This window comes from Quercus lobata, chromosome 2, assembly GCF_001633185.2.
Source record: "Quercus lobata isolate SW786 chromosome 2, ValleyOak3.0 Primary Assembly, whole genome shotgun sequence".
Lineage (NCBI taxonomy): Eukaryota > Viridiplantae > Streptophyta > Magnoliopsida > Fagales > Fagaceae > Quercus > Quercus lobata.
Genome location: NC_044905.1, coordinates 75,210,945 through 75,281,826, shown reverse-complemented (window position 1 = coordinate 75,281,826; position 70,882 = coordinate 75,210,945). Strand labels below are relative to the sequence as shown.

At 34.7% G+C, this 70,882-nt stretch overlaps 6 protein-coding genes across 20 annotated transcripts in view; 3 read left to right on the top strand and 3 right to left on the bottom strand.

Moving 5' to 3' along the window:
* Window positions 1–13,967: 13,967 nt before the first annotated feature.
* Window positions 13,968–21,748, bottom strand: LOC115976616 (probable beta-1,3-galactosyltransferase 2). 4 transcript variants are annotated; one of them, XM_031098028.1, is made up of 12 exons: window positions 21,227–21,748; window positions 19,786–19,879; window positions 19,206–19,243; window positions 18,872–19,083; window positions 18,662–18,725; window positions 18,344–18,416; window positions 18,076–18,196; window positions 16,959–17,046; window positions 16,739–16,864; window positions 16,362–16,471; window positions 14,978–15,167; window positions 13,968–14,375 (listed from the first exon to the last, which is right to left on the bottom strand). In XM_031098028.1, exons 1-11 carry the CDS (start codon window positions 21,334–21,336, stop codon window positions 15,019–15,021), a joined length of 1,185 nt encoding a protein of 394 aa, XP_030953888.1. In that variant the 5' UTR covers window positions 21,337–21,748; the 3' UTR covers window positions 13,968–14,375; window positions 14,978–15,018. The 4 variants fall into 4 exon arrangements, with proteins under 4 accessions (XP_030953888.1, XP_030953887.1, XP_030953886.1 ...); XM_031098027.1 differs by having other exon boundaries at window positions 13,968–14,363; window positions 21,227–21,747; XM_031098026.1 differs by lacking the exon at window positions 13,968–14,375 and having other exon boundaries at window positions 14,600–15,167; window positions 21,227–21,747.
* Window positions 21,749–28,517: 6,769 nt separating this feature from the next.
* LOC115976613 (protein MICRORCHIDIA 6-like) lies at window positions 28,518–41,463 on the top strand. 8 transcript variants are annotated; one of them, XM_031098021.1, is made up of 21 exons: window positions 28,521–28,788; window positions 29,860–30,210; window positions 30,780–30,854; window positions 30,989–31,023; window positions 31,296–31,374; window positions 31,503–31,592; window positions 31,674–31,749; window positions 32,263–32,341; window positions 33,143–33,277; window positions 34,651–34,749; window positions 34,870–34,935; window positions 35,016–35,162; window positions 36,285–36,377; window positions 36,880–36,931; window positions 37,037–37,148; window positions 37,741–37,829; window positions 37,897–38,004; window positions 38,135–38,247; window positions 39,735–39,817; window positions 40,582–40,624; window positions 41,213–41,463. In XM_031098021.1, the coding sequence occupies exons 1-21, from the start codon at window positions 28,773–28,775 to the stop codon at window positions 41,327–41,329; spliced, it is 2,058 nt and encodes a 685-aa protein (XP_030953881.1). In that variant the 5' UTR covers window positions 28,521–28,772; the 3' UTR covers window positions 41,330–41,463. The 8 variants fall into 8 exon arrangements, with proteins under 8 accessions (XP_030953883.1, XP_030953881.1, XP_030953879.1 ...); XM_031098019.1 differs by having other exon boundaries at window positions 34,834–34,935; window positions 37,909–38,004; XM_031098022.1 differs by having other exon boundaries at window positions 28,522–28,788; window positions 37,744–37,829.
* A 9,420-nt stretch (window positions 41,464–50,883) lies between these two features.
* LOC115976615 (high affinity nitrate transporter 2.7) lies at window positions 50,884–54,230 on the top strand. The gene is made up of 2 exons (XM_031098025.1): window positions 50,884–52,204; window positions 53,705–54,230. Exons 1-2 carry the CDS (start codon window positions 51,048–51,050, stop codon window positions 53,946–53,948), a joined length of 1,401 nt encoding a protein of 466 aa, XP_030953885.1. The 5' UTR covers window positions 50,884–51,047; the 3' UTR covers window positions 53,949–54,230.
* An 878-nt stretch (window positions 54,231–55,108) lies between these two features.
* Window positions 55,109–59,946, bottom strand: LOC115976612. Of its 3 annotated transcripts, none has more exons than XM_031098014.1 (7): window positions 59,703–59,946; window positions 59,479–59,598; window positions 57,942–58,031; window positions 57,613–57,839; window positions 57,044–57,091; window positions 56,144–56,338; window positions 55,109–55,438 (listed from the first exon to the last, which is right to left on the bottom strand). In XM_031098014.1, exons 1-6 carry the CDS (start codon window positions 59,794–59,796, stop codon window positions 56,171–56,173), a joined length of 747 nt encoding a protein of 248 aa, XP_030953874.1. In that variant the 5' UTR covers window positions 59,797–59,946; the 3' UTR covers window positions 55,109–55,438; window positions 56,144–56,170. The 3 variants fall into 3 exon arrangements, with proteins under 3 accessions (XP_030953874.1, XP_030953875.1, XP_030953876.1); XM_031098015.1 differs by having other exon boundaries at window positions 56,204–56,338; XM_031098016.1 differs by having other exon boundaries at window positions 59,708–59,795.
* A 7,762-nt stretch (window positions 59,947–67,708) lies between these two features.
* Window positions 67,709–69,809, top strand: LOC115976610 (chaperone protein dnaJ C76, chloroplastic-like). 2 transcript variants are annotated; one of them, XM_031098009.1, is made up of 6 exons: window positions 67,709–67,861; window positions 68,215–68,416; window positions 68,548–68,740; window positions 68,932–69,038; window positions 69,134–69,338; window positions 69,472–69,809. In XM_031098009.1, the coding sequence occupies exons 1-6, from the start codon at window positions 67,770–67,772 to the stop codon at window positions 69,612–69,614; spliced, it is 942 nt and encodes a 313-aa protein (XP_030953869.1). In that variant the 5' UTR covers window positions 67,709–67,769; the 3' UTR covers window positions 69,615–69,809. The 2 variants fall into 2 exon arrangements, with proteins under 2 accessions (XP_030953869.1, XP_030953870.1); XM_031098010.1 differs by having other exon boundaries at window positions 67,711–67,861; window positions 68,239–68,416.
* Window positions 69,810–69,913: 104 nt separating this feature from the next.
* The window catches only part of LOC115976611 (sirohydrochlorin ferrochelatase, chloroplastic-like), a 4,432-nt gene continuing 3,463 nt past the window's right edge, over window positions 69,914–70,882 (bottom strand). For both annotated transcript variants that reach the window (XM_031098013.1, XM_031098012.1), the window contains exons 6-7: window positions 70,767–70,859; window positions 69,914–70,297 (exon numbers count right to left, since the gene is read on the bottom strand). In XM_031098013.1, the coding sequence (XP_030953873.1) occupies window positions 70,196–70,297; window positions 70,767–70,859 (195 nt within the window). In that variant the 3' untranslated portion in view covers window positions 69,914–70,195. The remainder of the gene's footprint in view (window positions 70,298–70,766; window positions 70,860–70,882) is intronic.

The following is a 70,882-nucleotide window of genomic DNA, read 5'->3' as shown; positions in this document are numbered from 1 at the left end:
CAATGATATGGTTGTGATTTAAAATGTTATGGAGAGCTGTAAAGATATTTTTTATCCAAATTCCAAAAGGATCAGCTATGCTAATTGTTACTCCTTATAAGATGCATTTAGATTTTATTTATGCTGCCACTTCCCCTATTGTTATATCACTGAATTATTCTCTAAACTTATTATATTTATAAATGCACTTGACCGATTTCTATCTTTGAAAGAGACCCGTATAATGTTATTGGCTGAATTTTGCAAATCAAATTCTTTTTGAAGCTACTGGCTAAATTTTACGTTGATGATAGAATATTGAAGGGTTGATTTGGAACCATTGCAATGTTTGAATAGTAGATCTGCTAGGCAATACTACCGAAAGAGCACAATCAGTCCAACTTAGAGTTATCTAATCTAGAAGAAACTTGAAAGTCTCAAATTTTGGAAGCCTTGAACTATTTAGAATTGGTTTTCAAAAGAATCCTGTTATTAGTCATATGTTGTTATTTTAATGACTTAATTTAAAAAAGATTGCATTAAATGACTTCATTTTAGGAGGTTTGGTTATTTTGGTGTTTTAGAAGGTGTAGAAGTGGTGGAAAAAGTTTTGTTTACATAATGTATATTTTTTACTTTGAAATCTTTGTGAACATGTACTTTTTTTTTTTTTTTTTTGCCTCCTATCCATATGGCTGTGGCATGTTCTTTTTGATTTTAGGGTAATTCTATAGATTTCTTAGAGTAATGCAGGATGGAGGTTGTCTAATCTTGGCTTTTGAGAAAAATTTGATGGCCAAAATTGCACCATATTTGAGTAAAAAGATATATGTTGCAAGTAACAATGGCAAAATTGCCGATTGATGTACAGTCATTAAAATGTTGAATTTTGGTTAAGAGGTTTATATCAACCTAATTTTTAGCATCTTTCACAATTTTAAGTGAATACATGTAAATTTGGTCAAATGTTAATTTTTATGCCTTACAGGGCTTTGAGGAGTACATAAATTTGATTTTGGAAGATGTTGGAAAAGTCAACATCAAGAGGGAGAGCAAAAAACTTCAGGTGGGTTCATTTTCTCATTTTACTTTACTTTTAATCTCTCAAATGTGCATACTCTAAATGTGGTACATCTATTTTGTTATTTATTGATTACATATCAAAAAATGTACAAGGTAGATTCTTCTTAAGAGATGCAACACAACAGCCACCCTTCTCTCTCTCTCTCTCTCTCTCAATAGTGGAAATAATGATTTCAGAAATTGTGTAAATTGGCATTATGTTGCCTTTTCAATCCCATTGAGGTCTAGCATCTTTGTTTACTGGCAATGTTAGAATTTAGATACATCAAGAACGATTAATGTAATTTATGAAAGATACTTGATTGAATAAGTATGGAATTAACTATATTTTTGTAATTAATTATATTGGAGTGTACTTATATCAGTTATATATTTTCTAAATATGATCTCAAGCTCTTGGTTATCATGATATCTCATTGTATGTGATAGATTTTATTACTTTGTAAGTGATAGATTTTATTGGTTTGGTATATAATTTATACCATGATATTGAATTTTTATTTTATTTTATTTTATTTATTTTTATATTTTTTTATATTAGAGAAGTTATTAATAGCTTTCCCGTGCATTGCATGGGTTAGCGACTAGTATAATAATATATTTCAGTTCGGTTCGGTGCATTCAAATTTGCCACCGAAAACCGAAACAAATTTTTTAGTTTTTTATATAATAAAACCAAAACCAAACCGAACCGAAATTTTTGCAATGGTTCAGTCAGTTTGAAGCAGTTTTTTCGGTTTCTTAGTTTTTTGCACACCCCTAATTATAAACTACTTCTCTTTCTCTTTCTTCCTAACCTCTATCTCTCCACCCACAACCACAAATAAAACCAACCCCCACACCCCAACCACAAAAATAACTTAACACCACCTCCACGATCAAAATTGGCCACCTCCACATGATACCGCCACCACCCACCCACCAGAAATTAATCACCACTACCCACACAAGCATTTTCACTGGTAAATACAAAAATCTCAGGTTTTTAACAAAACTAACAAACCCTCTAATCAAATACTCAAATTTCCCATCAACCAAACAGAACGTAAATTATTAGAAGAAAAAATAAAACATACCAATCAAGCACAGGACCATAAATCAATCGACCCATAGAGATCAAATTGGGCACATTGACAAAGCTCTCCAAAAACCCATCATCAACTAACTCTCTCTTCTCAACCCTATAGTCCAACAAAGCCTGGCCAAACTTAGTGGGAAAAGCAGTGGTAGTTCTCAACAGGTTAAGATTAAAAGCCTGCACCTTACGATGGAAAATGACAGCGTTGCCGCATAGGTAAAGAGGAGTGGCAGATTGAGAGAGTTTCCATGGAGGAAAAGAAAGAAAAAGTGGACCACAAAATGGGGTTGTGACCAATTTGGAAAGTGGGGTTTAAGGAAAACGAAAGAAGGCTGAGAGAGAAGGAAGTATTAGAGTGTGATTGTGGGGTGGCTTGTGGTTGTGGCAGTAAGAGAGGTGAGGAAAGACCCGCGGTGGTACCAAGAAAAAACCCACCACATGAAAAAACCTCACCACCATACCAAGACAACAAGCAAAACCCACCACCAATAGAACCCACGATGGCAAGAGCAGAAGCATCGGTGGCGGCAACAGGAACAACCCACAGCGGTGAGAATCTAGGCCTCAAGCGCTCCCCTCACGGCCTTGTTCAGCCTCACGCTCCTCACCTTGTTTAGCCTCACGGCCTCACACAGCGTCGCCACCCTTTACCTCTCGGTCCTCTCTCACTCTCACTCGTTTTCTCTCACTCTCACTCGTTTTCTCTCAACCGACCCTCACCCAGTCACGGAGGAGCACAAATCTCGTGGTGGTTGCTATTTGTCACGAAGGAGCACGGGATTGTTAGATCAGATCTGAGAGAGATAAAATGATCGGAGGATGGGATTGTGTTTTTTGTTTGTGATTTGTGTTTTTTTTTTAGTAAAAAATTTGTATTAACAGAGAAGAGCCCAAAAAAGAAGAAGCTAATTTGTGTTTCTATTTATGTTTGGGATGGTGATTTGTATTTTTTTTTTTTTTTTTTTATATGAGTGAAAAATCTGTATTAACAAAGAAGAGAAAAAAAAAGTTGGTTTGTGTTTCTATATATTTTAGACAATCCAGTATAAGTATATGCATCATGGGTTCTTAATTATGCCATGGTGTAAGATTTTTCCTCCTTTTTTTTTTCTCTTCATATTTTAAGCTAATTGGGCCTATTTTTGGACTATTTTTGGCATCTGGGCCTTAAAAAAAATAGATTGTGATTGGGCCATGATTTGGGCAAAGAATTAGGCCTAAATTTGGCCTAGCTGGACGAGGCTCACGGGGCCCCGTAGGGCGGATCTGGAGCCTAGATAAAAAATCTGTTTGATAAATGGATCGAGTTCGAGTCACAAGTTTCAACCCGCAGGTCAGGTCTAGGTATAGTAAAACCCGACCTGAACTCGACCCGTTGCCATTCTTACTCTTCGTATCTACCAAGAGTCTTTGCACAAATAGAAAATATAGATTAGATTTATGGTTTTGGATTCATAACAATATGCTGATAATAAACTTTCCATTAACTTTCATTAAACAGAATCATGATTCAGATAGATTACATCATTGAGAACTTGCTTTGCAATAATGGGAGGGGTATCCTCCACCCAAATAACACTACCTAGGATAAACTTAGCACTTCTAGCCAACATGTGAGCTGCTTTATTGTCATTTCTGCAAACATGAACAACACTCCAATTGTTGAAATAGCTCAGATTTTGACGTGATCCTTCCATCACCTTCTAAATAGACCATAGTGGAGGGGTAGCTTTTGACAAAGCCCAAACCACCACCATTGAATCACTCTCAATAACAACATCTTTCAATCCCAAATCCCAGGCTAGTAGGATGCCCTCTTCCATTGCCACAGCTTCCGTCTCAAGTGCCTTTAAAAGGAGTTCAATCTTCTTGCACAATGCCCCCATTAATTGACCCCGATCATTTCTGATAACAATCCCTATCCCACTACATCCTATGTCCAAACAATATCAATAAAATCCCTCGATGTGTTTTGAATGAATGGCATTTTAAGTCTTATTGCGCCCCAAACTTCAACAGCGACCTTGTAGCCCCACAGTGTATGGCTTGAAGATTCACTCAAACCACAGAAATCACATTCATCTTCCTTGATAATTCCTTTTGACTTCAAACGATGCTTGGTTGGGAGAATATTCTTGCACAACCTCCACATGAAGTGTCTTATTTTGTTCGGCAATTAAGTTTCCATATCTCTTTCCACATTGTTCTCAACCTTGTATTATCAGAGCTACCACCACTTTCAGCACTAGCATTTCCTTCCTTCAACCATCTTTAAGCTACTTTATACGCACTTTTCATAGAGAAGTGACTTGTAGGAGTCCATGCCCATATTAGAGAATCGTTTAAGAGGCAAGGGCTGATAGGGATGCTAAGAATTACCTCAGCCTCATGGGGGAAGGAAAGTGCTTTTAACCTTGTTTGCATCCTATGATCTTAACTCCCTATCTATGACGCTTGACACCATTTCTAATTCAAGGACTGAGTTTCTCGAGCTGACCACCTTAAGGACTTTGGGGTAGGAATCCACCTGTCCTTCCATATGTTCACCCTCTTCCCATTACCTATAATCCATCTAAAGCCTTTTGTAACGACTTCCTTTGCTACCATGATACTTCTCCATGCATAGGATGGATTTCTCCCCACTTGGGCCTCCCTAAAAGAGCACCCTTCGACGTATATCACTTTGAACACTCTATGGACCAAAGATTGTGGGTTTTATTGAATTCTCCATCCTTGCTTTGCAAGAAGCGCAAATTTGAACACCCTAAGCTCTCTAAAGCCCATAACTCATTCATTTTTTGGAGTACAAAGCTCTTCCCAAGCAACCCATGCCATTTTTCTCTCTTTTTCTTTTTTCCCTCATTTCAAATCCTTACACAAAACTCCGGTAATTTAAAGCAACTCATTGTGTATGTGGGGGTGGCTTAAGCAACCGCTTTAATGAGAATTTCTCTACCCGCACTTGACAATAACTTACCTTTCCACCCTGCAATTTTCCTACCCACTTGATCTTTGATGTGATTAAAGGCTTTCTTTTTGCATCTTCCTACTAACGGAGGCAGCCTAAGGTACTTTTCATGATGCTGAATGATTTGGGCTTCAAACATCCGTTTAACTCGATCCTGGACTTCTTTACTAGTGTTCTTGCTGAAGAATAAGGAAGTTTTATCCTTATTTAGTTTCTGCCCCGACTCCATCTCATAATCTTCAAGAATCTTCAATACCCTTTGTCCTTCAACAACTGTGGCTCAGCTAAAAATTATACTATCATTGGCGAAAAACAAGTGGGATATCTTTGGAGCACACCTACTGACCGCAACCTCTCTAAGGCTTCCTTCCATCTCTTTCTTTTGTATCATCGTGGACAGCCCCTCTGTACACAATAAGAACAGATATGGGGATATTGGATCCCCTTGTAGAAGGCCCCTAGAGAGAGTTATTTTGCCTTTTGCCTCCCCATTAATCAACATCGAGTAGGATACCGTGCTAATACACATTCTAATCAGCTCAATCCATCTCTCATGGAATCCTATCTTACATACAACTACCTCCAAATATCCTCATTCCACCCTATCGTAGGCTTTGCTCATGTCGAGTTATATGGTCATTAGAGCGTCTTTCCCTTTTCTTCTCTTGTCAATGCAATGCATTGTTTCGAATGCCACGAGGACATTGTTTGTTATAAGCCTCCCTGAAACAAAGGCACTTTGAGATTCACTTATCACTTCTACTAGGATTCTTTTTAGCGGGTTAGTAAGTACTTTAGAAATAATCTTGTAAATAACATTACACAAACTAATCGGTCTAAAATTAGTGATTTTTTTAGGGGATTCGACTTTTGGGATGAGGCATATGTAAGTATCATTTAGGCCGCTCGGCATCACACCCGACTTAAAAGTATTTAGCACACAATCTATAACAGAATTACCAATTATATCCCAATATTTTTGATAAAAAATAGGGGACATACCATCTGGGCCCGGTGCTTTAGTGGGGTGCATTTGGTTAAGTGCACTCTGAACCTCCTCCGCCTTAAATTCTGCTGCAACATATCATTCATCTCTGGGGATACTGGGGTTTGGATGGCAATAAGACTGGCATCAAAACTTGCAGGTTGGCCTGTTTTGAACATGGTGGAAAAATACTCTAAAATGGTACTTTCAATTTCCTTTTGATCTTCTTGCCACCTCCCCTCCGAGTCCATCAATCCCATGATGCAATTCTTTCTCTGCCTTTGACTAGCCTTGGCATGGAAAAATTTCGTGTTACAATCGCCCCATTTAATCCACAAAGCCCTTGATCTTTGGCTCCATATAATTTCCTCCCTAGTTAAAACTTCATTTATTTCCTTTTTTAGGCTCTATATCTCCTCTGCATTTTTCATGAAGGCTATTAAGAGATTCCAATTGTTGTAGCCGATCCTTCTTCTGTTTCAAGAAGTAACTTATATTTCCAAACTCTTTCCAGATCCACCTTTGAAGCTGCACCTGACATCTCTTTACTCTATCCATAATCGGACTACTCGGGTCTCCTCCAAGTGGGTTCCATGCCAATTCCACCATCTCTCTACACTTTTCATCCCTTGTCCACATTGCCTCAAATAGGAATCTCCTCTTGCCTAGTTTTTGATGTGGCCTATTGCTGAGATTCAGGATCATCAGACAGTGGTCTGATATTGGCATGAAAGAATGTAAGACCCTTGCTTCAGAGAACCTCTCTGTCCAGCCTTCACTGGCTACCATTCAATCCAATCTAAGTAATGTTCGTTGTTCCCCAAAGCGACCATTGCACCATGTGAACTTTTGCCCGATAAACCTGAGATCAACCAATTCGCATCTGCTTAGGCATTCCCTGAAGGCTTCCATTTGTCTTGCATCTCTATCCACTCCCCCAGACTTTTCATCAAAGTGTATTGTTTCATTGAAATCTCCGAAGACAACCCACGGCATGTCACATTGAGCTCAGAGGGCATCTAATAGCTTCCATGAAATATCCCTCTTGCCAAAATCCAGTGACATGCCATGGATCCAAGGAGAGCATGCCGTGAACCACCACATCAATCTGTGAGTTTGAGCAGCTCTTAAATTTGACATCAGTGCCTTCCTTCCACAGCAATGCAAGTCCGCCACTCCTGCCATCCTTGGGGATGATAATCCCCTAAGTATACGCTAACTTCTATCGTATTCCCTTCATCTGACTAATTCCAGCCTTCGTCGCTGCCAAGAAGACTAGAGTGGGGTCTTTCGCTTTCATCTCGTCGATGAGAATGCGAAACAGCAAAGATGACCCCAATTCCTTATAGTTCCACGCAAATTGACTCATCGGGCTCAGCGATGCTGCTTAGCAACCACCGCCACACAGCCATCCCTCTGGTTTTCATTCTCTAGGTTTTCATTAGCTTTCCCTTTTCCCTTACTTCGTTTCTGTTTTGGGAGATTTGGATCAAGCTCTTCTAATGGTGTTGGGCCTTCTCGTTTCAGGGTCCTTAGGTTTCCTTTGTTTTAGGCTGGCTTGGATTTTACTCCCTTTGCGAGCCTCTTACAATGTCCACTTTTTAGGCCCAACTACTCAAAAACCCACCCCAACTTTGAGTCATAAGTCATGGCCATCGAGCTTTAATTACTAATTGGGCCACTTCCCGCCCCTTCTTGGTTATTGGCCCACTGGTTTAGCGCAAGACCAAATTCAAAAATAGGTTCCCTCTCCTGGCTTCTTGTCTCATCCCACTGCATAACCACCTTTTTGTCTGTCTATGTTTTAGCTAGTCTCTCTGATGTTTCATCCAAAGAGGTATTTGTCCCATCCATCTTTCTCACCTCTCCCATTCTAATTCCATTTTCATGTAAAGCCTCGGGTAAGTTTCCTTTGGCTTCTGACATTGATATCTCTTATGGAGGATTTTCATCCCGAATTGGGGGCTAAGGGTCCGTTTGTTTTGACTGAAAAAGGTTTCAAGAAATCATTTTACACCCCTTTATGTGTCTGGTAAGCATAGAAAATTGGGTCAAACGGAAATCAATTTCCGCGTTGACCATAAAATAACCCTTTTGGCCCGTAAAACCATTTCAGGTTTTATTTTACCTTCAAATCATTTACACTTCTCACACACTCTCTCGAACCTTCTCACACGCACTCCTCACAGACACTCTCCAAGCTCAGTTGTGACCAAGCTCCACAGAGCAAGACATGCCAAACGCAGGTCGCCCTCTCCCTCATACCAGTTCGAGCTTTACCCACAATTCGATGATCCACTGTTTGAGTTTCCTCCAGTTCGCCGATCCACCCATGGTGAGTTCCCTCCACTGTTTGAACAAAAGCTTTAATTACTAATGGTGTGATGCACGAGTCAACTTAGCATGTTTTGTTGTTCCAACTCCGTTTGCCGGTTGAGTGATACCAGTGTTCCCCCCGAACTTGGTTTGAGTAGTTCCCCACCCATTCCTTCTGATCGATTCACCCCTCAACCAAGGTCCATACTAGAGACACTCTTCCGCTGCTTGGTTGTTGACTCCTGTCTTATCGGGGCACTCCTTTAAGGCATGGTTGAGCATTCGCATTGATAACAAAAGTTTGGTAACCTTTCGCATTTAAAGTTTATCCACTGACTCTCTCCTCCCTCAATGGTGAGTTTCTTTCCCCATACTAACCTCTTGGTGACATCTATTCGAACATGGACACGTAGACACCTTCCCCATTGTATCCTGAATTTTAGCACATCCACCTCCAAGACCTTCCCTAACTTCGACCCTATCACCCACCTGTTTCTTTCTTTCTGCTCTTCAATGGGAGATTGAAGATTTGGACCCAAAGTGGAGACCACTTCAGAACTATCTCCTTCGGCATTAATTCCCCTTCGAATTCTTGGATAAGGACCAATTGTTTGTCGTAGTTCCACCGACATAGATCTAAAACCTTCTTCTTGTCCTTCTTGTAGCTGAACTCCACCAGATAGAGGTCCTCCTCTATTTCAGAGATTTGGACTCCCTTATTTGGTTTCCACATCATTTTCAAAATTTTCCTCAGAGCTTCCAAGCTGATGCTTCTGTGCGCCAAAATCTTCATCACTACATAGTTTTTCCCTACTTCTCTGGCAGTTCTCGTGCAACTACTCCCAAGCACAATGTGAGCGTTTGCGCTCCGTGTCTTGCGTCCGCGTTTTCTGGAGTTCACGTTTTCTCCTTTTTTTTTTTTTTTTGGCCCTCATTTGTTGACTTTGGGGGGACAAATTTTACTGTTATGAACAGTAAATACACTATTCACGCACTGTGCTGACACTGTTTACGCATTAAAAAATATTAAAAATGGGTCCCACAGTACTATTTACACATTTAAAAATTATTTTGCTACAGTGTTTTCAGTTTTCAGTTTTCAGTTTCAGCAACAATAAGCTCAATCCAAACGGACCCAATATCTTCATCCTCCTCCTTAGTAAAGGAGAGCTTATTCCATAGTTTCTCAAGTTCCTTAGCCATTAACCCTTCTTCCACACTTTCCATTTCATATGGAACCTAAGTAGTTAACGTACTACCTAACCTGGACAAGACAAATGAACGGAAAAGAGAAAAAATGACCACACTCAATGGAGGTCACTACACCTCTTGCTAATGAAAGACAGCAAGACACCTACTGCTTCCATATGCTCTAGAGCATGAGAGCACGCTGATCTTGATTATTGTTTCAATAACAAAAAATTATGCTGTTATTTTTAATGCAAGTTTTTCTCCATTATCACATGCTTGTGCATGCAAGCAGAGACGGAACCACGTACAGGTTGAGGGGGGCTATGCCCCCACACCCCCCCCCCCCAATTTTTTTTTTTTTAAATTAAATAGTAGATATATATTTAAGATTTTAGAAAATAAGCTCAAGAAAAATTATATTCCCCCCCCCCCCCCCAAGAAAATTATATTTGCCCATTCACCCCTCTCCTTTCCCTCAAGAAGAATGAAATAAAATTGACCCCTCTCAAACTAAATTAATCCAAAGACAATAAAATGGTTACATGCATGGCCTACTCTTTTGGCCCATCGCCCCTACTGAAACAAATTTTTTAGTACAAATACAAACCCACTTCTACAAATCTGAAATTCCTAACAGTTATACTCAGAGTCAAGAGAGAGAGGCTCCGATAAAAAAAAAAAAAAAAAAAAAAAAAAAAAAAAAAAAAAAAAAAAAAAACTCAAGAGATAGAGAAATCTAACAATTAACCTTCCAAGCCAACCGCATGTCACCTAAGGAGAAAATTTGAGGAAGAACAACCACTAGCCACTACTCCCACTGCTTTGCCGTTGCTCACACTCACTAATATAAATGTATAATCACTCTCCCTCCATATCTCTCTCTTCTATGGATAAATGGACATGGATCCATTACTGTTGCGCGTGGAATTATTTACCCCAAGTGTGTGGTTTGTAGGAGGCTATATATAAGCTAATAGTAAAACTGTGGAATGTCAACCACAAGTTACTAACAACAATAAATGTTTTTATTAAATTTGAATATAAATATTATTGTATTAAAAACGGTATCTTGTCTGCCACTATATATTGTCAATTTAACATATTAAGCAAAGTATAGACAAATTGACAAATTTGAAATTTCGAACTCAATTATATATATATATATATATATATATATATATTTAATACTACTTTTTAACTTATTCATGGTATTACACAGTTAGTTAACAGTTTTATACACTTTTAACTTCTCCTTCTTTTTTTCCAAGTATGATTTTTAGTTATTGTAGACTGTTTATTAGAATTTTTTGTTGTTGTCAGCTATAAGTTAACATTGTGTATCACCTGTGCATATAGTTATGTCGTGATAGTTTATAAAGTTATTTTGTCTTTTGGAACTAATTAGTTTTTCAAAAATAAATACAAATATTTTAGAAGTCAATTGCTAGTGATGCAACATTACCTACCTTTAATGAAGATATCTCAATTTATGAAAATCCTCAACCAAAATTTTTCATAGAGTTCTTTTTATTATGAAAGAAGATTTTATAAGGGACTCTATAATTTTGAACATTAAAAGAGAGATTGCAACTAAATTCTGTACAAAGTCCATCATATATGATTTATTGGAAATTAAAACAATAATTGAATTCCATTTTAATAGATAATTTAGTTTAAATGTACTAAGAAACAATTTTTTTTTATGTCTTTTCTTTTGTTGATTCTTTGTTTATATATATTCAATAGACATTAATTAGGTTAGATTCGCATGAAATTTTTTTTATTCATGTTTGGCCCCCCTTGACTTCGAATCCTAGTTCCGTTCCTGCATGTAAGACATTTGCACTTAATAATATATTAAGCTATATATATGTGGGGGCAACATCGATCAATCAGTTTTGAGTGTTTTCTGTAACTTATTTGTAATTGCGAAGTCACACACATATACAGAGACTTAAAACACAAGCTCTATGGTGCAAGACATGAGAGAATTGATTATTGAGTTGTAAATTTTTTTTTTCTATTCCTAAAGAAACATATCCAAAGTATACATATAGAAACAATTACTACTACTACTAATTGTAACGCACAACTACAGAAATTTTTCACAATAAAGGCAGTATATATCTACTCGTTCAAACATTTCTTGAAACATATACACAAACAACTTTCACATGCAAGCACGGCTTCTACTATATCCACGCAGTTATAAAAACCCATATTCATTTAATGCAGAAAGGAACAAAAATACATAAACTTATATATTTCTTGAAATTGAAAGATTAATCCATAAACTTAAATCTAACTCAGCTCATTATTTGGTGTTAACGGTGAAAGAACTTACCAGCCCAGAAGCCTTGTAACGGTGAAAGAACCAGTCGACGAAGCTTGAAACCAGAAAGAACCCACTGTGTTCTTCTAAGGGAAAAAGAGAGAGTTTTATAGAGAGAATGTATCAAGAAATTAATGAAGAAATTCTGTATTTCATTGATTAACAAAGCTAGAATACGAAGACTTATATATATCAAAGAGTAAAACAAGCCTAACTACCAACTGCTACTAATAGACCTAAAACTAACTCTTACACGTGAGTACACAGCAATAACTAACACTCCCAGGTGCAATCACTTACAGAAATAAATTTATAATACGACATGTCGCATTCCATATTGTGAAACAAAAATGACTTGGCGTTCGAGCTTTGATCAGAAAATTTTGCAATCACAGTCAGAAACAGAAATCTTCTCCTAACACTCAAAATATCTTCACAATTTGATCAAATAGCGGAAGAGGGAGGGGTTTTTTTTTTTGGCGGGAAAAGAGATGCGGAATTACCGATTTACGCGATGAACTGTGTGAAACGGATAGTTGTGGTGGGGCCGAGTAGAAGTAAGTGGAATCTTCTTCTGTACCCTTCAACTTACTTAGAATTATAGATCCTACCCTAGAGTTAAGTGATTTTCAATGTTAAAACATGTTGGCAAATTTATTTTTTTTTGGGTAAATACATTTTAAACTCATAGTTAACGGTTGCTATCAAATTAAACCTCACTTTTTATTTAATAAAATTCAATGTATTGATATTTAAGGTCAGTTTGAGAATAATTTATTTAGTTTTTGCTAAAGATAATAATATAATAGAAAAAATGCTAAAAGAAAATAGAAAGTAAAGAGAAGGTTATATGAGACCCACAAATAATACTTATGTTCAAAAAAGAAAACCAACTTACTATGTAAAATAATGTAAGTGGGCACAGAAACACTAACAAATACTAATAGTTTGCTCTTGAAACAATAGTACATTGGCCACAAATAATTAAGAGTAAAATATTATTTTGGTTTCTAAACTTTACTGAAAGTTTGTTTTTCGTCCTTAAATTTTAAAAAGTTCTTTTATCATCTCTAAACTTAGTAAAGAGTTTTTTGAATGATATAGAGACAAAAATAAGGATAAAAAAGAACTTTTTCAATAGTTTAGGGGTAAAAAATAAACTTTTAGTAAAATTTAAGGACATAAATAAAACATTTTCAATAGTTTAGGGACGAAATATGAATTTTTCAATAATTTAGGAATGAAAAATAAACTTCTTAAAATTTAGGGATGAAAAATAAACGTTTGTTAAAGTTTAGGGATCAAAATAATATTTTACCCAATAATCAACAATGTCACCTGGGCAACATGAAATAAGTTGAATAAACTAAAAGCTAGCTTTTTAGTTGTTCCCAAATGCAGCCTTAATTAAGGTGAATGAGTGCATTTGAACCCTAGTCAAGCCTCTATCAAGGTTGGTAAAACTTGACCAAGAGTGAGATTTAGATATGAAATAGCTAAATTCACAGATTTGATGCCAAGTCAAACGAAATGGGCACATTTTGACCTCAGTTAACCCTCCATCCAACTTGAGCAAAGTTAGTCGAACTTAGATAATTTTGATTAATCCTATTATTGGAATAAAAAATTGAAACAAATTGATGATTTTTCTATACAATGATTGGATTCATTTCTTTCGATTTAAGGGCCCCCAAGTATTGGTTTAGAGAAGAGAAAAACTCTTTTTAAGGGTCTTCGGGATGTATAGAAAAATTATAGGATGATCAAAATGGGATGATAATAGTCATCGCTATCAGAGAGAGGCCTATGGCTATGGGTTACTAGGTTTATTAAACAGCCAATATTCCGTTTTCCACTTCTTAATTGCATTTATTTATTTAGGTAATATTCCGTTTGATTGTTACTATTTATTTGTTATTAGTCATGAATTCTGGTCCACTAAAGTTAGAAGGGTTTTTTTTTGAGAAACAAACACACAAACAGAGGGGAGAGGGAAGTTAGAAGGGTTTTTTTGTTGAATGTATTGGCAGAAAAATTAGAATTAAACATCTTCCATTTCATAAACCCTCCTAATTTTGGTTAAACCAGAAAAATAGTACCGGGTGTTTTATGTTGATAGATTTTACTACCAAGGCTAACTGATCAAACTTGGTTCCATGAATTTGCTGATCAAATTTATGGTTTCCTATAGCTGTTGATGTCTTGCACATGTACATTGTAATTTAAATGCAAGCTAAGTAGATGAAATTGAGGATGAGGAGGATTCCATGCTCTTCTTTTTCTTTTTTTGTCATATTTTGTTGAAGAAGTCATTCTATCTTATGTTTAGCATTCATAATTTTATGGACAAATGAGTGCATGAAGAGTTGAAGACAGTGGGATTGCTTCTTCACATAAGGAATTTATGCTGGATTTGCTTGCTATAATCAACCTGCAAATACCACTTAAAAAAACCAAATCAATGCTCCAAAAATACGCATTACTTACAAAGAAAGTTAATTTTGAGAATAGCTTTTCAACATCTACTAATTTGCTATACACAACCTATAATTACAGGATGCACAGTTAAAAGAAATTATAATGAACTCTACAAATCATAAATATATCTCATATCAACTAAACCTGTATTGTGACATCCAGCAGATAAAGCTAAAACAAAAGATCACATAACTACTCAATTTTTGTTTAAGGTGAGAGAGAGAAGTCATGAAAGAATGACATACACTGTATTATTCATGAAGCAAAAGGCAGTAAAAGTTGTTTACAAAGAGTACTACATGTTTTTGAGCTCAATGGCTATGTCAGAGAACTTACAATAAAGCCCTCTCACCATATAAAGTATGGGTTGTGACTGTCTATTCATTATTTGGCTGTTTAGAGAGGTTGATCTCCTTTGCAAAAATGCGGAAGCCCTAAGTAGCAGGGCCTCCCTTTTCTCCTTAACTATAATAATTCTATGTGCCAGAATTATATACATTCTCTATACGTACATGATATGTGGATATTGGCTCGAAAGGACCATTCACATGCTTGCCTTTCAGGTACCTGTATGTCCTTCTGAGTTTGGGGGAACGGCTCCCTGTCTCTCAGAAGCTTGCACTCCATATAGCGTTCTCATCCTCGCCACAGTGCTGGTGAACATCCATGATTCTCTCAACAGACTTGCAAATCCCATTACATTTCCGATCAAATGAAGCAGCACAGATGTTGCCTGCCTGTATCTTCCACTCACAATCTGCAGGAACAATTACATCATCAGGACCAAATGCATGAGCCTATAGGAAAATCCATGCAAGCAGCACTTCATTTTTTTTAAAATCTATCTTCATTCTTCTGAAAAATAAAAATCTCTCAGCACCATACAGCTGATGGAGGTTGTACTATAACAGACTAAGTTCTTGGTCTATGTAGCTAATGGTTTTAACCTCTTGAAAGACCATGGAGCATATGCTAATCAGGTCATCTAAATCATTTGAATTAAAAATCATTTGTAACAAAAGGGACCAGAGAGGTCCATAATATATAGTGGACCAAAATCAATTCAACTAGCATTTGGATTCTGGACCAACAGTTAGGCCAAAATGCCAACCTTCGCATAATTGTTCTTTTCCTTCAATTGGAATACAAATACTGGCTACAATATATTCATGTTTTAAATTAAGACACAGAGGAAGGGAAGAAACAATGACCCATATGAATACTAAACATTGTCATCTTAGAAAATTGGGAGCAATGGTGATAACAGAGACATATTTGTGAAGAAAGCAGTGTACCATATCTCTCTCACTTCTTGTTATGGGCAGACAAGCTTAGAGACTGATTAAATTTAATAAATTTAGCTTGTTGAATGAAACTAAAACTGTAAGAGGAGGATTGAATAATTTATTTCTCAATTTATTAACTTAAAGGGGTATGTGGTAATGCAACTAAATAAATGAATATATTGAACAAATATAGAGTAATATTACCTAAGGGAAAATCCAGTTTTATTTATTTATTTTAAACATCTTAATTCTTAATAAAATAAAGGTCTTACATTAAGGTTTTACTGGGACTAGATGACAAATACAGAAATTTTAAATAGTTTGTTTAAATATTTTTATACTACATGCAACAAAGTGTATTCCCCATCAAGTGCTTTATGTATTTATTTCTAAACAATAACCAGCTATCGGTCTTAGAGCTTCAATAACTTGTTGATCCAGGTTTAAAGGCAGAAACACTGATATATTCCCGTTCCCTAAAAGATGAATTGTAACTTCACATACTATATAACATATTTAGACATCAAAACTTTCATTTGTGGCTTAACATTGACTAAGTTGCTTTTAATTCAAGACATGATATTCAAAAAACAAAAAAGTGGTGGTAAAACCATAAAAAGAAAAACCAAAAGTAATTAAAACAACAAAATAAAAGTTTAAATTACCAGGTGGGGTACCACAACAGAGACTCCTATCATCCACATGCTCCACATCTAAACCAATTAACCAAGTTCCCAACGAAACATCCTCATTGGCATATTTGTGCAGTATAGGCCTGAGATCATTTCAAACAAAATTACCATCCAATGATTTAAGGCCATTCTACAGGCCAGCTTAAAATTTTCTGATATATAGCAATAGACATTTAACAAATGAAGATGAAGGAGGAACACAAAGTCCTTAAACTTGGAAGTGTGCATGGCAATGGAACCAGAACCTCTTGGTTCCATTAAAACTGTGATATCTTAATACATCTATAGCCCATTCAATCACAAGTTTGAGCTTTCTTTTAAACCAAAAGGTAAAGACACTGCAAACTTACTGGTTTGTCGATATATACATAGCCAAGTCTTTTGAGATGGCATATAATTGTCCTGTAGCATGTAGAAAATACTTGTTTCCCATCTCACCAAATTTCCAATACTCTGGTTCACGGTATTTCATTCCCCTGTTCCAAAGAAAGGATGCAAAGAAAACCAGATTTTTACAAATATCTATATATTCTGCTAATTCAGGGGGAAAAAAAGGATAAATTGGCTTACTTTCGAGCATGGACAAGACCAGACTTCATGCAGCCAATGTAAACCCGAGGTTTCATACGGTGTCTAGCTAGAGTTGTTCCTAGCATAGCTGCAGTAAGTTTAAAGGTAAATAAACTCAAATGAGACAAAGGATCAAATGTAATAACAAGAGTCATGTTACCTAAAATATATTCCTATTCTCACAAGTATACCCCAAGATAGAGCCAATCCTATGGTTCAATAGAAGCCTCTAAGAGAAACTTTTGAACTAATTCACTCAAAAACTTATAACAATCACAATCAAGTTTCCAATATGGTGGTAATTTGAAATGTTTCTAACATGGTGTAACAAATTTGAAAGGAGTAAGTAATTTAAGAAAACAATTCTGTTACGTGACACATTAGGCATGCCGTATGGTTAATATTGAAGTTGTGCTCATCAAAATGAACAATCCATTCAACCAGCCAACCATACCAATCTATAATGTAACTTCATTAATGAACTTCTTAACCAATGGGATAAAATGCCAATTCTTAAATGCAATATATAGATCATAGATGCTTGGAATTCCACTACTATCAATCACTCAATTTTCAACAGAAAATGCTTGCTTTCTTATAATATCTTTTTGCAAGTAATACTTATCACATAGAGAGCCAAAACAACAATGTTACAACTTACAACCATCTAGTGGACCACGGAAATATTCTCCAATGCACATAGCCATATAAACATATTATTTAGGTATGATATGTTTGTTGGACTTTTTTCTTTTGAAAAGTCCTGTTCAACTATTGTATCATAGCATCACGTCTGATCCAGTTTGGTAACATCACATGGATTCTTATTGCTTTATGATAAAGATAGGCTTGTGCTGTTATAATGAAACAATCACTTACGCGAAATGCAGTGTCATATGTATTCTATTACTAATGCCAGAATCAGTCACATATAAAGCACACACATACACACCCAAGAACCATAGCTGTATCACTTTAGTAGAATCAGAATACTCATAAAAAGAGGGTGGGGGAACTAGATCCTAAAACTCAAATACTAAAATAAATTTAAGATATATTGCAAAAGAAAATGCAAGGAGAAGGAAGAAATGAAGGGAAAAAATGGAACTAACATTACCTAAATTTACATGAATATCATCATCAACTTTAATGTAAAATTCTGCATCCCACAACGCAACAGCAGTTGAAAAATAAGTCTTAGTCTTGCCTGATAATTCCAGGTAGGCCTCAACATGGTCCTGCTTTCACAATATGACCAAACAAATTAGATCCTATTAATATTTCTTTTCAGTCTATCTTCACACTAACAAAAATTTTAAAGGTAACTGGGAGTTTCACAGGCAGATTGAGATAACAGCTTAAAAGGGGTAAGACGAAAAGCTCACTAGGCGCAAGAAGTCTCCATGCAACATCTCTTCTGAGTCAATTTCTTTGTCAAGTATACCACCAGATGTCGAACTAATGACAAAAGGCCAATTAATAAGCAACCAAATAATTTATGCTAATTTATTCAGAGCACCACCTTAAAAGAAAATTGTGCTACTGAAAAGATCATAAGTTCATGCAGACAATTTATTTGCTAAGGTCACAAACTCCATTTCTTATTAATGAAACAGAATATATAGCACATGTGCTAAAAGAATATATACAAGCAGTAAGTGTGGTAATGATTGATAGTAGCTGTGAAGACATACGAAAATCACCTGCGACCTATAACAAAGCGAATCACTATACCCTTCTCTTCCTCTAATTTCATTCTCTTCTCACCTAATAATGTTTAATCCATGAGAACCATCACAGATGAGATATGACAAATAACTGAAACAATTCATAAAAGATTCTTAAATTGAGAGAGAGAGAAAAAGAGAGAGGGAGAGAAGGTAAAAGAGAAATATGGAGTCAAGTTAATGCACCTTGTGGCATCCAAGTAGCACGAACAGACTCCCTTCGCTTGCGGCTACTAAAAGCTGTATTGATTCCTACAACCATAAAGTATTTTCTTTTCACATTTGTTTCAACATTCTTCATGTTTCGCGACGTCGGAAAGTCATGCATTATAGATTCATGTGCTGCCCTAGAAGCTGTTAATTCCGTCTCCAAATTTGTTATTGTCTTATCCAAGACCCTGCATGTCATATACAATGATAAGGTTTTCATTTAGGTCACTCGTGAGGAATATAAGTGAAATCCAGTCTAAACAGGCATCAGAATAGAGTATAAATATCAAGCTGGGTCCTTGAAACTTACCCCACACTGTTATTTCCTTTATGCTGTACAACCTTCTGCTAAAACCAAGAAAGTTAGAGAAAATTTCATTACAAACATGTAACAAAGCAAGTGATTTACATTAAGAAGCAAAATTAAAGCTAAAGATAACAAAGCACACTTAATGCTAAGATTGGAAGGAATAATGATTGCAAGAAGCAACTAGAATGATTTTGAGAAGCAGCAAGAGTGAGACTTGCAATATTTTGGTCAATCATATCTGGAACCATAATTTGTATGCACATTATTACTGAAGTAGGTGACTTTTGAAAACTCAGGTACCAGAGGCCCTTTTCACTAATCCATACCCAACCCCCTTCTCCCAAAACTAAAAAAATTAAAAATTAAAATTAGTTGTCAAATCTGGATTCCAAAAGAAATTATTTTCCTAGGAGGACTTGAATACAAGCCTATACTTTCTTTCAGGATATTGACAATTTCTGAGTCAGAGCTGTACATTTGAAGAAAACTACCTTCTCATGTGAAACAATAATAAATATCAATAGCCAAAGAAGTGGAGAATGATATGGCTCATTATTAGTAGTTTGGTACATTTACTTACAAGTTTTGGATAATTCTCAGATTTTAAGTTTATACGGGCATCTTCGAGTTTAGAAGTTATTGCAATATCATTAGCTTCAGGCACCGTCCACATCCTGATACATAATTTTTCGATTAATATGACATGCATATGCTAACAAGCAGCTGCCTTGACATGTAACGTAAATAATAAGCTCATTACTGATTGATAAGGAAACCTGGTTTTACAGCATAAAATCAATGTGGCCTAAAGTAATGATATAGAAATGTAAAATAATAAGCTTAAGAAGCAGTATTAGATAATCTTTCAGTGAGAATTAAGGGGGAAAATATAATTTTGAATATCAAGTGTTCATCATATAGACGTAAAATGTCAAGTACCTCCAGTTCACCCCCTCCGAATATCTGGCCTAGTTGGGTTGAGTTTCACAAGTCATAGTAATTAAAACCATATAAAACAGGTAATTTTAAAAATAAATAAATAAATCTTTATTATTTACAGTAGCTTCACTCAGCCAAATAAAATGAAAGAAGACTGATAAGGAAGATCAACTTTGGACAATTTAGCTAAATCTCATCCAAGGCAAGACTCTTATAAGCTCATAGTAGAAGGAAGGGTTAAGTCACAATTTAAAAAGTATATAATATTTTGATGGAGTTTGACAAAAAAACACCAGAACAAGAAAAAGAACATCTTTACCTATTGCATAAATCTAAACCTCTTTTGGAGTAATTACATGAAACATTAAAAGAGCAAAAATGAAAAGTGAAAGTCACGTAGCACTTTGTTAATAAAATGACAAAGAATGATAGATACAAACAAAACTAGTGCAAAGGGACTAAAGGAGAGAATTGTCCCTAATGTGAGTCCAAAAAACACAAATTCAAAAACCACATCAGAAAGCGCACATACCCTTTTGAACTAGATAACATTAGTTCAATTCAAACCCTTCTCGATGAAATGCAACAATCATTCAATTCACAAGAACAGCCATTAATAACCGGCTAAACACAAACTATCTGATAAATTACCACTAGTCCAAAAGCTCAAATTGTAATGAAACTATGAATTTAACCATTTAATCATCAAACATGCCCTCACGTGTCCTGACTCCCCTTGATAAGCAGGGCTTAATACGTTGGACTTCCAACTTTTAAAATGGAAAATAGAGTGGAGACAAGTTTCGAACACAAGACATACCATGGTAAATTTCCACTAGTCCCAAAAGCTTAAATTGTGGTAAATTTCCACTAGTCCCAAAAGCTTAAACTGTTAGGAAAGGCTTAACTATTAACAACCTCTTCATATTTATTTCACAGAGTCTCACCTAATGGCTAATTCTATAAGTTTATTGATACTCACCAGGCAAAAACGCATAATTCAATTAAACCAACCACTTTAGGGACTAAAAACTGAAAATTAAGAAAAAGTAACAGAAACCCAATTGAGAAAACATACATACCTGTTAATGAAAACCAATCCAGCACAGAAGCAGCCTAAGCACACCAAAAGGACCAAGTTAATAGACTTAGCATACACTCCTATTCCCATTCCTCTACTCTTCATAGACATGTTGTTATAGCTTTAGTGTCAGTCCCAATATAAGTTAAAAATATATATAAATAGAGAGAGCCAAAACCAAATAGACCGGATATAATATGAACTTTGTTTCACTGAATACACACTCTCTCCCTCCTCTTTAGAGGTGAGAGAGGTGAATACAGACGAGGCCTGAGGGTGTTCTATACAACATTTAATATCCCAATTTATAGAAACATCCTATAGCTCCATGTATAAATGCATGAAACTTACAGAGTGTTTAAATAAAACAATCATAACTGTTGCGTGTAAAGAAGCTAACGGTTGGGTTTAGACAGCATACAAGAGAGAAGAGAAGAGAAACTAGATTTATTTTTGGTAACATTGTTGCCGTTTGGACTAGGAAACGGTCGTTTTTAGGTTCTCGGCTTGGATCAATGAAATATGTGTGTGTATCAACTAGCAAATAAATAGCAGCGGTTTGCTACCAAAAAAATAAAATAAAATAAATGATAACAAACAAATAAAGTATTGTATACTATTTGGGACCCACATGTGATACAATTCATAATTAGGTATTAGACCATAAGTTCCCTTAATTAAATTCAACCATGTAGCAAAATTTACCAATATCTTGATAATATATATATATATATATATATATATATATATATTGATAGATCATATATAATTGAATTGAAATTTATTAGAAAATTATTATTATTTTTTTAATTTTTTTAACGCTAAATATATGGTAGCTTTTTTTATGGTATTTAATTTTTTTTTTTTTGAATATTATATAGTTCTGATTTTTTAATGGCCAACATTTTTAAGTTTATATTTTGACCCCCATAGATAAAACCACAATGTATTTATAACTTTGTTGCAAATATTTTCAATAATAATTCCATAATAAATGGGGTTTAGCACTGCACTAGATTTCATCGGTACCATCCAATTGAATCCAATTCAATTGTTTGTTTATTCAATTTCAATGAGTTAATTTTCAATTTCAATCAACTCATTTTCAAAATCTCAGGTGGATCAATAAAAGTCTTGAGAAAGTCTTTCATTTGACTATCATTATAGACAATATCATCCATATTATTTATCGAATTCGAACCATAACTCTATTTCTATTTACGATTCATTTTTTTCTATCTTATTGGTGCCCTTATCTCATTTCTTTATACATTCTGGAACTAACCTCTAAAAAATAAAACACAAAATTAGCAATAAGGTTGCATGCCAATCACTTCTTCCAAATCTCACAGAAGTATGAGTTTTTTGCATTGAGGATGTCCTTTATTTGGGAGTTTCTAAAATAATTAAATGAAATGGAATTGGTAGATTATAAATGAATGGATGAAATATGATGTATTTTTTTCTAGTGTATTTAAGAGTTTATAAAAGATGGAAATGCATTCGGGAACCAACCTCTTAAAGATATTAAAAAAAAAAGATTAGATGTAAGGCTAGCTACTAATTATTTCTCCCTAACTTCACAATAGTGGGAGTTTTGTTCACTCAAATGTCTTATATCTATTTGGGAGTTTATGAAAGAATGAAATAATATGAGATTAGTAAATTATAATTTATAAATGAATGATTGTATATGATGTATTTTATTTTGTGCGGGTTCATAAAAGATGGAATGAAAATGAAAGAGATATAATTATTTTTACTAATATATCATTAACTTTTTTTTTTCTCCCTATCAAAGATAAATTTGGAATTTCTAACTTCATTTCAAGAATAAGTGTTCTCCTCTCCTCTTCTTGTGATGAATGTTTAGGAGGGAATGTAGTTCCATCATAATTTTCACATTCATTTTTACTATACTCCCGAAGAGTTTAATAAAAATGGTTTATTTAATTTTATTTTTTATAGGAGAAAGGGTCTGTTTGGTTGCAGTGAAAGAGGAAAGGAAGAAAAAATGAAAAGAAGATGGAGAGGTGTTATCTCACCTGTTTGGTATAAATTATAGAAGAAAACATAAGGAAAAGAAAGAAGGATGAATGAGCCTTCTTTCCGCAAGCACACAAAACTTGTTTTCTCAAATATGTAGAGAAATAAGAGGAGAAAACCCGCCCGCTAGGAAAAGAAGACAAATTTAAGATTTCTTCTTATATAAAATAGACAAACTTACACCCCTTTTAGCTAAACATGCAATTGGCATTGTTGGTTTTTTCAGTTTGGATGGAAGCAAGTCCTTGTTTCTTAGAACAGGCTCTTCATCTTGATGTATTCTCTTTTTCTAATTAATGAAGTTTCTGCCTTTCTATTAAATATATATATATATATATATATATATTGGGGGGGAGAAAATAGAATAAATATAAAAATAATTTAAATGGGATACATTCACTTTTACACAAAATCATGTGAGCTAATTTAGCTAATTATATATATAAATATATATATATATATATATATTCTCTTATATAAAATTAGAAGATTACTTAACTATACTATTAATAACAGGATTCTTTGTTTGGGTTTCATCTTTTTGCATACTAAAATATCCTCGTACAAAATCTTAAACTCTAAAAAATAAGCATATTTTTTATTTAAATAATTTTAAATTTAAAAACACAAACCGATTTAAAAAGTAATTTACTATTTTTTTTTAAAAAAATTATAAGTTTTAGGCTTTCAAACTTTTATCAACTCTTACGTACATAAATATCCTAAAAATTAGAACATTATCTTTATCTCACTTTTAAATATTATTTCACTAAACCCAAAATAAAAAATAAAAAAGTTCCTCATTTCACTTTTAAACATTATTTCACTAAACCAAAAAAAAAAAAAAGTCCTATTGCACATGCAAAGTGCATGTGATGAGTCTAGTCTATCTATACTATTGATAACAAGATTTCTTGTATTAAAAAAAAAAAAAATTCCCTATTTGGGTTTTATCATTTTGCGTACTAAAATATCCTCATACAAATTCTTAAACTCTTTAAAATACCCATAACTTTTAGTTGAATAATTTTAAATTTAAAAACACAAAATGGTTGTTGAGGTCCAAAAAATCACAATGTTGAACCAAGGCCCAAAACAACACAAATGATCGAAGTCCAAGAAAATAAAGCATTTGGGCCTCCAATAAAGAAAAAACAAGGAAGAGAGGTTCAAACCAATTAAGGGTCCATAAGGAGGGACCCAAATCCATGAATGGGCAAGTTTCGGACCTCATGAAACAAAGGAAAGAAAAAGCCTGGCCCAACCCTCAAAGGTTTAAAAAATTGTTGGAGAGCCCAGGAAAAGAACTGGATTAGGATACTTGGGAATTCCCAGGAGCTTGGGATCCTCGGGACATGCAGCAAACCCAAGTTGGGATCAAAACAGTTCAAGGGGATATACCAAGAAACACAAGGAACTAGAACAGATATGTCCCTATCAGCCACTCAATGATGCAGAAAAGGAATCAGAAAGCTTGAGAATCAACAACTCATGAGTAAGGGTCTGGTACCTCAGGGAACTCAAGAAGAAGAACCATGAAGGAAGGTGGTTAGGGATCTTTCAGCTTGACAAAACGAAATCAACTCACTAGGGAAAAATGACAAAAGGAAAAGCAGCCAAAAGGTGGGTTTGAAAAAGTGGAATCTAAAAGGCTTGGAGAAGAAAAAAACAAAGGTCAGCCTTTTAGGACTCCCTAGAACGGGAAAGTCAACTATAGGATTTTTGAAGAAGAACTCAAAAGAATAAAATAATGAAGAATGAGGAAGGGATCAGCCACCAATGTTGCAGACATAACATTGGTTTTGGTACTTATGAAAGCAAATGAAGGGAATCAATAGTACCCCAGAAACCCTAGGATGGCACTATAAAAGGGTAAGCAGCCAATAGTGAAGGACATTCAGCCACAGTCAATTGAAGTAAAAAATACTTGAGAAAACTCTGTCAGAATTCAAAAAAGGGAGAAAGTGGAGGGTAAATAGCGTCTAGGATCCTCAAATAACTACTAGAAAACACACTTGGATCTAAAGGAATTTAAATTTCGCAAGTCTTAGAGGCCTAAAGAATAATCTAAGTCTGTAATTTTTGAACTTATTTGGACCTTGTAACACGTCCTAGTGAGCATGATGTATCACAAAACATAAGAAAATAATGAGACATTCCATATTATATTGAGGATCCCTAACGTTTCATTTTACTTTTTCTTGCTCATATATCATTCTTTACTGTTCCTTGCTATTCAATACGTATATGCTTGTTGTATGTTAGTATGTATGTATTGTAGGATCAGTGCTTTGTGCACCACTTAGTTCGAAATCAGCTCAATTTAGTTGCGGTAAACCAAACCCAGTCCCTTAAAGCATAAAGTATCAGACCTAGGATCTCTGTTCTTTAACTTGGGCCTGTGTGCTGTTTTTTTTTTTTTTTTTAAAAGAACCCACACAATGGTTAAAAGAGTAATTTATTATTTTTAAACAAGTTCCTTAGTTTTAGGTTTTCAAACTTTTATCAAGATCCTAAAAATTATAACACCATCTTTATCTCACTTTTAAACATTATTTCACTAAATCCAAAATAAAAAAGAGTCTTACTGCAGCACAAAGCACATGTGATTAGTCTAGTACTACTAATAACAGGATTCTTCATTTGGGTTTCATCATTTTGTGTACCAAAATACCCTCAAAGTTATATGTTTAAAAAGTTTAAATAATAAGGTTAGATATGTAAAAATACTAATTTAAACACTCCTAAATTTTAGATAGTTACCATATCCCTTAAAATTAGGCATTTCCATCTCTCCTTATTCCTTCTAAACATCAAGCCAGTTACAAAAATCAAACATAAAACAAATGTCTCTCTTCCTTTGTTTAATCTTAAAAAAAAAAAAAAAAAATCTCATTCTTTTTTCTCTCAAAAGGAGTAGTCATTTCCTACAAGGTAATTCTTTTAGTGTTTTTTTTTAATCGTTTTATTGCTCATATGATTTTTAGTTATGTAATAGTTATGTAATAATGACATACTAATTAATTTATATACACTATCTTTTTTCTTTTTTTATATATATATATAATTCAATATTTCTCTGAAACAAACAAAGTAAAGTCATATTTATTTTTCATTTTTTTTTCTATAATTTTTACCCATTACACAAGAAGAAGAAGAAAAATGGTTTCTTCCCCCTTATCATCTCGATATTATTCATCTATCAATTTTACGATCATCTCTCTCTCTCTTTCTCTCTCTATAGATATATATATATATATATATAACGAATAACGAATAGTATCTTTCGAATTAAGATCTTTTTTTTTTTTTTTGAAAAGAAATACCTCAAACTTTCATTGAAAAAATTAGCCATAATTGGCAAGAAGAACATTAAAAAGATGTGGTGGAACACCCTCCATCCACATAAAAATATCACTAACATGTCTTGCATATTTAGCTAGGAAGTGAACTATAGAATTACCTATTCTACGAGTATGAGAAAAAAAAAAAGTTAAAGGCATCTATAGTATTCTTTAAAGAAGAGAGTAGGTGACCAAAAGAAACAAAGGAGTCCTCGTTGCATTGTAGAGCTTTGATAACAACTTTCGAATCTCCCTCGAGAATAATACAAGAAAAACCACAATCATGAGCAAAGAGGATAGCTTTGGCAGCTACTAAAGCTTCAACATCATCTGTGCAGGAGGGTAATTTGATATTCTTGGATAGAGAGGCTAAGACCTCTCTTTGGTTTCTTTTGGATTGAGATCTTGTTCAAGGTATTGCACAAATGCAACTCCTTTCATTCCCCCTCACATTTTTTTTAATAACTTTTTCATCTTTTTATTTAGACAAAATTATTAAAGGAATGTGATTAAAAGCTAACTTTCCAAATTTTAATCTCAACTCTTGGAAGATATTGTACACTGTGCACACTAGATCTCAATCCAAACTCCATTATTAAATTTGTTTTATTTATTTATTTATTACAATTTGCTTTTTTGAAGTTCTGAGTGGTGAATAATCACTTTCACATGGACCCATTACTAACATCACTTTTATTTTCTACCATTTATAATGTGTCATTTTATCAAGTTATGGAAATGTGCTATCTCAACAAGTCGTGAAAAAAGTTGTGCTACTTTTTTCTTAACATGATTCCAAAACCTTCCACTCTCCACTGCTAATTCTCACCATTAACTATATAGTCAAAATAAATTTCATAATTATTGGTAGAAGAAGCCAATATAAATTTGTCAATTTAATTATTGTGAAAAATATTGTGACATTACTCAACTAGTTATACCCTCCCAACCTTTTTGAGTTATTCTAGAATCACGACTAAGTTTACACACATTTTCATAATTATCCTATATGGTAGACTATAATTAGTTATCTGTCACTTTCACATAAATTTACAACTTTTTTTTCAACCACATTGGTTGTGGGTATAGAATTTGAACAGTGACCTCCCAATAAAAACCCCATATAGATCCATCATTTTTAATCCACCATTCACAACTTACCAAATTATAGCAAAAGTTGTGTGAATTAAATATTATGGTTCTGGCATTTTTCCTAGAAATTTTCAACATTTATATTTGACTATTGGAAGTGGTTATATTTATTAGATGAGTAATGATAGCAATACCATAGAGCTAACCATCTTTTCATAATTGATTGAAGTAGTAAATAAGTGATTAGAAATAGCAATGCCGACGGCCGAGGCGGACCACTGTCATAAATTTTTTTATTCCATCAACCATATCGTCTAAACTTAACAAAATATGATAAAATCTGTTAAATAAATTTACTATATATATTTTGAGGAGTTTTATATTTCACAATATTTTTACAATAAATATTAGGTGGTAAGTTGTTATTGATTTTAATTTTAACAGTATCATTGAAATTATTATTTTCTCCACTAATAACAGCTAAAATAAACCTGTTACTTACAATTTGTTGTGAAAATATATAAATATTGTGAAAATATTGTATCATTTAGAATTTATTATAAAAATATTATGATTATTTATTTATTTTTTTTCACGTGGAGTAAAAAAATTATTTGAAATTGTAAAAAACTAAGGTAAAAGATAAGAATGAAAAAGCGCCGTAATTTAGCAGATACCGTTGAGATCTGAAGAAAGTAACATGGGATATACAGTTGACATCAAATCATCAATTAATTAACTTGTGTAATAGTATTGAAATCCATCCGGAAACTTAGATCCCAAACAATTATTTTTCAGTTAGCTTTTGCAACAAGCAATAACTAGCGAGTATGAGGAGTCATCCAACAAAGGACAAAAATAGTGTTGCCATTTGCACACAAACATTTACCACAGTAAAAAAACAGAACGAACAGCCACTGTAAAAAAAAAAAAAAAGTTGTGTCAGTTCTTCCTATTACCCATTTTTGTCCACTACACTTTACACACAGCTTTTGCTTTTCCCCTATAGTAGTAGCTTGGTGTGACTTGTGAGGTTGGGAGTCTTTTGGGGGTCAAGGGTGGTTGATGGGCACAAGAGCTTGTATGTTTTTTCTAGTTTCTTTGTGACCCAGTACTTTATTCCATGTTTTTGTATGATTAGTGATTTATATGTTAGGAAAATTTCATTGATTTTTGACCACTTTGTTTCATGCATGATTGTTAATGGGGTTTGTCTATTTGACCTGGTTTCAATGGGTTTTTTTTTTGTTGGATTGTTGGGGTAGTGGGGATTTGAACATGGCACGTCAAGAAGTGTCAGTTGAGTGACAAGGTTGCCTTGGTCTTGTGGAGATTTGTTAAATCAATGGTTTCAGTGGGTTTCAATTGGTGTTGGTATTATACAGATTTGTTAAATTAGTGGCTATCATTAAGGTTGGCATGCGTTACTTGAAGTGTGGTTTGCTGGATTCACATTGACTTGCTCTCATGGAAAATCATTGTATAAAGAAAGTCATGGAAGTTGAGTTGTCTGCTAATATAACCATGTTGGATGGTCTTATTAATTTATGATTTGGGTTAGCTGGGTCAGTGTGAAAGAATTGATATGGTATCAATCAGAAAAGTTCTAGACTAGTTACTAATGAAATGCCCATTTATTAAATTTGAAGGAAGCCCTGTATTTTATTTTAAGGAAATACTTTCAGTATCAGCAGTAATACAACTTTGTTGTTGGTGGCTTGAGTGTCTTTTCAAAGTTTCAACTCTAGAAAGCATATGAGTAAAGCTTAAAGAAATTCAGTTTTGGATGTGATACTTAATGCTGTCTATTTGGATTTTTCTGTGAATGTTTTTGTTAAATGGATTTAGCAATGAAACTTAATAGATTTCCTCAGCTTATTTTGGTTTGCACTATCAAAAAACTTTGAATTGATTCTTGACAATCAAAACTCAGCAGGTTTATTAATGTGAGCTCAAATGCAATCGGTCTACTAGAGTTAGGATTTCATTCATAACCATGCCAATATAGAGTGTTTCCATGAATACACTTCTATAAAAGCAATATATTTTAATCGATTACTAGTTTTTATTTTTGTCTCCTTGCATGTTTTGGATTCAATATTTGTTACTGATCTTTGGTTTTATTTGTTTACCTGTGTATCTTGTTCTGCAGTGACCAAGATGAACAATTCAGACATCATAGATTTATGTAGTGATTATGAAAAGGGAGAATCAAATATCAATGATGGTCAAAAGGAGCTGGGTTCAGTTGTAGGGACATCTTGGATTACACAGAATTTTAGAATAAAAGAGATTCAGCATCTGAACAAAAGAGGTTCTAAACGAAAAGAATCTGAAGAGAGCAGAAGCTTAAATGCTTTTGGCATCAATAATGGTAATAATATCATGGTTAGTTCTGCTGTCAATCAGACAAGTCTTTCATCTGCGCCGATTTGCCGGCAATTCTGGAAAGCTGGGAAATATGAAAGAGTGAAGGAGAAGGGTTTGATAGTCTCAAATCAAAGTAAATAAGCTGTAACATTATTTTATCATTGCTTACTCAACTTTTTGCTCTTTTATTTTCTACGTTGGTATTTGATTCATGTATTTCATGAATTCTATCCATTGTTTAAATAGATTTATATGTAGAAATATTGATGTATGAATAAACTAAACATACATAGGTGCTGAGACTGTAATCACCTAAGGAAAAGGTCTAGCCACATCTGTGCTTAAACCCAAAAACGACTAGTCAAGTTGCAATTATGGTTTCTCATAGTCACTGTTAAACCCAAGAATTACCTATGCCCACACAACACTTGCTCAAATAATCCAATCAAGTCTGCACAATTTGGGGTATCATATAGGCACCTACTAAATGGACTTTGATGATATCATAAGACTAGAGACCAAAGCAAAAATATTGTCAGATTGATTGCTAGTCATATGAAGTGGGCTGTGAAAGTGGAAAAAAAAAAAAAAAAAAACTGCTGGACTTGTGTTAAGAAATATAATCGTTCACATGCGTGTTTGCACTATTATTATTGTTTTGATTGTTTACTAAGAGCACTTTATATAATGCTTTGGTTGCAGACTTGAAGAATCATTTGCATGTACACCCTCTTTTTCTCCACTCCAATGCAACCTCACATAAGTGGCTATTTGGTGGTATGTTTGATTTATAAGTTTCGTTTGATGCACTACATTGTGTTCATATCTACAACTATAGCAACCCCATTATTTTTCCTCAATCTTTTAAATCTGTTTAATCTACTTTTGTGATCTCTGTTTTTTTGGTATAGCCATTGCGGAGCTAATTGATAATGCATTTGATGAGGTAGGTTCCTTTATGTTATCATTTGAACGACTATAGTTTGTCTTGAAATATTCATATGTTATCAGTGAGGTTACCTTATCCAGATTCTAGTTAAAGGAAAAGAAGAAAGAAAAGGAATATTTAGAATTAAAATACCACAGATGACCTGTTTCCTTGTCACCTCCCTCTCCCTCTCTATCGCATATGTGTTTTTATGATGGTTTCTAGTCAAAGTTAGGTTCTGATTAAGGGTTTCATACACTATTTGTATTGTTTTTGTTTGTATGAGCTAGATACCAAATGGTGCTACTTTTGTCCTTATAAACAAAATCTCAAATCCACGGGATTCCAGTCCGGCCTTGCTAATCCAAGGTACATGTACAAACTCATCTCATTTGATTAAATGAAATTTGAATCTACTAGTTATTTTCTTGTCATACACTAACAAGATTGCCATCTAATTTTTTCGCTTCTCAAACTTGATGATTAACAATGAAAAGATGACGGTGGTGGAATAGACCCAGAAACTATGAGTCATTGCATGAGCTTTGGATTTTCAGATAAGAAATTGAAATCTACCATTGGACAATGTATGCGTTGGATTTCTCCGTTCTAATTTTCATATGTTTTCCCTTATTTCTTTATTTATTGGTTCACTTGCATCCTTTCAGATGGAAATGGCTTCAAGACAAGTTCTATGAGACTTGGAGCTGATGTTATTATCTTCAGTCGACAATTAAAAATGGGGTATGACTCTCTATGAACATTACGAATATAATTCACTTTCCCAGTTGGTTAGTTACTATGTTCACTCAAATACAAGCCTAAGAATGACACAGGCATATCTGAAGTTATTTAATCTATCATCTTTTCATTAGTACAAAGGTAACAATGAGCTATAGACTGGGATGGGTATTCATCCCTTATTTGATAGTCCCCAAGCCCTGATAAAGGTAGGATTATAATTTCTTGTCTGGTACAATCCCCTAAAGATTTTACCAGTAGGCCATCAACAGGTTCCATGGTAACTTTATATTCTTCTGTGTTCTTATATTCATTTTTCATTTTCAATTCTATTCTCTTTATTGAGTTATTTCTATTCCAAATCCTGAAAATTGGAGATATTAGCATTTTGAAAGTGAGGTCCAGCCTCTTTCATATTAAATAAAGATTACACTCATTTTCATATTTGGATATTTGATATATGCACAGTTGACTGTTTCTTGGTGGTGCTCACATTGGTGGTATGACCATGTTCAGGTCATCAACTCAAAGTGTTGGACTACTTTCTTATACATTTTTGACACAAATGGGCTATGACAGAATAGTAGTACCAATGGTGAGCTTGGCCTTACAGCAGCTGTTCAATTACATCTATTGCAAGTTTACTCTGACTGTAATTTTCAATCCATAATGTATCATTAAAAATATGACCGGGTAAAGATGTTATTTTGTCTGTCCTCCGTGATAATTAAAAATATGGCTGACTCTAGCGTCCCCTGAATTACATTATTGGGAAGCGCTCCTTGGAGATCACTATAGAAGGACCCAAGCGTATAATTGCTACTTTTTTTTTTTTTTTTTTGAAGTTTTAAATTGCTTTTCTTTAAACAACAGCATGCAAAGAGTGTGTGTGTGTTTTTTTTTTGGAGTCTTAAATTGCTTTTCTTAAAACATAGCAAGCAGAGAGGAATTGGGATTTGGCTTAGGCTATTACTTTGTTAACAAACTCATGGAATAGTCATACTATTCCATGACCAAAGAAGTCAAGAGCATTGTAGTTCACTGACATTGCCTTGTCTTCTTTATAAGTAGATCCAAGTTTCAAATCCTCTCTACCCCACTTGTTGTAACAATTGAATTATAAAAAAATAAATAAATAAATTTCATGACAAAAAAAAAGAAAAAAAAAGACTGCAATGTCCTATCAGCATCTTTTTTTAGTTGGATCATGAAGTGGGCTCCACTTTAGGATCATTTATTGACTCAAAATCTTGTGAAGTTATTTGTAACTTCTTTGGTTCTATTTTTCCAGGTTTAGGGCTGTCTAATGTGCCCTTTGTCATATGCATAATTTTATTTAGTCTTACCAATAATGTTGTACCTCTAAACTCACTAATAGGTTTTTCATTTATTACAGGTGACTTATGAGTTCAACTCATCATCAGGAACATTTGGGCCTGTAATTTCTCGTGGTAAAGAATATTTTTCTTCTAATCTGTCCATGCTGTTGCAGTGGTCTCCTTATTCAACCGAAGAGGAGCTGCTGAAGCAAGTAAGCCTGCAGACATTTCAGAATAGAATGCTTCATATAACAATATTCCAAATTATAACTTGCATGCTGTTTCTTCCTAACATATCATGTTTTCTAATTATTTTTTGCCCCTTGCTTAGCCAAAACTAAAATAACAACAACAATAACAAGAAGAATGTTGTGCAAAAATAGCACCACCCCCTCTTCCCAAAAATAGATGATCTGCCAAAATTTTATTTTTCTCAAAAGCATAGCATGTTTTGCCATTCTTTTTAGTCCCTTAATCTCCAAAAGAGAGAAAGAATAAGAAAAAGAGAAGGTAACAATAAAGATAATGATAACAACCATGACAACATCAGCTGCAGTGCAAAATAGCAACCACTCCCCCCCCCCCCCCCCCCAACAAAAAAAAAGAAGGTAAACAACAGAAAAGAAACATTCTGCCAAAAATTTAGCTTTGTCAAAAACATAGCATTAATATGTACTTGCCTGGTAACATTCTGCATAATTGACACCAACGAGATTGCCCTAAAAGGAGCATTTGGAGGTTCTTTGGTCAGTGAATCCATGCATCACTTTTTTCTCAAAAGTGATGCATGGATTCACTGACACGACATTTGCAAGCACAAGTTGGTGTTGTAACTTGGTGAGATTGTTTCAAGTGTCAAAAAACATTCTTCCAAAATTTAGCTTCTTCAAAAAGGGGTTTTGCATATTTGACATTGACAAGATTGCACTGATGGTGCCATCTGGACTGCTTTGTTAAATTGAATAATTCGAATCCGTCCATCACATTTGACACAAGACGTGAGAACATGAAGTTAGTAGTGTGATATGGAGAGTTCATTACAATCATCTTGACTAATTAGAAGGAATAAAATCATTCTCACGTTACCTAATGGCTAATCACTATTCCTGCAGCCATTATTGCAGCATGCAATTGTGCTCCAAGTCTCTCTTTCTCTCTCCCTCTTCTAAAATACTTGATTCATCACCTACAGTTGCTGCTGATTCCTAATTATGTAGCTGCCTTACAATGATTTATCAACTATTGGTTATTTGATTCTACACAAAATGATAACAATAATGTATATGCTCGTTTACTTATATACAATATTGGTTCTGTGGTTGTCCTTTGTAAAAGTATACATGGAATTTATTCACTATTGGATTTTGAACCTTTCATTGCTAATCATAATATGTTCAGTGGAACTAATTCAACTTTTGATGCCATTGGCTTGATTTGTGGGTACTTGTCTTAAAGTTATTGACGTAATGATGTCTTTGAATTCTCTCTCCATGCCTTTATAAACATTATGTACATCCATATCTTCACCCATGTGTGATCTATACTTCCATTAATATGTATATCATCTTATTAATCCAATGGTCAGTTTGATGATATAGGGCATCATGGAACAAAAATTGTTGTGTACAATCTTTGGTTAAATGAGGAGGGTTATTTGGAACTGGATTTTGATTCCGATACTGAGGTGTGCTTCATCACTTGCTCTTATTTCCTTTTAAACTGTTGAACGTAGTTGATAGTTTTGCTATTTATAAGTTGGTTGTTGCAGGATATTCGTATCAATGGTGACCCAAAACTATTTCAGGCAGGTGACCATGGCAAACCAATTTGTGACCAGCATATAGCTAACCTATACCGCTATTCGCTCCATGTAAGTATATGATTTCCATTGAGGTTGATTTGCTAAATAATTTTTTCTCGCTAAAACATGTTCTTGTTCATGCTCCACAGGCTTACTTGTCCATCTTGTATATGAGACTACCATCATGCTTTAGAATAATATTGCGTGGACAAGTTGTTGAGCACCACAGTATTCTCAGTGATCTAAAATTTCCTGAATTTATCATATACAGGCCACAACTTTGTGGAAGTAAGGAGGTTTGTGTTGTCTATTTAAAGTCCCTGCCACCTGCCACTAATTGCATCCTACGATTTGGATGCTTTGTCAATATCAGTTTTACAGTAGCTGCTCGTTTGGTTTTGTTTTAAGCAAATATACAGTTGATGGATATCGAATGTTAATAAATGACAAACTAGAATAAAAATGTCAGCATGAAGGGCCATAAGTTTAAATACAGGATTCATTCATGGTAGGAAAAGTGTCAATGGGTTTGGATTGCACATTTTTCTTTTCTTATTATTAGAAAACTATCCATGTTATGTTTAGGAAAACCAACACTTGTAGAACAATTGTTAACTAGCCACGAATCCACGCGTTGCACGTGATAATTTTTTTTATGGTGGTTTTATTAAATTTTTTTTATTTTTTTTACAATTTAAACTAATTTAATAATGAGTAATGTATTTTGTAATCATATTTTTATTTATTATAAAACAATCATAAATGTAATATAGGAACTATCATAAATCATAAATATAAATCTTGTTGTATCAAAATGAAAATAATACAATTTTTCTCAAAAATTCAAAAGGCAAGTTAATGAAATATTCATTTTTTAATAAAAGTTATTTATAACATTTTATAAATCATTAAAAAAAATATGAAATTTAGAAATTATTCTTTTATTTTTAAACAAACTTTCTCAAACCTTATTTTTTCTGCCTACAATCCAAAAACAATGAAAACGTAACCAAAAAAAAAAAAAAAAACTTAACAATGATTAACTGGACCAATTAGGATAAAAATTTGCTGTTGATAATCTATTAAAGTAATTTTCTTTGCAGATATTGTAATTTCATCCACCCAAAACATATTATCAAATAAAAAATTATTAGCAAAATCTAAGAATTAAATTTCTATACATGCATTGTTATAAAATAATAATAATTAAAATAAAATTGTAAAAGCTAAAATTTGTCACCCATCCGATTATTTTCGTTTGACTAACCTTTGATTTTCTCTAAATAATAATAATAATTAAAATAAGTAATGCTTTTCTAGTAGATTCCCCCCCCCCCCCTCTATTTCTTCACTAATGCATGCATGGGTTATTGTTAGCTATTTGTAGCTGCCGCATCAGTGATGGTTCCATTGTTCAGGTTGAAGTTCTTACCACTATAGGGTTTTTAAAGGAAGCTCCAGGGGTAAATATTCATGGTTTCAGTATCTACAATCGGAACCGCCTTATACTGGTAAGGATTCTTCTATTGAATTGTTACACACTTAAACTCCTTTAATCAAGCTTGTTAAGTCCTTAAATTATTGGCTTCCCTTAGATATCTTGATAATAATGTTGGTAGTACATAATTTGTGATATTTAATGACTTACCAGTTCAGGAAATGTAATCATGATCTATTAAACGTGTTGGCATGTGGCAAAATGGCTGCTTGCTTTTGTTGGGAAATCATTTGATCTGGTTAGACAGTGTTGCTAAACATACTATTCTGCATAAGGCTACGCCAGTGGTTGTCATTCTATAATATGTTACATAAATATTTTGAACAAGTCTTCATGAAATGTTGTGGGAAGGATTTATTTATTTATTTTTAATAAATAGTGAAAAAATGCATAGAGTGGGATTTATGTACTTGTTGTTCAAAGATTGCATGCTCTGCATACTTATAGTAAAAGAAAGCTCCTTGCATCAATATTCTTAAGTTCCCTTGTTCATACTTTTAATTGTTTTTGAGCAGCCATTTTGGCCTGCAGTCAAATGTACAAAATACGTTGGGAGAGGGGTTGTAGGTGAGAACCTTTGACTACAACTATATTGTTTCAAGGTTTTGTATTCAAGGTGTATTTAGCTAAGTCGTGGTGAATATTTGATGATTTATGTAATGCAACTGATAGGTGTTTTGGAAGCTAATTTTATTGAGCCTACTCACAATAAGCAAGATTTTGAGAAGACTTCCCTCTTTCAAAGGCTTGAAGATCGTTTAAGGCAAATGGCGCATGAGTACTGGTGAGCTACATGTTCCAAGGTTTTTGTGTTGAGGGAATTTTTATGATAATATTATGAAACTGGTTTGATACGAAGAATAACTCAAATTTTTTGAGTTTAAGCTACAAGACATGGTACAATCAAACAAATATCAAATACCCATCAAGTACAATTAAACAAGTATGACAGTGTTACCTGCAGGTTGGGATATATTTTGAAATCCAATTACCTAGATTGCAGAGTCAAATGTAATCTTGTTGACAGACACATTAAGGAGGTTGGGGAATGTTAAAAAATCTTTGAAGTGTTGACAGATTTTTTTTCTTTTTGGGGCGGTGGGGTGGGGGGTGGGTAGGCTAGGAATATGTAGAATATCTGAATGGATCTTTGTAAATATGGGATTCATTCCAGGTTCATATTGTTTGAGGTATAAAACTTGATGTTTTAAAATCACTTAGTGAGATTATGAATTAACCTGAGCCTTGACAGACCACTTCATTATTTGTCTTCTCTCTATGTCTAGATTGTTAGCATCCAGCTAAATGTTGTTAAACCCCTGCATTTGATATATTGACTTTCTACATACTAGAGGCAATTTTCTGTTATATCTTAGCAGGCATTTGCACTGTGAACTGATTGGTTATCAACCACGGAAGAAAATTCACCCTGCAGTATTGCCTTCTCAGGAGTCACTTTCTACAAGTCAGTTATCTAGAACATTCTGTGTTAGTGAATCATGATTTCCCTCTAACTGATAGGCCAAGAGCAGCTTCTTCTGCAGACGGATCGTCAGAAGATCCTGTAGCCACAACGGTGCACGTCTCAGCCACAGCACAGAGAAAATCTGATGTGTCATGCCAAGCCAAGTTCAAACAAGGTATATGTTTTAAATGACAGTGACTGACAGACAGGAATGCTTAAATTCTGTTGATGAAACCAGCTCCTTGGTACAAAGACATGCCACTTATTGCTGTGTATCTGATAAGTTCATATTTCCTTGAAAGCAGATTCAAACATAAAGAGGAAGGGGCGATATCTTCCAGTGGAGTTAGAACATGCAAAAAGGCACACACAATCTGAGGCATATGCAACTGACACCTGGCATAATGAGGAAGTTCAGGTTTGCTGAGAGATCCTTGTCTAAAAAAATTTAACTATTAATGAAATTCATCTAGTTTCAAAATATCAAACGTGCACCCTTGATCCAGGTTGTAATATCCCTACACTTTCACATCTTATAAAATGCCTATACTCTAAATCATTAACAAGGGCTATGAGCTTAAATGTTTTAATTGATAGTAATTGCGGTTATCAAAAAATGATTGACATTAATTGCAAATACATATTTTTAGTGCATCATGCTATGGAATTTTTGTCAGTTTTGGTGCGTTCATTTTTGTCTGCATGTACAGCCCATGTGGAAAATTCATTGGATAAATGCTTGCATGTTGCTAACTTAGCACTTCTTTAGCCATCACACTATTGATTCTAGAAAAAAAAAATGGTTAAGAAGAGATGAAACATGACCAGTTGAGTCGGTATATGGCAGCTATATATATGAATTTTTATGTACTACAATTATATCAAAATGATCAAAGCACGCTTAAAGATTAAAAGCTTAGAGACCAAAGCGCCAAAGTCTAAGTGCTTCACTTGGCCAAATGGAAGCTCTTTTAATTAAGCATGTCTTAGGCACACTTTTCTGGTGCTTTTTGAAGAAGCACAAAGCACACCTAGGTGCACTTTTTTTATTTTTTGGCTAAAAAAAAATATATGAATCACTATAATTAATTGCTTCATCTTGAAGGATTGACATGGACATTAATTTATTATACAAAAACTGTTCTTAGGTGTTGTAATACACAAACAATTTTTTGTTTACATATTAAAAGGGACGAACATGGATAATTTACTATTCTTGTGCTTTTTGGTTTTTGCCTTTTGGGTATTTATTATTGTACCATATACTTCACTTGATCATAGTTATCATATTTATGTATTTTTAGGAAGCTCAAGGGAATTATATAAAATGTTATGCTTAAACTTTCTATCACTAGATTATTATCATATTCCTTTTAATAATTGTTTTCAAATTTATTATATAAAGTTTAAGAAATTGAAATAACTTATGTAAAATTTGAACTTACAAACTTTGTGCAATTGCTCCATCCATTTTAGCTAATAGGAAAAATATATTGGCATTTTGATCTAATTATCTTCTTTTATTTTATGTTATGTATATTTCTATCAGATGTTATTATATATTATATCAAGTGTACGCTTGCTCTTTGTGCTTAAGTGCACTTGACACTTTTTCCAACAATGAAAACAAGACCATGCAGTTGGCCCCAAATAGTTTAGACAATGGCTAGTTTGGTCAGTAAATTTCAATTTTTATGCATTTTTTCTTTTGCCTAATGTGGTTTCTGTTTGTTGGATTGGAAATTGTAATTCTTCTCTTGTGAATATCTACTTGTCTGATCTCCCCCACACCCAATTTGTTTTACATCGAATTCTACTTCTCATATATAGAATTTCCTTTAATAGTCAGCATTTACTGCTAATGAGGGATTCTTATCACCACTCCTTTCCATGTTGTGTTGGTAGCCTGAAAATAGCATTAAGAACCCACCGCAAGTTACCCAGGAGATGGCCACTCTAATTCGAGAAAATGAAAAGCTCCGTTTACGGTGAGTACTTAGCAGTTATGGTTTATCCTGATTATTTTTTGAGCTGGTTGTAGGTAAAATTTATAGGAATTTAGGTTAAGTAAAACACCACCCAACTTTTGCCTAACCTATTCATTATTACTTTGAGAGAACCCAAATGGATCCTGAACCTTCTTAAAGAATTTCTAACAAATAATAAATATTATAAATCTGGAACGAAAACTTCAAAAACAAATATCCAACATGAGTTGCAAACCAGGCATTTGGCTTGCTTAGCCATCTCTAGATTGAACTTGTCCCCGTTTGGGCTATCTTTGTCTTGAGTTCTGTCACCTAGTCTAAAACATTAACAAGTAAACATCTTTGTTAACATGTATATTGCATAAGCTTCTTTCCAAACACAAAATTGGTGGTTCAAGTTTTTTGTTAGCTGATATTTTCAATTGTTTGGGGAAAAAATTGGAGCTGTTGAATTTGACCATCCTAAACTCCTTTTGATCTCTGACTTCTGGTGCACATGATGGGCTGAACTCAAGCTGAAAAATTTGTTCCCTGACATAAACTCACCGCACTCATAGTCCCATCTGATTATATTGAATTAATGGAATTCAGTCATTGCTTGAAACTCACTTTTTAGCAGTACATAATTGCTTTTATAGAAAACATACACTATACATTTCTTATAAGCTATACCTGGCTTTATGAGGACTTTTCTGTTTGACGAACTTGAAATTTCATTAAAACATATCGTCATTTGGAATTGTCACTTGTCTTGGTTTTTCCAGGTTAATTGAATCAGAGAAAAGGGAGGAAGAACTTTACCAGAAGGTACTTAGCTCTATGTGTGTTACATTCAGCCTCTCATTTAATCATTTTGAAACATCTACTTCACATTGAAAATAAATAGCTTGATCTCTATTGTTCATTAAAAAGAAAAAAAAAAAAGGAAAATAAATAACTAGATCATATTGATCTAGATATGATTCCTATAATTTCCTGAGAAAAATGGGGTGCAGGATCTTTACTTTCCTTTCAAAATTGTGAACTTCAATACCCTTCCTTTTCCGCCCACGTGGGCAACTTCATGTTAAGAACACCTTGTGTTTTGTTCCCTTCAAAAAGGAAAATAAAGAAAAACAATGTGACAGAGGGCCTTCAGCCTACTGATAATCATTCAACAACAAATGTCACTATCATTGTCTCAACCAATGGCACAAATTGTAAAGCTGGGAAAATATCCAAGTAAATAGTTGTTCATTTCATTATTCAGTTCGTACTAATGACCAGAAAAGTACAAGGGAGAAGAAGAAAAGAGATGTGGAAACAGAATCAAATATTGTTTTACATCTGCTTTAATTAGTTAAGATTGTTGCTTGTTAGTCTCTTTTTTAAAGCTGACTTTATATTTTGATGCAGGTGCAACAGCTTAGAAGTGAATTAAAGGGTGTACAGCATGAATATACAAAGATCTTGGTTGAATCAAAATTGATAGACATGGTTGAAGGGGCAAATGTTAAAGGGTTATTTTACTAGAAAAAAATTCATATTTCTTCATAACAAGAATTTTTGTTCATATATAGGTCGGTGGGTATAAATTAGGTAGCAAAGAAAGATCAGACTTATCAGGTAAAAAGAAAAAAGAAAAGAGAGATCAATTTCATCAAGTTTTTGTTCACTTGTCAGTTTGAATAAGATTCCATGAATGATTGCCCTGGACAAACTGGCGCATGATCGGATTATATGCCGATAGTGACAGGTGAGATTATATAGGTATGCAATGAATACACATTTGGCTATAAGAAACCGCTGCACGATAAGCGTGGGAAATAGAAAGTTTGGGAAACAAATCACGTGGTAGTATTTTTTTTTTCCCTCTCTTTCCTTATAAGTACATTATGTGGTAGTCTCTCATGGCCACCTGGGAAATACACTATCATCGATTGGGCATGTGAATTGGTGTATTCATTGCATATTTGAAATATTCACTGGTGGAACCAACTACCCTCAATTACCAAGGTGAACTTGCAGTTAAACTAAACCATCCCTGGTGTCTAAAAAACCTGACACTAGGTGCTGTATAATGAACACCCTACATAACATACCATAAAAACTTAAGATCTTCGCTGTGAGACATGTAATGCAACAAGTATTAAAAGAAATATAATGGCAACAGATCACACCATAACTTTATACAAGTGAGGTTCTTGGCGCATAGATTGTTGACATAGCTGCAACATGTAAAGTTTGGAGTCGAGCTTACAGAGGAATGGTCATTCATAGAATCTATATAGTAGTAAATTTTTTATCTTTGTATTTGATGCATGTAGGAACAAATAAACAAAGAGTCACTTCTGAGATTTCAACCTCATTGCTCAATAAGAGGAGATATTACCATCTATAGCTACCACCCACGACTAAGGCTTGATTTCCAACTAAATTCATAGTGGCCCCCCAAATGAAATAGACCATTGGTCTACTCCAAGTATGCATATCTATATCAGCCATTAAATTTGCAATTATGGTACAGGTGATGACAACAATAATCATAAGAATAAGGCTTATACATTAAAGTATAGCAGTAATAAATGAAAATATACATCCTATGGGACAATCATATATTTTTAAAGATATCTTTTCATATGATGTTCAACATGATCACGTAAGTTATTCAGCTGTTTGAAAATCCACATTTTTTTCAACCGAGTTAAAAGTGTCAAACACCAGGGAATGGATTGCCTCACAATACCTACTAGTTTGTGCATGTCATAATGGATTAGATTGAAACTCCCTTGTTATTTTTTCTCTAGTCTCATTCAGTAAATGCAACAAAGTAAAGTGGAATATGTTGGGTATTCATACTTATCAAAAAAAAAAAAAAAATTGTTAGGTATACATATGTAAGTGAAGTATCACGTTGAATATTAATGATAAGGGTGAGTGGTTAATAAAACATAATTGGACCCAAACCCATAAGCTTAAGCTTTTGGGTCAAGTTGTTCCCTATATGTAATATCAACTACTCAATTGGGTATCGCCCCAACAAAATGCATTCTTACCTGATCAACAAAAACATTTACTGGGAGAGGACTGGGCTTTGGAATTTTTTTTTCCATTTAACTTTAAATTTCAAAGAATTTTGTTAATGGGCACATTGGCAAAATAAAGTTGGAAAATAGCATCTCGAGTTTAGGGTGGAAATCACTCCTCGAGTTTTGATTATTCATTTTCTCATTTCTTCCTTCGTTCTCCATGTGCTTCCTTTTCTCCTTGTACCTCACCCGCGGATTCATCAAATCTCGGCACCAGAGCAACAACCCAAACCCACGAATTCATAATATCTTGGCATCGGAGCAAAAACCCAAACCCAAAAATCATGATCTTGGCACCGGAGCGGCTCCCTAAGCTTGGGTTTGTTGATCTTGGTACCGAAGCGTGCTTGGGTTTAATGTTTTTGTCTGGTATTGTTGTTTGGTTTTGTTGTTTTCTTGGTTTGTCATCTTCGGAAGTGGGTTTGGGGTTTTGAGAGTTAGAGAAATCGTTGGCCATGGTGGTCCAAAGAGAACAGGGCGAAGGGAAAACAGAGAAGGAAAAAATGGAACTCGAGCGTCTAAAACTCAATTTCCACATGGATTTTAGACTCACCTCAGCTATGCCAGTACATAGAACTCGAGTCTTTAGGCTCGAGTTGCTAACGCATACTAACTAACAATATTCTCTCCCAAATGCATGCTAGTTGGAAAATTACCTCCTAGGCTTTGTGCTGAGGAGGAATAAAATAACTTAAATTGCAATTAGTGCAATAGGGTGATCCAAGTTCGTCAAAACAGTAAGAAATAAAAAAACTGGCAGCCAGAATTTCCTGGCATACATCCAGAACGGTTGTGGATCTTCTTCCATATTCTTGTTTTTTTCTTGTTTCTTTATCCATGTTTTTGTATGATTAGTGATTTATATGTTATAAAAATTTCATTGATTTTTGATCACTTCGTTTCATGCATGATTGTTAATGGGGTTTGTCTATTTGAGCTGTTTTCAATGGGGTTATTTCTTTTCTTTTTTTTTAGATTGTTGGGAGAGTGGGGATTTGAACATGGGCATATCAAGAAGTGTCAGTTGAGTGACAAGTTTGCCTTGATCTTGTAGAGGTTTGTTAAATTAGTGGTTTCAATGGAGTTTTGTTAAATTAGTGGCTGTCATTAAGGTTGGCATGCTTTACTTTAAGTGTGGTTTGCATGCTTCACATTGACTTGCTCTCATGGAAAATCATTGAATAAAAAAACTCATGGAGGTTAAGTTTCTGCTAATATAACCATATTGGGTGGTCTTATTAATTTATGGTTTGGGTTAGCTGGGTCAATGTGAAAGAACTGATATGGTATCAATCTGAAAAGTTCTAGACTAGTTCCTAATGAAATGCCCATTTGTTAAATTTGAAGGAAGCCCTGTATTTTATTTTAAGGAAATACTTTCAGTATCAGCAGTAATATAAGTTTGTTGTTGGTTGCTTGAGTGTCTTTTCAAAGTTTCAACTCTAGAAAGCATATGAGTAAAGCTTAAAGAAATTTAATTTGGAAGTGATACTTAATGCTGTCTGTTTGGATTTTTCTGTGAATGTTTTTGTTAAATGGATTTAGCAATGAAACTTAATAGATTTCCTCATCTTATTTGGTTTGCTCTATTAAAAAACCTTGAATTGAATCTTCACAATCAATGCTCAGCAGGTTTATTAATGTGTGAGCTCAAATGCAATCGGTCTATAAGAGTTAGGATTTCATTCTCAACCATGCCAATATAGAATGTTTCCATGAATACACTTCTATAAAAACAATATATTTTAATTAATTACTAGTTTTTATTTGTCACCTTGCATGTTTTGGATTCAATATTTGTTACTGATCTTTGGTTTTCTTTGTTTACCTGTGTATTTTGTTCTGCAGTGATCAAGATGAACAATTCAGACATCATAGATTTATGTAGTGATTATGAAAAGGGAGAATCAAATATCAATCATGGTCAAAAGGAGCTGGGTTAAGTCATAGGGACATCTTGGATTACACAGAATCACTATTAAACCCAAGAATCACCTAGTAAACACCGGATGTGGGACTCAACACACACTTGCACAACACTTACTCAAAAAATCCAATCAAATCTGCTCAATTTGGGGTATCAAATAGGCACCTCCTAAATGGACTTTGATAATATCATAAGACTAGAGACCAAAGATATTGTCAGAATGATTGCTAGTCATATGAAGTGGGCTGTGAAAGTGATAAAAAAAATAATAATAAAAAAAAAAACCTGCTGGACTAGTGTTAAGAAATATAATCGTTCACATGTGTGTTTGCACCATTATGATCGTTTTGATTGTTTATTAAAAGCACTTTATTTTATGCTTTGATTGCAGACTTGAAAAATCATTTGTGTGTAAACCCTGTTTTTCTCAACTCCAATGCAACCTCACATAATTGGCTATTTGGCGGTATGTTTGATTTATAAGTTTCCTTTGATGCACTACATACATCATGTTCATATCTACAACTATAGCAACCACATTATTTTTCCTCAATCTTTTAAATCTGTTTAATCTACTACTGCGATCTTTTTTTTTTTGGTACAGCCATTGCAGAGCTAATTGACAATGCATTTGATGAGGTAGGTTCCTTTCTGTTATCATTTGAACAACTACAGTTTGTCTTGAAATATTCTTATGTTATCAGTGAGGTTACCTTATCCAGAGCTATCTGGCTGGCTGCCTGCTGGGGTTTTAGAGTAAATTTGGACTGCATAGACTCTAATGAGGATATCATAAGGTTCATTGTGCCCCCCCCAGCTCCTCTCTACCTTCTCATGACCAATGGTGAGATTTGGAGATTGAGGAACCATATCATCTTCCAAGAGGGTAATATTGATATCCTAAAATCCATTGAAAATGTGAAATCCAGGTTTGCTGAATATTCCAATCTCTGTCTATGGATAATGTTCTTACCCCTGAACCAAGCTTACCTGTGTGGTTTCCTACACCTCTGGGCTGGAACAAGGTCAACGTGGACGCCGCTCTATCAAGTTCCAAATCTGCTTTAGCTGCGGTAGCTCGGGATCATCGAGGTCATGTGATCAAAGTATGGGGCTCCAATCATTATCATTGCTCCCCGATCCAAGCAGAATCTGCCGCTCTCCTATGGGCAGTTGAGTTTGCCATCCAGGAACAATGGAAGGCTTGTTTTTTTTGAAGGAGATGCGAAGGGTTGCTTCGATACTCTAGCTTCCACTGACCTCTTGCCTGATTGGTCTATTTGCACTGTTATTAATGATATTCGTAGCTTAGTTGCTTCTTTGCCTTTTTTCAAGTTTTGTGGGGCTCAGAGATCATGTAATTCAGCAGCTAAATTTGCTCTTAGCTCTTGTCAGTCCTTCTGTTTTAATAATGGCAATCTTCCTCTCTATATCGAGTCTGTTTTTGAGGTGGATTGCCAAGCTTATAGTTTTGTTTCTGTTTAATGACATTGAAGTTCACCAAAAAAAAAAAAAGGTACTTGGTTCTATGTGGGTTACATTAGTTTCTGTTTTGTGCTTTTGCTTCAGAATTTGATGTAGCTTAACATTCAGTCTTTCATTTAATCATTTTGAAACATCTACTGCCACATTGAAAATAAATAGCTTGATCATAGTGATATAGATGTGATTCTTATAATTTCCTGAGAAAAATGGGGTGCAGGGATCTTTACTTTCGTTTCAAAATTGTGAACTTCAATACCCTTCCTTTTCCGCCCGCGTGGGCAACTTTTTTTTTTTTTTAAATTGTTAAAAAGGAAAATGCATTAAAACTAGAAATTAACAATAGTTTCAAGGCAATGCCTGTTTAGATACAAACCAGAACAATCAAAATCTAACAAAGACTGCAAGCCTTTAGGGGGGTTGTCATACAAGATAAAACTAGAAGATTGCTGAGATCCCATCCTAGCTAGCATATCAGCACTCCTATTAGCTTCTCTATAGCAATGGTTAAAGCAAGTCCAGGAAATTCGGGAAGCCAGCTACCTGCAGTCATCCACAATGGAGGAAATGATTAGGTTAGTATTGTTGGGATTGTTTAGGACTTCAATAATTGCTTTGGCATCCATTTTAATAACAACAGCTGTAAAATTCCTTTCAACACACAAAATTAAACCATCCCTCAAAGCCCATAGCTCAGCTACGAAGCATTGTTTAGAACACCTTGTGTTTTGTTCCCTTCGAAAAGGAAAAGTTAAAGAAAAACAATGTGACAGAGGGCCTACTGATAATCATTCAACAATAAATATCACTATCATTGTCTCAACCACTTACACAAATTGTAAAGCTGGAAAAATATCCAAGTAAATAGTTGTTCATTTCATTATTCAGATCGTACTAATGATCAGAAAAGTAAATGGGAGAAGAAGAAAAGGGAAGAATGTTGTGGAAACAGAATCAAATCTTTTTTTACATCTGCTTTAATTAGTTATGATTGTTGCTTGTTAGTCTCTGTTTTAAAGCTGACTTTATATTTTGATGCAGGTGCAACAACTTAGAAGTGAATGAAAGGGTGTACAGCATGAATACACAAAGATCTAGGTTGAATCAAAATTGATGGACATGGTTGAAGGGGCAAATGTTCCAGAGTTATTTTACTAAAAAAAAAAAAAAATTATATATCTTCATAATAAGAATTTTTGTTCATATATAGGTCGGTGGTATAAAGCAGGTAGCAAAGAAGGTCATGTAGCATACAGAGACTGTACAAGAGTATACAAGTTCCTCATTGATGGATGAAACTTTTATAATGTGCAGGGAAGAACACATTAAATTCCTTCAAATACAGAATTGCAAAGTTTACTAGCCCTTGAGTGTGTACTTTCTTCGTTAGAATTATATACATTTCAATATTTGTTTTGTTAATTAGTAATGAATAATGAGTGTAATAAATGCACAAATTAAGGTGTATTATACTTCATGAAATGATGTCATTACTTTTTATATATTTTTTTCAAAATATAAAATCAAACTGCACACAAACATTAAAAAAGAAAATGCATACATAATCAAATTGAATTTCTGTGTATAAATCAATAATTTTTTCTTTATTTAATTTTGACACTCTTGTTTATCTAGAATTTTTTTTTTCTTCTCAAAAAAAAAAAAATTTTTTTTTTTTTTGGTATAGATTTTTACTTTGGTCAGTGTGGCCGTGAAGTTCTTTATTTAAAAAACAAAAATTATAAGATTTCGAAAAACAAGAACATCCATACTTTTTTTGTGTCTATCTCCATGTAGCTTTTTATCATGTCATATATATATTTATTACGAAAAATCCCTCCCCCAAAACAAAACAAAAAAAATTAAAATCCATCTATTCGTCACTCAATCGACCACAATATGACTGACTGCAAAAGGAATTAAGTACTAAGAAAGAGTGATGGAATATTTCCAAACAATTAATAACAATTGAATTTTTTTTTTTTTTTTTTGGGAGAAACAACACAGATTGAATGTATATATACATATAAGTGGTCCAACTAAAATACACAAGAAAAGCCATGACTCATTGGCAGCCGCTCTCCAAACAATTATCGTCATACTTCAACGTATATTGGTTATTTAAATTCCTTCTTCAAATTTATTATTCCAAGTTTCTTTCTCAAAAAAAGTTTCCAATCTTTTCTTTTCTCCTCAATAAAATATACTATATATATATATGAGAAGAAAAAAAAAGAGTTCAAACCTTTAGTATGAGAAGAAAAAAAAGAGTTTCAAACCTTTAGTCCATTAATTCAACAAAAAAAAAAAAAAAAAAAAACCTTTAGTCCATTATAAATTACTGAATTTATTTCAAGTTTATATAATTCCCTTCCGTCCATTTATTATTAAATTCAATTGCAGAGATGAAAATCATATTCTCATCTACTTATTGACCCTGTTTTGTCTTACGTCAAAGTGAAGAGACACTTGTGAATTAGCGGTGGTTCATTCTCATCTCATCTACAACTGCCCTCAATTTCTTTCGTCAATGGTTAATATTTTATTTTTTTATATATGACAATGTAGACCGTCACAGAGTAATCTATACACTTCTCAATTTGGACTTTTATAGGATACTGTACTTTTCTTTTTCTTTTTTTTAAATGAATATATTATTGTAACATGTTTCTACAATTTAATTTTACAATACTAGTATAATGTAAACTAAGATTTTTCCTTTCAATTTTTCAAATTTAATTTAAACCATAAATTCGATTAATTTCATTTCAAAAAAAGATGAGTCTTTTTTTATTTTACAAACTCTTTGCAAGTAGTTTAATTTTTTTTTATCAAATTTTTAGTTTTCTACTTTATGTTCTACCACCAAACCAATTTTTTTTTTTTTTTTTTCACTTTACAAAGTAAATAAAGATTAAAATGAAATTAAAAAAAAAAATTCAAAACCTTGCTATACAAGTAGAATATAGGGTAAATTACAACTTATTCACCTGTGGTTTGGTTAAAATTAAGTTGTTTACTTGTAATTTGAAATTTGACATTTTACCCACCTGAGGTTAACTCAGTTAGATTTTTGTAACCCACCTCTATTAAAAACAGAACTAAATATGTAATTTTGCTCCACTTTTATGTCTCTTTCCTCCAAAAATACTAAAAACATAAAATACAAGATCAAATAAGATTAAAAAAAAAAAAAGATTCATCAGAAAACTTACATCATGGAATTTCAAACAACTGATAGACAACTTAAATTTCGGTCAAATCTCAAATGGGTAAAGTCATTTACCAACAAAGACAAACAAAAACAAAATAATGTCTTTTTTTAATACTAGGCTAGCAAGGATTTTTTTTTTTTTTTTTTTTTTTTGTTGTTGTTGTTGTTGTTGTTGAAGTTAGAGCATTCACATTGGTGGTGCTAAAAATTTTAGCTTTTAATACATCAAAAAGTTACTTTATCTATTTCACCACCTCACTTTACAATACATCCAATATCAAATTTTTTTTTTTTTTTTTTAACTTCATCTAAAATAATATAAACAATTCATTAAAATAATATTCTTAATAAAATATAGAGCTAAGTTCAAGTTACACTTGGTGTAACTTTAAGAAATGTTACACCACTCAATATTTTTTAATTGGATGCGAATATTGACAAATCCACGGTTAGATTACATTATCTTCGTATATTCTTTATACTTGCAAAATTTCAAAGTAATCAAAAATTAATATCCATGTCATCAATCAATTGTTAAAATTCAAATTTTTGTAATTTAAAATAATGCATAAAGATGAGTTTATAGATCAAATGGTAAATAACATTTGATTGATATGAAAATTGGCAAGAATGTTAAGAATATATAGAACATGTAATTCAATGGTTGGATTTTCAAAATATCAATTCAATAACAAGTTATTGGATGGTGTAACATTGCTTAGAGTTACACCAAGTGTAATTTGAACCTAACTCTAAAATATATTGTATTTTATTTTTAACAACTTGCTACAGTCAACTGGTATTTATACCAGTTTATTGTAGTTGCAAAAAAAACTAGCTTTAGTTTCTCCAATAACATATGATTTTTTGGTTCTTTGATGGTAAAATAGTTTTTTTTTTTTTTACTAAAATACAATCACTATTGTAAATATTTTTATTATTTTTATTAAGTTTTTTGGTTAGATAATTATTATTTGGGTGAGGCTAGTTAGACTTACGGTAGAAAAATAGGACTAAGGCTTTAGAAGGAGGTCTAACTACCAAAAAAAATATTATAACTAAAGAAAAAAAAAATTTTGGGCCCGGGGGCCGGGTCCTGCTCTAGAATATAAAGTGAAACGTAAAAAGTTGGCAAAGCTTACTTTTTATTTTTTAGTTGACGAAGCATCTTCATTCATAAAAAATACGTAAGTGTCTACAGCGGACCAATATGAAAATTAATTACAATTGGTTAATATAACAGTCGTGAAAAACTGTCTCTGATATTATTATTGTCTATATTTGTCAAGAATTATGGATCACTTGTAGATGGTGCACATACCAAATAATTTCTGAATCATTCTCAAAAAAAAAAAAAAAAAAAAAATTCTGAATCGAGTAGAACCTCACTGAGATGAACCTCCATCTCATACTAGTTGCGTATTAAGAAAGAAGAAGAAAAAAAAAAAAAAACTCTATATAGTAGCCACCAAATTTATTCACTAGCTACACGAACATATATTGAATATCCACCTCCAAATCTTTTTTAATTAATCTTCCATGGAATCACAAACAACAATGCCACCACCACCACCTCCTCCTTTCTCATCATTACCAGTAGATGAGAACCAAAAAGCCACCGAATTCCGAGTTTTCTCAATATCCAAACCTCACATGCTAGCTTTCCACCTTGCATGGCTTTCACTCTTTTCATGCTTCTTCTCAACTTTTTCAATCCCACCTCTCCTCCCCATCATCCGTGCTGACCTTAACCTCACCGACGCCGATATAGGCCACGCCGGAATAGCCTCCTTCATCGGCTCAATCTTCTCTCGCCTCGCCATGGGGCCAGTGTGTGACCTATTAGGACCACGTATTGCCTCAGCCACCCTCTCTCTTCTCACTGCACCTATCGTTCTTGCCACAAGTCTAGTCTCATCACCTCAGTCCTTCATTCTCATTCGGTTCCTTCTAGGTTTCTCCTTAGCAAACTTCGTTGCCAACCAGTTTTGGATGAGCTCCATGTTCTCTACCAACGTTGTTGGCCTTGCTAATGGTGTTGCAGCTGGTTGGGCTAACATGGGTGCTGGTTTAACACAATTAGTCATGCCATTTCTATACAACATCCTTATAAAATATTTCAACATAGTACCTTTTACAGCTTGGCGTGTTATTTTTATAGTACCTGCTACATTTCAAGTAATAACAGCTATAATGGTGTTAGTATATGGCCAGGACTTCCCTACCTGTAACTATAGAAAAGGTCGTACTCAATACACAAAACAAACCCAGGAAGAGAATTTACTCAGGATTCTTTTTCGTGGATTAAGGAATTATAGAGGGTGGATTTTAGCACTAACATATGGGTATTGTTTTGGAGTAGAGTTGACAACTGATAATGTTATAGCACAATATTTCTATGATAGGTTTGATGTGGATCTTCAATTAGCTGGGACTATAGCAGCTAGTTTTGGAATGGCTAATCTATTTTCGAGACCAATAGGAGGAGTGATTTCTGATAAGATGGGGAAGAGGTTTGGGATGAGAGGGAGGTTGTGGGGGTTGTGGGTGGTGCAAACTGTGGCTGGCTTGTTGTGTGTGTTGCTCGGACGAATCAACTCTCTGTGGGGTTCCATTGTTGTGATGTGTGGCTTCTCTGTGTTTGTCCAAGCGGCTAGTGGCCTCACGTTTGGCGTGGTTCCTTTTGTTTCCCAAAGGTAAGTTGGTCATCATTAAACTCCATGCTTTTGTAGCCAGTTGAAAAAAATTGTGTTTCCCATAGGTCATGACACAGAAATCAAAAATATAACATGACAAACAATTTTCACAGCATGCGATTAAAGCTCTATTGTATTTTCATGAACTTATTGCTCATTATTTTCATTATACATTAATCACAACAATATTATATCCATAAACTCATTGAAAATATACTGGGACAATTATTGTTTTGGCTAGCTCCTAATTATGTGGCTATGTAGTTTAGCTTATAAGCATATTTTCAAAGTAAAAGAAGAACTTTTTTTAAAGTCTCGCATCTTTTTAGGTATAGTTACACTTTTGTCTTGACTTATAATCAAACAAAGTAAATCGATGAGAATACGCTTTGAGATTAAATTGTGTCTCTTAACAATGATGATGTCAATTTAATTCCTAAAATTTCAAAAATTGTTCTAGTGAAATGTGTAAATTGCATATCTTTCAAACACTTTAATCTAGTATTAATAAAAATATAACTTATTTTAGGTTGAATTACTAGATTTCTAAGAAGAAAAGTGCAGCCAAAATCATGCAGACAAAATCAATATAACTAGTGGAAAAAAAAAAAAAAAAAAATTTAGTTTTAGCACAATTTATGGCCTACATCACTACAATAGTAACATGTCTGAATTGATGCTAACCCAAATAAATCTTAAGAAATATCTAGTGAAATAAAAGTAACCAATTCAATTTATCACTGTCTCTTTCGAATACAAAATTCACAGAACAAATCTATGTCGTTACGTGGTAGGTTAAAAAAATAGACTGTGACATGTCGAGTAGGTAGATGACGGCAAGTCATGAGTCATTATTTCTATGGGCTCCACTCACGCCCCAATAATGCTGGCCCTATGTGTTAGATTAAGATACGAGGACCTATGCCACTTTTTGTTTGTCTATATATGTCTAATGTTTTTACCAAATATATATATATATATATATGTGTGTGTGTGTGTGTGTGTGTGTAACGTGAATGAGAACATTCATGACTTTTGTTTTGTATTAATCATTGCACCTCCTCTTCTTTTTCTTGCTAAATATCATATTTAGCTTTGTCGACAAAAGAGGTGTGATAGTTATATAACTGTGTTTATATAAACAGTTAGAAAATTGTGTTTTGGATTTAAAATGAATGTTTGTAAAAAAAAAAAAAAACTATAAAAAATTGTGATTATAAAATAAAATTTTGAGTTTTAAAAACCCTCTTTAAATCTTCCAAAATGTTTAACCAAATGGACCTAATAAATATATATAACATAGTTGAAAGCACGATTTCAATTATCAAAACACTCAACAATTTCATTATTTCATAATTATAACTTAAACATATAATACGATTTTCTTTAGAATGTGTACGACAATATATAACTTAAAGTATCAAACAATAATTATATAACTTAGGGTATATAACAATAATTAGCGGTGATGCAATAGTTTGATAATATGCTGTTTTGCAGGTCACTAGGAGTCATATCAGGGATGACAGGGAGCGGAGGGACTGTGGGGGCAGTGGTGACACAGCTATTATTGTTTTCAGGCTCTAAATTCTCAAAGCAAACTAGCATTTCTCTAATGGGTATGATGATGATCGTGTGTACACTTCCAATCACACTAATTTACTTCCCTCAATGGGGTGGGATGCTTTGTGGTCCGTCCTTTGATCTCGAGAAAGCTATTGAGGATTATCATCTGCTTGAATAATGTATCGGTTGGGGTGAAAAATCAGTATGGGTTTCAATTGTTTAAGCCAGTAGTTCGTTCCTTGATCATCAAGTTGGTAAAGTGGCACAGAATAATTCATTTTTTTAAGCCACTGACAACATTAATGTAATTATGACAAATAGGATTGTCAACTTAAATTGCTTATACAGGAACGAAAGTAAATTCTTAGACCACGTGAAATAGTCTATAGAATCACTGTCCATTCGAAAGGATGTTTACGGTTGAAGAAATCGCTAATAGTAATGGAATACTCCCTAACCAGACCATTTTTGTTTTTACATTTGCCATGTACTCGTGATAAGGAGATATTCCCTTGACACAACCCTTACTTTCAGAAAAAACTTTCCTCTAACTAGTTTGAGGCAAATTCATCCAAAAAATTCATCCAACTCACTACATGACAATTGATTAAATCATAAGGAGAGGGTATTCACTTGTAATAACCATACCACAACTTCTTTAGGAAAAAGTTCTCCAATTCCAACCCGTGACATTAAAACCACTTACATGTATTTTTAGTTACATAGCCTATTTAATGAATTACATGACTTATTTAAGTAATTCATTTGGATGGCTTGTAATAAGTTGGAGGAGATTAAACTTAAACTTTGTCACTTTTGAAATCCAAGTTTTATCGTAGGAAGCCATTAAAATCCAACTCTTATTACAGGAAGCCAACATTTAGTTGCTCACCCAACTTTTATCCAGAAGCAGGGAGGAGATACAGCCATACAGGTGCCTTGAATAACATGCATGGCGGGCTACGTGTTTTTTAAAGGTTTCCACCATGTATTTTGTTTAAAGCTGCATAGCCTGTGGGTCAGTCTAAGTGTCTAACTGCAGCTTTTATATCAAACTTTTTTGTACTCTGTTATGCAGTTTCAATCCAACAAAAATTCTATCCCTTATTAAAAGGGAAAAAAAATACCACTTTTATTAAATAGTATAGAGTTACCTATGTGAAAATTTTACTTCCATGTCAATTTGGGCATTATGAGTTTCTATTGGAATCAACGGTGAAGAACTTCCATGTCAAGTGAGAATTATGAGCTTCTCTATTGGTATCAACTGTGAAGAACTGTGGATAATATCAAAGTCTACGACAGAAGGGGTAAAGAAACAGAGAACAAAAACAAGTGTTTACGAAACAGTTAATTCATAAATTGCGTCATGGCTGATGCAAAAGGGTATCATTGATTCATTGGTCCAAAAATAACCTGTACACGTGTTCCTATTCCTCTCTCTTCATTTAGAATCAACTATGAATTATGCAAGTCGGTACTTGCGCTATCACAAGTTCACAACTGAATTATGGTATATGCAATGGGACAAATTATCTTTCAGTGTCAGACTATAGCAGTTCTTTCTCTCAATAAGAATATTGATGCTAGGCTGTATGATGATGACTTCATGAAAAATTGTGAGCTACTCTTGATCTTTGAATAGGAATTCTGGAAGATTCAACACCCCTAGAGAAGGAAACAAATTAGTGAACTTTATTGACAATAATGTCCATCAAATGTCCTCAATTTTCAATCACTTATCATGCACCTAAAGATTTAGCTTTATTCTTACTTCTGAATTCACACACACAGACAAAAGTGAACCATGAGTAAGGAATCAAAACCAACTGCAGTGGAAGGAAAAAAAACAAAATATTTCCAGAAAAGTTCATTCAGAGATTGCATCATGGCAAATGCAAGGATATGGGTGCTACACCTAGAGTTCCTTAATTGAATTCAATTGTATGGTCGTATTGACCAATACAATGAAAAAAGTGTTGTTATGTTTTTCAAGGATAATTAAATTCTACCATGTGGTTCATTGATCCCATATGGTTGAATTTAATTGGGGAACCTAAAGTACAGTATCTAAGTAGCTGTACCAAAGTTTTACTCGAACGATATCATTGGTCCGAACTTTAAGCCCCTAACTCATGTTACAATTCCGGTACAGAGAGTGACCATTGTTTTGCTATCTTTCATTAGAAGTTTCCTACAAGATATTTGCATTTTCCATCTATTAACTTGACTAAAAATGAAAAACAAAAGTCTTCCAAAGATATATAGAAGGAAGGAGTAACAAAGGATGTCTTTCATTCGATGGAACTACCCTAAAGCTAAAGATTATTACTTGCGTACAGAAGCAGATAAATTTAACCATAGTTAAATTACCTTTTTAGTTGTTTTCTGAATAATGCTTCAAAGCTCCATTTCTAATAAAAGAAAAAGTACCCTGATAAAAATTGTTGGCAAAGTCCACCAGCCACCCAGAATTCCAACCAAAGAGATCGTTTCTTCTTTTAGTTCAACTTTAGCAAGGCAGAGAAGCTTATAGTCTTGTACTTCAACCTTTTTGGCATATAATGACTGCAAAGCAAAAGACCACCACCAATTGTTACATGTAGGTAAAAGCAACCTATGTAAGGGCAGTACTTTACTAAGACCTAAATTCAAGACACCCAAATGAGACTTAAGTTGAACCCCCTTATTTTTATCCTGAGCTAATAATTTGTTTGCTCCATCCTATTTTCAATTATTGAATTCCATCGTAAATTGTAATGGACTGGAGTGCATGCAACTGATTGACATGTCAATTTGAATAAGATTCCATGAATGATTGCCCTGGACAAACTGGCAGATGATCAGATTATATGCCAATAGTGACAGGTGAGATATAGGTATGCAATGAATACACAAGTGGCTATAAGAAACCGCTGCAAGACAAGCGTCGGAAATAGAAATTTTAGGAAACAAATCATGTGGTAGTATTTTTTTTCCCTCTCTTTCCTTATAAGTACATTATGTGGTCGTCTCTCATGGCCAGCTGGGAAATACACTATCATCAATTGGGCATATGAATTGGTGTTTTCATTGGTGGAGCCAACTACCCTCAATTACGAAGTTGAACTTGCAGTTAAACTAAACAATCCCTAGTGTCTAAAAAACCTGACACTAGGTGCTGTATAATGAACTCCCTAAACAACATTTACATACCATAAAAACTAAAGATCCAGGCTGTGAGACATGTAATGCAGCAAGTATTAAAAGAAATATAATGAAAACTGATCACACCTTAACTTTATACAAGTGAGGTTCTTGGCGCATAGATTGTTGACATAGCTGCAACATGTAAAGTTTGGAGTCAAGAGCTTACAGAGGAATAGTCATTCATAGAATCTATATAGCAGTAATTTTTTATCTTTGTATTTGAAAATATACATCCTATGGGACAAGCATATATTGATTCAAAGATATCTTTTCATATGATGTTCAACATGATCACGTAAGTTATTCAGCTGTTTGAAAATCCACATTTTTTTCAACCGAGTTATAGTATTAAACACCAGTAGATAGATTGCCTCACAATAACTACTAGTTTGTGCATGTCATAACAGATTAGACTGAGACTCCCTTATTACTTTTTCTTAAGTCTCAATCAATAAATGCAACAAAGTAAAGTGGAATGTGTTGGGTATACATGTGTGAGTGAAGTCTCATATTGAATACTAATGATAAGGGTGAGTGGTTAATAAAGCATAGTTGGGCCCAAACCCATAGGCTTAAACTTTTGGGTCAAGTGGTTCCCTATATGTAATATCAACTACTCAATTGGGTCTCTCCCCAATAGAATGCATCCTCACCTGATCAACAAAAACATATACTGAGAGAGGACTGGGCTTTGTGCTGAGGAGGAATAAAATAACTTCAATTGTGATTAGTGCAATAGGGTGATCCAAGTTCGTCAAAACAGTAAGAAAGAAAAAAACCGGCAGCCAGAATTTCCTGGCATACATCCAGAACGGTTGTGGATCTTCTTCCGCATCAGAATCATCCAAGAAGTGGTGATCATCTAGTAAAATATCATGACCTGGATAGTTGACAATTTGAGATTTAAAGCATGGACTATGCATACAGGTACTTTAAATTCACACAAAAACTCCCACAATACTAGCTGACATATTTTGCTCACCATCCATAGCATAAGCAATACGAGGCCAAAAACTTTTTGATCCAAGTACAATGGACACACCAAAAATGCTTCCAATACTTAATTTACTCCCTGAAGAATCTCATCACGAAAACCATATTACAAATAGCATTGGTTGCATATTAAACAAATAAAATAATGAGGCATACATTGCATTAGTAAGGACATAAAAAGCTTAAAAATTTACAACTTCAACATAAGTTAATAAGCAAAGTAGAAGTCCCATAAAGTAATTATATTACAACTCTTAATGGTATAGCATTTATACACTAGATTTACATAATAGCACCACACTAAAGTGGGCAGTTTTGTGTGCGTTTTTGTGAGGGTGAGAGGGGTGGGGGGGAGGGCAGCAGCATGGGGGAAGATTTTGACGAAAGATAATCTTAGAAAGAGAAGAATCACACTAGCAGACTGGTGCTGTTCATGTAGGTGTAGTGGGGAGTCAATGGATAATTTGTTACTTCATTGTAATTTTGCCTTTTCATTTTGGGGGATGTATTTTATCTTTTTGGAGTCAATTGAGTGATGCCACATAGAGTATTTGATTTACTGGTTGGGTGGAGGAATTGGTTCGGTAAATGCTTGTCTGCTATGTGGAATTTAGCTCCTTTGTGTTTGTTGTGGCTTTTGTGGCATGAGTGGAATTCTCATACCATCAAAAATATGGAACGTTCGTAGAGGAGTTGAGGCTTTCAGTTCTTAGATTACTCAGTAAATGGTCCACTACCCTAGGTTTTAGCACCAGTGATTTTATCGATGACTTTGCTGATCCGATATCCTTTATTTGTAATTCTTAAGATACAATTCTTTAGACTATCTTGCTCTTTGTATTGTTAATGAAATAGTTTGTTTTTTTGGAGTGTAATTTTTTACTTATCAGAAAAAATAACAGCACCACACTAAATGGATGCACTAACAATAATACCACATGACTATCTCATATTGTAAAACCATTACTTTAAAAGAAACTCCCTTCCCAGCTAATGAGCTCTAGATCAATTGGCACCTTCTCCTCTTGCAAGAGTTAGGTGGAGGGTGAGGTCGAGCATTCAAAACCCATTGGGTGGGTGTAACTTACCAAATTGTTATATGCTTAGCAATTCTTTCAAGTAGGCGTAGACTATATCACATTTCATTGGAAAACAAGGAAATCAAACTTATATACTCAATAGAATGAAACAGAATACTCTAGCATAAGTTACAAGTTCTATTATCCAGGCACAAACACAAGCATTATCTAACAGCACAAAAACAAAAGCTAAACATGATGGGAACTATATTATACCCAAAAAAAATCACCTTTCAGATTGTAAACATGGTAATTTCAACTAAAAAAAACTTATATTAGCAACACACCCATGTTTAAGCTCAATTTCAAACATCTACATAAAGTAGCAAATTGTTAATTATGCAAAGCCTAAGCCTTCAAAATGAAAAACCCAGATACAGAACCTCAAGATTTTGCATTAATGAAACAAATTAACATCTAAACAGAACCACAGTAAGAGTTTCTTACCTGAAAAGCAGAAATATTTTCTTTGTGTATATAATTTAGAATGAAATGTTGAGGCATAGTTGCGAAGAACAGGTTCAAGGCCCTTTATTGACATCTTCAAAGGCTCAAATTTGGCATAGACTATAAAAGCAATATGGCACACAAAGAATATAAGAAAAAATAGATAAATTCAAAAAATTCAAACTTTTGCTTGTGAAAATTCAAACACAGAGAGAGGGGCTTACAGAACTTTCTAGAATGAGAGATTGGTGGAGAAGAAGAGGTTATTGCAGTGAGAGATTGTCTAATTGGATGAAGAAATTTGATTGTGTGCGCCATTTTTTCACTGTGTTGTTATTGTGATCATCATTTCTGCCTGTGAAGACTAAAGTTGAACTCAAGCTCGGAAATGGATCTTTCGGACCATGGAAGCGAATCTACCTTAAGCAAAACATGGGAACCGCCGTCGTTTTGTCTTTCCAAAATCCCATAAAAACTTTTTTTTTATTTTATTTTTTTATTTTTGCCTTTTCCCAAAATCCCATAAAACTTTTTTTTTATTTATTAAATTTTAGGTTATAATGAAATTCACAACTTCTAAGTTTTTTTTTTTTTTTTTTTTAATATGCAAACATTCAATAGACTTTCATTAAAAGGACACTAAGTCCAAACCAGATACATCTTTGATCACTTGACAATGACATTCTAGGATGGGTGGAGTGTCCTCCACCCACACAATACTGTCATTTACAAGTTTGGCATTTCTAGCCATCAAATGGGCGGCACAATTGCCGGTCCTACAGACATGAGAAACGTGCCACGCCTGGACATTGAGACTCCACCTCTGGAATCCTTCAATAATCATCTGAATCGAGCTTGGGGGGGAGCAGCGACCAGCCAGAGCATCTGTCACCATCTTCGCGTCACCTTCCAATACAATATTCCTCAAACCGAGATCTCCAGTCAGCTGAATTCCCTCCTCAAAGGCCTTTGCTTCCACTTCCAGCGCTCCTAAGGGTAATTCCAGCTTCTTACTCATAGCTCCCATGAGAAGACCCCTTTCATTTCTGATCACAACTCCTATTCCACAGCTACCCAACTCTTTAAACACCACTCCATCAACATTACTTTAAACCACCCTTCACGAGGAGGACTCCATCCTACTATTCTCGGTGGTGCTCTCTGTCTTGGAACTTCCTGCTGCCCCTTAAAGTCCTCAACCAGAGCATTTACTTCAGAGACTATCTCCTTTGCTTGTTTAATCTTGCCTTCAAACTTTGCAGCATTTCTATTCTTCCATATACACCATGCTGTACACGCTAAGCGCTCCCACTCTATCTCCTTCCGGTCCTCCCAAATTTTCCATATTATATCAATAAAATCTATATGAGGATGACTCACCTTGGGCAATAGCAGCTTTGTTGCCTTCCAAACAGCCTCTGCTATCCAACAATCCCATAGAGCATGTCCCGAAGATTCACTCAGCCCACAAAACACACATTTATCCTCCGTAGTCACCTTTCGCCTCCTGAGACAATAGTTTGTAGGGAGTATGTTTTTACAGGCCCTCCACATAAAGAGTTTAACTTTGCTTGGGCAATTTAAACCCCAAATGGCCTTCCAAAACTCTTTCTTTCTTCTCGGGTTTGACACCTCACACCCTGCTCCTCTACCTCTGTTTTCGGTCAGCCACCTTAATGCTACCTGATATGCACTTTTAACCAAGAAGTCACCTTTTTTCAACCAAGCCCAAATCAGTGCATCCTCCAGGAAACCAGGACTTATTGGAATACTCAAGATTGCCTCCGCTTCATAAGGTAAGAAAACATTCTTTACTGCATTAATATCCCAGCACCCTGATTCACGGTTAAGGAGGGTCTCCACTAGTTCACCCTCAAAGTTTTGGAGCTTAGGACATGCAACCATGAAAGAATTTGGGATTGGGATCCACCTATCTGCCCATATTTTCGTTTTTTGCCCATTCCCAATATTCCATTTCAAGCCTCTCCGGAGAACTTCTTTTGCATCCATCAAACTCCTCCAAGTATACGACGGTTTCTTACCAATTTGAGCCTCCAGAAAATTGGAATTCGGAAAATACTTAGCTTTCAAAACTCTATGGGCAAGGGACTCAGTGTTTTGAATAAGCCTCCACCCTTGTTTTGCAAGCAAAGCAAGGTTAAAAGCTTTAAGATCCTTGAAACCCATCCCCCCCTCAGCTTTGGGTGTACACATCTTCTCCCAAGCTAGCCATGCTAGTTTTCTTTCCTTGTCCCGTTGGCCCCACCAAAAGTTTCTAATCAAAGAATTAAGCTCATTACACAAAGAATCCGGGAGTTTAAAACAGTACATAGTGTACATAGGAGTAGCTTGGGCAACCGCCTTTATAAGGATTTCCCGACCAGCCATAGTTAGCAACTTCCCCTTCCAACCCGCAACTTTATGACCAACCTGGTCCAGGATATGATGGAAGGCTTTCTTTTTTCCCCTCCCCACCAAAGGGGGCAGCCCCAAGTATCGCTCATGCTGGTGGATGACCTGGGCCCCAAACATGTCCTTCACTTCTTCTTTAACCTCCTCACTTGTATTCTTGCTGAAAAAGAAAGAAGTCTTCTCTCTGTTTAGCTTCTGCCCCGACTCCCTTTCATACACCTCAAGAATTTTTGTAACTCTAGCTCCTTCCTCTTTAGACGCATTGCAAAAGACTATACAGTCGTCTGCAAACAGCAAATGAGAAACCACTGGAGCTTGCCTACATACTGAAATGCCTCTTGGTATCCCCCTAACTTCACCCTGCCGAAGCATGGCCGAGAGGCCCTCAGCACACAACAGGAATAGATACGGGGAGATAGGATCCCCTTGCCTTAAGCCTCAAGTAGGGAGAATTCTGCGCTTTGGCTCCCCATTCAAGAGCACGGAGTATGACACTGAATTCACACACATCATCATCAATGAGATCCATCTTTCTTGAAAACCCAATCTGCGCATAATTACCTCCAAATATGCCTATTCTACCCGATCATAAGCCTTGCTCATGTCCAGCTTGATTGCCATCAGCCCCTTTTTTCCCATCATTTTCTGATTTATGTAGTACATAGTTTCGAAAGCCACCAGGACATTGTCTGTAATCTGTCGCCCTGGTACAAAAGCACTTTGGGCCTCACTAATAACTGCTGGTAGGACTTTCTTTAACCTATTAGCCAACACTTTTGATACAATTTTATATATAACATTACATAAACTAATTGGACAAAAATCCGACATCTTTTGGGGGCAATTCACTTTAGGAATTAGGCAAATATATGTATCATTTAAACCATTTGGCATAACCCCTATTTTAAGAGTGTTAAGAACACAATCTACCACCTGAGGACCCACAACATCCCAATAAGTTTGAAAGAAAATAGGGGACATACTGTCCGGGCCTGGAGACTTTGTCGGATGCATTTGCTTCAGGGCACGCCTAACCTCCTCTTCTCGAAACTCTTGTAGGAGATTGTCATTCATTTCATCGGAAACCCTCCTCTCTATTGCTCCGAGGCTACAGCCGAACTCATTTGGATAGCTTGTACTGAAAATTTCCTGAAAATAATTCAGGATTATGCCTTCCACTTCCTCCTTGTCCTCCTTCCACCTGCCTTCATTATCACATAAGCCCTCAATCCTATTTTTTCGGCGTCTGTTGCTAGCCGTTTCATGAAAGAACTTTGTGTTTCGATCCCCACATTTAACCCACAATGCCCTAGATCTTTGGTTCCACATCATCTCTTCCCGGAGCGTGACTTCATTTATCTCCTTTTTTAGTGCTTTAATTTCCTCCGCTGGTTCATGAAGTAAGTTCAACATTTCCAGTTGTTGTAGGCGATTCTGCTTTAGTTTCAAGGTCTTATTTACATTGCCAAAAACCCTTTTGTTCCAAGTCTTTAAACTATCTTGGCAGCACTTTAGCCTATCTTGAACCTGCACATCCGGGTTGCAATTTAACGAGTCCTAGGCCTCTTCAATCACCTTCCTGCACCCCTCCTCCCTAGTCCACATTACTTCAAACATGAAACGTTTTCTTCCTCCCTTTCTACTTACTTGGTGCCTGAGAGACAAATTAAGCAAACAGTGGTCGGATGCCGCCATTGCTCTATGATACACCTTTGCCTCCCTAAACATATTCAACCACTTTTCATTTGCTACCATCCTGTCTAATCTAACTAGAATTCGTTGCTCCCCAATTCTTCCATTACACCAAGTATAGCGTTGCCCCACAAAACCCAGATCAACAAGACCACAATCCGCCAAGCATTCTCTAAACCCCTCCATTTGTCTCGCATCCCTATCTAACCACCCTAACTTCTCATCCGAATGAACAATTTCATTAAAATCCCCAAAAATAACTCACGGAAGTTCACACTGCCTCTTAAGCGATCTAATTAAATCCCAAGAAATAAATCTCATACCTGCATCGGGGTGACCATAGAACCTCGTTGCTCACCATGGTTGCGCTCCATTTCCTTCGCAAACCACCACGTCAATATGAGAATTTGAGCAGCTTTTGAGACACACCTCCGCCCCTTCCTTCCACATCAACACCAACCCTCCACTCCGACCGTCGCAAGGCACCGTGATTCCCTGGGTTAGATGGAGCTTCCTCTGAAGGCCCTTTATTCTTTTTTGTTTTGCCTTGGTCTCTGATAAGAACACCAAGAATGGGTCGATTTCTTTCACCACATCGGTGAGCGACCGCACCGCCGAAGCTGACCCAAGGCCTCGGCAGTTCCACGCCAAGATACTCATTGGGCTCGGCAGTGCTGCGTAGCAGCAACCGCCTCACCGCCATCCTTTTCATTTTCTTTTCCTGCTTCTCCACTTTCCTTCGTTTTCTCACCAGAACATTCTGGTCAAGCACACCTAAAGGAGTCAATCCACCTCTTTTCTTCTCAATCGAGCTTTCAACATTTTCCTTTCCTTTTGTTTGGCCCGCTCTAGCCTTTCATTTCCAGTGGCCGCTGGTTGGGCTTAATGACTCCGCAATCCAGCCCACATTCATCTCATAATTCATAGCCATAGGGCCCTCAACATTATTTGTCTTATCCAAGCCCACTTACGGCCCCACTCCCCATTCGTTGACCCATGCTCAAATTTAAAAAGTGGGACCTCCTTATTTCTCGTCTCTATCTCCTCGTGCCTATCTCCTTCTTTTACGTTGGTAGCCTGGACATTCTCCTCACCAACTTTCACCAAAATGGTTGGAGTGTCTTTTGGGAGTTCTCTGGGTTTTCTGAGCATACCATTTTGGTGAAGCTCCACCTTGTTTCGCTCCCCTCTCTCTGAATATCTTGTTGTCTTCTCCTCAGAACTCTCCTCGAGGATCTGCACCACAGGCAATTCCTTTTCAGACCCACCCGCTATACTCCTTGACGTTTGGACCATTGGACTCCTGTCCTCGCTGCCAGGCATTTTTCCCCGAGTGTCTCCGCCATCGTTCTTCTTTATGAAGTGAGGTTCCCAGCCCGACTTCTTCACCGGGTCTCCCCTCAGCCATGCCCCGTATTGGAGATCCTCTGTTTCGCCATTTTTATCTACTCCCTTGTTCTGTGGGCACTCCTTCAAGTCATGCTCCAAAAGACCACAACGATAACAAAATTTTGGTAGGCGCTCGTATTTGAAAAGCACCCACCGGTCCACCCCCTCCTCAACCTTTGTTTTTCTACCTCGTATTAGTTTTCTTGTCACGTCTAACTTCACTCGAACACGAAGACATTTCCCCCATTGTACCCCTGAGTCAACCACATCCACCTCCAAAACCTCTCCAAGACTAGCCCCAATAGCCAACCCTATTTCCCTTGTCCTGTGTTTGAGAGGTAGATTGTAAATTTGAACCCAGAACAGGCACCACTTGAAAACAAGGTCCTTTGGCTCTTTATCCCCTTCAAAATGCTGCAACAGCACCAGTTGTTTCTCGTAATGCCAAGAACTCATCTCCAGAACTCTCTTCTTATCTCTTTCATCGTCAAACTCCACTAAATATACTTCCTTTTCTATTGCCGAGATCTGGATGCTTTTATTTGGTTTCCATAACATTCTGATATTTTTTCTTAAGGCATCCAGCATAGCCCCTCTCCGAGAGAGCACCTTCATAACTAGACAGTTTTTCCCCCTTTCTTTTGTTGCTCTCGTGCACTCCCTACCAAGGTTTACACTTTCTTCCTCTTCATCAGTGACCGTTAGCTTTCACCAAAGTATTTCTAACTCCTCCGCCATGTTTCCAGACAAAAAACTGAGCAAAAAAACACACCTGACCTCACCGCCCAGAGATGGGGAGAGGTCACTGAACTCCCACAAGTGCAGAAACTGTGGGACTCACACTGCTTCTACGTGCCTATGGCGCGAGAGCACTGCTTGTCATTGCCATCCATCAACTTCTAAGTTTTGAGACTTGGGACTTGCTTTTAAATTGGTCGAAGAACTTTTAAATCGTTAACTATTACAATGGTATCAATAGGGTTGTAGGTGTATCATGTTATTTATAAATAACTTGAATTTAAATAAATAATAAACTCTTTTTTCTTTTTTTTTTCAACAAGTTGAGCTTTAGTTTTAAGTTTATTTATTAAATAAGTTGAACCCAAGTAAAAAATAAATAAAATAAAATAAAATTGTTCATAAACAAACTTGTGAATAAGTGGGTTCGATAAAAAAACAAGTTAAACCTAGAATTGTTTATGGCTTGACAGTAAGTTTGATATAGGGTTGAAAAATAAATTCATGTCTTACTAAGCATTTAATAAATTGGGAGTTTAGACCACTCTTCCAAACCAAATACGCTTGATAATATGATTAATGTTAGCTTAATTAAGGGTGTAAATTATAAGTCTTCATAAATAAATTATCAATTTAAAATTAAGTCTAAATTTAGATGATGTAAGTAATATTTAGTCTCTCTTTTTTCAAGTGTTAAAGCCATATGTTTTGAAAATACAATTTTAAATGTGAAAAAACATGTTTTGAAAACATTAATTAAAAAAAAAAAAACTAATTACTAACTAAGTCCCCAAATATTCAAAATAATATAAATATAAATAATTATTATTAAAAAATATTTCCAAGGGAAAAAATGATTAAAAAAAGTGTACTTTTTTTTTGAGAAAACAAAAAAAGTGTACTTAAAAATGTCTAATGAGATGCTTTTTTTTTTTTTCAATTTATATAACCTTTTAAAATGTATACATAGAAAAATAGAAAATAATTAGCTATTATATATTAATAAGTTTAAAATCTTAAAATTCATAATTTTATTTTAAAAAAATTATTTTACTTATTTTAGGAGGAGAAATGAAAAAAAAATAGGATAGTTAAAATATAATAATACCATATTTTATCAAATAGGAGAGATAGACCAGATAAGAATAACAAAAATTGAAAGGCAAGTGGGTGGAGTTGTTTTTGTTCATCAATATTTTTATGATGAGTTAACGATGTCATCGTTGCTATCTATATTTGTTTCTAATTATAGGAACCTACTTAGTCAAGACTAATGGATCAAGATTAAATATGTTCTACCAAAAAACTAATTTTTGTTTCTTCTGAGATAGTTCAGGTGATAGGTTCAATGAACTTGAAAAACGTGTCATAAATTCAGATGTCCTAAAATCCATCCATTATACTATGGATTCATGGGATTTTTTAAGTCATCTTATGAACAAAGAGTAGATTAGTCTAACAAAATTGAGATTCCAATTATTTAATAAAAAATAATAATAATAATAACTTTTGTACAAACCAACTAACATCCTCTGGCTATGGGGAAGGGCCAAAAATAACTTCACCACATAAATAATGAGCCTTCGACTTTTGTAATACCATATCTTTTGTGGGATGTCAAGCATAGAACTTCCTTAGTTCCTTTTAAGACAAGTATATAATAAAGTATAAACTATGTTCCCCATTTAGACTGAAAAAAAAGATGTGAAGATCAAATGCTATTGTTTTAATATATGGTGGTAGATTTAAAGGCTACGCAGTCGGTTAAGGATTATCCATTATCCAACTAGCCAGCCTATCTTAGTTATTTTGCTATTTCTTCAAACGGCGTCGTTGAAGTGGCACGGATTCTTAAAGTGGGTCCCGGACCTTTTGTCTGCTGATATGGGAAGATCTAATTGGTCATTGGATCAAAAAGAGGAAAAAGACGTCAAGAAAATATCTTCCATTTCCAAGATGCATGGAAAAATATCTACGAAGAGGTTCAAATTAGGCTGAAAGTAGCTTCCGAGGACTAAACTTTTGGCAACTCACAGAACCCAAAAAATTCATCAAGAAATATGCCAGTCTCTGTAGGTTCAATTTGCCAGATTTCAGTGCCAATAGCTTCCAAAGCGCAAGGCCATTTTGGTACAAACAAGTCCATGTCAAGGTAATCTATTATATATAATTAGATCTTATCTGTAATACTAATTTTATAGAACCCTTTGGTAAGTGTTATAATATCTCACAAATTGGAGTTTATGTAATGGTGAAGAGTGTTTTGGTTGTGGAATAAGAAGCTTTCTTAGAAAAAACTTGGAATTTTATCTATTGGTTTCGATGAAATTACATACTCATATCAACTTGAGCTTATATTTGGCATCATAGCATATTGATATTGAACAAATTAACAAACCCCACCTCCAAAAATATAAAAAGAATAAAAAAAGAAAAAGAAAAGAAACAATTGATTTTAATTTGGTTCCCATCTCTCTCTTGGTTTTTTTATATGGTGTCAATAAGACTCCTATTTAATGGTTTTGAAAGATGGAGGCAGAGAAGCACTGTAATCAGATGTTATAACAGAAGGGCAGAAGGGAGAGTAAGAGCAGGGAAGAATTACTATGATTTGCTTGGAGTTTCTGTTGAATCAAATGCACAAGAAATCAAAGAAGCTTACAGGAAGTTGCAAAAGAAGTATCACCCAGATATTGCAGGCCAAGAGGTCATTTTATTTCAAAAAAAATTTCTTATTCTCCAGTCTAGACTCTATATAGATCATAGAACCACAGTGGCAAATTCCCAATTTTTGTTGAGAGAATTATAATCTGTTTTCAAACCCATATCTTCAAATAGGGTCATGAGCATACTCTAATGCTGAATGAGGCCTATAAGGTGCTGATGAAAGAGGATCTGAGGAGGCAGTATGATGCTTCCATTGATCAAATGAGAGTACGAAATGGGACAACCTACTCCGGCTTAGCTTATAGCGCATGGAAAGGGCCCTTGAGACCCCAAGCTCTATTTGTGGATGAGAATGCATGCATAGGTCATTTCCCTACACAAAATTCTGCTTTTTTTTTTCTTTTTCTTTTTTTTCTATCATAACCATCCAATCAAGAATTTTTTCCTACATTTCTCTTCACCACAGAAGCTTTGATAGGCAACTAGTGATAAGGTATAGTAAGACATAGTATACAGCAAGCCATTATTCTACCTGTGCAATTGGATTTTTGACAGGGTGTGGACAATGTGTGCACCATGCATGTAACACATTCATAATGGATGAAGCACTCGCGTGTGCAAGAGTCAAAGTTCAATATGGAGATGATGAACAAAAGATTGAGGTAAAGAACCTTTCATATCATGATCTAAATTCTGCTACAAGGGTTAAACCCATTACATTGAGTAGACAACCAACAGGTGACTCGGAAACTTACAGGTTTCAGTTGAATCATGCCCTGTGAACTGCATCCATTGGGTGGATAGGGAGGAATTGCCAGCACTCGAGTTCCTGATTCAGCCCCAGCCAAAGGAAGGGTATGGCATATTTGGAGGAGGCTGGGAAAGACCAGCAAACGTTTTCATGGCAGCTAAGTCCTTCACCAAGAAGCTGAAACAGCAGGATGCCATGGAACACCATCAAAGTAATCATAATAACTTTACCACATTACCTGGCTCATCGGATGCATTACAATTCATTGCAAAAGTAAACAATACAATTGCTCTATTATCTTTTGAGTTTACCATGTTTTGAACTAATTGAGCTCTAACTTGCAGCTCGAACTACAAGGGAAGAAGAAACCCCAGCTCAAGCTGAGGCTCGGGCTAATGCCAGCAGGAAATTAGAGGAGGAGAGATTGTCAAGAATTTGGAATTGGATGAAAGAAATTTTCAGCTCAAACATGTTGAGCAGAGACTAGAATGTGCAAAGCTAGGAACATGATATTTGATTACATAATCCCCAGAAGGAGCCTTTAGATGTCAATCATAGATAATGTAGCAACTACATAGAGTTATAGCACAAGATGTACAGAGACCAAATTGAGATCAGAAATTACATAAGGCGCTGATTACAGCTTACGTTTATTTTAAAATAAAATTGAATATTTTTAGATCTATCATTATAGTGACAATACTTCAATAACAGCTACTATGTAGTGTCATTGCACAATAAATAATAAACAAAATTAACAAGACTTGTCTACATGAGTTCCATCCAGATCAGCACCACTAACACAACTTTCATTTCAGCTAAAAAATTAAGCAAATAGATTTCATGTCTAACACCACCAAATTCTCCCATGGTGGTTTAGGATGCCTTCACAAAAGAATCACAACAACATTAAAACATTTCTTTCCATTTGATCTAGCATCCTTTAAATTCATGGCCACAACACAATTGCATAACCCATATATATTCAATTGCAAGATGCTTCCATCAGATTTCACAGTGAAATAGCCTCTTACAGTAAGACATTTTCATAATATGTAAATTTCTAAATTAATAAAGCCTGCACTTGCTTGTACCAGCACAAGCTGCACACTCGTCAGCATCTCCTGCGACATGGTTTAAACAGTGTTTGATCCTATCATTAACAACATCCTGCAATATTTGACCATCAGAGTTAAGAAGGATACATATGCCTCTACATCTAAATATTAGATCTTAAAGCAGGGGTTACTCGGTTACTCCAGATTGGCCCCAAATGGTTCTAGTTTTAATTTAATAAATTAAGAGTATTATATAACAGTACCACTTCTGAAGAAAGGGAAAAGCATGTTAAATGTACATAGGTGGCTGGAGTGGCCAAGAGACTTGTAGTTCAATGGCATTTCCCAGATCTCTCCATGGGGAGAACTTGAGTTCAAATCACCCCACCCCCACAAAGAGCAATAATGAGGAACATTTTACAAAATATAAATGGTGTGAAGATTAAAAAACTAGCAAGCACTATAAAATTAGAGCACATAGCCCAATCAGAAAGTTAAGCATAATTTAAACTTTTGGCAAAGCTTTAGAGACATTCATTCGGATGTTGGCCCAATAGAAGGAAAAGGATAAAATTTTATACCACAAGTAGATCATGCAGACCAAGAGGTGCAGTAACGATATAAGACACATCAGGGTGTTCTTTTGCAGCTTCAGCAGCTAAGGAAGGAATATCCTGTAAAGTGACACAAAGCATTT

Excerpts from the sequence above, each read along its gene's own strand:
- LOC115976616 (XM_031098028.1), bottom strand. The coding sequence starts at position 21,336 with ATGTCTATGAAGAGTAGAGGAATGGGAATAGGAGTGTATGCTAAGTCT. Across the intron at positions 17,047-18,075 it reads TGATATTCATGTAAATTTAG|CTATGCTAGGAACAACTCTA; the intron begins GTAATGTTAGTT and ends AACTTACTGCAG. Across the intron at positions 16,472-16,738 it reads ATGTATATATCGACAAACCA|GCCTATACTGCACAAATATG; the intron begins GTAAGTTTGCAG and ends AAATGATCTCAG.
- LOC115976615 (XM_031098025.1), top strand. The coding sequence starts at position 51,048 with ATGGAATCACAAACAACAATGCCACCACCACCACCTCCTCCTTTCTCA. Across the intron at positions 52,205-53,704 it reads GTTCCTTTTGTTTCCCAAAG|GTCACTAGGAGTCATATCAG; the intron begins GTAAGTTGGTCA and ends GCTGTTTTGCAG.
- LOC115976612 (XM_031098014.1), bottom strand. The coding sequence starts at position 59,796 with ATGGCGCACACAATCAAATTTCTTCATCCAATTAGACAATCTCTCACT. Across the intron at positions 57,840-57,941 it reads TATTGCTTATGCTATGGATG|GTCATGATATTTTACTAGAT; the intron begins GTGAGCAAAATA and ends TCAACTATCCAG. Across the intron at positions 57,092-57,612 it reads TATATGTTTTTGTTGATCAG|CTATGTCAACAATCTATGCG; the intron begins GTGAGGATGCAT and ends TACATGTTGCAG.
- LOC115976613 (XM_031098017.1), top strand. Across the intron at positions 31,593-31,673 it reads GAAATCTACCATTGGACAAT|ATGGAAATGGCTTCAAGACA; the intron begins GTATGCGTTGGA and ends GCATCCTTTCAG. Across the intron at positions 38,248-39,734 it reads GGCATAATGAGGAAGTTCAG|CCTGAAAATAGCATTAAGAA; the intron begins GTTTGCTGAGAG and ends TTGTGTTGGTAG.
- LOC115976610 (XM_031098009.1), top strand. The coding sequence starts at position 67,770 with ATGCCAGTCTCTGTAGGTTCAATTTGCCAGATTTCAGTGCCAATAGCT. Across the intron at positions 68,417-68,547 it reads CAGATATTGCAGGCCAAGAG|GGTCATGAGCATACTCTAAT; the intron begins GTCATTTTATTT and ends ATCTTCAAATAG. Across the intron at positions 69,339-69,471 it reads TGCCATGGAACACCATCAAA|CTCGAACTACAAGGGAAGAA; the intron begins GTAATCATAATA and ends TCTAACTTGCAG.